This window comes from Diadema antillarum, unplaced genomic scaffold (assembly GCF_040938485.1).
Source record: "Diadema antillarum isolate AM-2024a unplaced genomic scaffold, OU_Dant_1.0 seq00001851_RagTag, whole genome shotgun sequence".
Taxonomy (NCBI): domain Eukaryota; kingdom Metazoa; phylum Echinodermata; class Echinoidea; order Diadematoida; family Diadematidae; genus Diadema; species Diadema antillarum.
Window position 1 is genome coordinate 73,371 of NW_027272523.1, and position 69,831 is coordinate 143,201.

Genomic DNA, 69,831 nt, shown 5'->3' on the forward strand with positions numbered 1-69,831 from the left:
GACGAACATTGTACAGGAAATGGGACAAATCCCCCCCCCCCAAAAAAAAAAATAGACTATTCCTTACACTTTCGAGAACTCATGTTGATTTATATTGTGTGTTTGTGTGTGTGTGTGTGTTTTTATATATACAATTATGTATTTTGGGTGGTACAATACCCCCCTCAAAAAAATGGAAAAAATGGCGAATAACATAATTTACCAATGCAGACTTGGTGTAATATAACTGTACTGTTAATGCCGAGTTTTTCATTTTGTAACTTTTCTTATCAAGACACAATAAAAAATGTGTATCAAAGGACGTCAAGGCATTATCTATTACTCAAATCTCCATCGTTTCATTCTCAGTGGCAGGCACTCTCGAGACCGTTCAGGGATGGAAAGGGAAAGACATCCGACTGCCATGTCACTTCCAAGGGGAGCCTGCAGCTGTGGTCTGGGTCAAGGAGACCATTTCATATCAACAGCTGCCTAAGGCTGAATTTATCGATGGGAAGTTTGAGAGCTTGAGGCAAGGATTCGACATCGACAAGCACTTTAGCCTCGTCATCACCGACCTGAAGGTGGCAAATGAGGGTCTCTACCTTTGTCAAGTGATTCTGAAGAATTTCGACAACTTTGAGAATTCTGTCTTTTTGACGGATAGCTGTAAGTTCTCCTGTTACATTGCCATGAGGAGACATGGAGAAGGGAATTTTGATATTAAAAGTCGTCATTACCGCATTGAAATAGTAATGCATTATCATATTTTTAGAGATAGTATCTTCTATTAAAAAAATGTATATACAAGAGATTGATGTAGACCATAAGATGCAATGTCAAATACACAAAATCAGAGTTATAAAGGATGTGTAAAACCTTGTTTGACCAGCATCACGAGGTACACAGGTCATCGTATAAACCTCATAGGCCCTTATACAGTGTAATATGGCTTTTAAAAAGATAGAATTGACAAATTGGAATGGTGCAAGTATCCCGGAGACACAGTGGGCAGCTGTGACAATCACGACAAGAGTTATGGAATAATATACGTGTATGATGAATGAAATTATGCTTCATATTCCTATATATACACTAAGCTTGGCAGGGTTTTTTACGTTAGCATTGTTTTACGTTCAATAGCAAACCATACCGCATATATACAACACTTTTTTTTTCACGAGAGAGATGAAGTCTGTTAAAGTTGTCTCAGTTAAAAACGAAAACAATAACAACAAACTTAAATATATTATAGTATTAAATGTGTATTGACATCCTATAAGTTTCCTGTTTCCCTAGCGATGGCATCAAAACATACAATCGAGGAATGCATCGATAAGAGCCAGTCCCATCAAAGCAGGTGTACGTATCGAACTCCCTCAAACGCTACGTTCCTTATACTTACGTGTGTCGTGAGTGGATTCAAGTCTGACGTTGCTATGATATGGAACGATGAGTCTGGAAAGAGACTAAAATCCATGGCTTCGCGACAGACAACACTATCTGACGACACATACGAGAGGTTCGAGAAAATCAATGTTTCAGCTGAACATGAGACAAAGCAAACCTTCGTATGCACAGCTACCGGTAACTCGCTGAATGGAACGTCGACCAAGGAAATCACTCTTCTGCCTGCATCAGGTTCTATGAATTCTCTCAATTTTATGTTTCTGAATGATAACGAATTTTGTCAAGTCTTCTACCGCCACTACTACTACTACTACTCAACACATCCGCCAAGCAGACATGATTGAAATATTGCTATTCCGTAGGCAGTATATCTTCAACATAAACATAGAGATATAGGGACATCTACATAATGCATTTGGTGAAAATCTGCTCTTTAATTGTTTAGTTATTGGGCATTTTGTTTTGCCTCTTTGTGTTCTTTGTGACCACTATGACCATTGTCTTTTGAACTTGTTTCCTTAAATTCAATTTTTCTTTCGTATTTCATTATGAACACATCCTTCAAGTTTAGTGAAAATCTGATTGTTGAGTTATCCTATGATTAAGCTTAGTTTTAATATGTCCCTTACGATCCCTATGACATTTGACCTTACCACCCCCAAATTACTAATGCTTGTTTCTTACTTCAACACAAACAGTCTTATTTTTTTTTATATCCAATCATCGGTTCTTGAGTTATTGGGTAATTAATCTTATGTCCTCATGGACCGGCCCTTGTGGAACAGTCATAGTGTTGCCACATAGTAAAACATACTGTGATCCACAGTGTGAAACACAATGAGTTATGTCACACTATGGTTACCTGTGAAATTCGGACATGTTGTAATGCTGTCGTATTATCACGCTGTGGAAAATCACAGGGTGGATACTGTGGTAACGGGTGTCATTACCACATATCTCAAATGTCACAGTGTGTCACATTCACATAATCCCCCACAGTACTGCCCACAAAAATCACACTGTTATAGACTGTGGTAATTAACACAGTATATCAAACTGAAGCATCGCATACTGTGTTATCTACTAGAGTCTCTTACAGTGTGTTATCAACCACAGCCGGACCCCCCCCCCCCAAAAAAAAAAAAATAAATAAATAAATAAAAAATAAATAAATAAATAAATAAATAAATAAATAAATAAATAAAAAAATCTGGGACAATCAATAGCCATATATCCAAGAATTTACCTGATAGACGAGTGATATATTTCACATAACCTGTTCTACTCCTAATATATAACCTCTAACAAAAGTCTCATGTCCTATATACCTACAGTACTAGTCTATTCCTATATAAATCCATCTGACATCCTTTTCCTAGATAGGCAACGGGTGTATCAATTAATATATATATATATATATGAAGAGTTTGTTCGCAAAAACCGATAAGTCCATTTTTGAAGATTTTGAAGTACGGTCTCAGTCATAAAGAACAAAATAATACCTTTTAAATGATATATTGGTCACTACATATAAAGGTACATTTTTGAAGTTATACATAGTATGGTCAAAAGAAGCAAAAATTTTCTTATTATTCTCTTTATTTTTCTTGACCTTTAATCGCAAATATCTCCATTTGGCAAATATGGACTTATCGGTTTTTGCAAACAAACTCTTCATAAGTCATTTATTTGAAATGCATGAAGGCACGGTTACAAACTAGATAAGACTGTTTAATTAAGATAATTATGAAATTACCTTTTCAAAACAAAATTCATGACATTGGATATAACATAACATTTCTCATAAAGTTCAAACTATGTCCTATCATAAATACTTTGAATTTAGAAGTCTTTTATGTATTTTCTAAAATTTAGATTGCTTTTTAGGAATATTCGTGAGCTATATAGAAATTTGTACCACATGAATACCACAGGAATATCACATGAAGTATCACATGCTGTATTCAAGCACTCCCACTTTAATAGGTATATACTGTAGGAGTATAGGGCAGGTTAAGTACTCAGTGCTTAAATCAATTGTTTATTCACAGCATAACTCATCTATCAATCAAATAGTGGAATATGTGCTACTGTTGTTGTTTTTCATTCCAGTTGGTACTACTTTGCGGTACTGCTGTGAGGTGTTGTCCTTTGATAGTCCTGTGTTATATCGTGTCAAGAAAAAAAAACCCCACAAGAATATCCCGTGGTATTTTTCTGCAGTACTTCCTATCATATATCGTGCGGTTTTGCCTTGCGGTATTGCTGTGAGGTACTCCTGTGCGGTACTGCTGTTTGGTATTGCCCTGTGGTAGTCCTGTCAGTGGTATATCCTGTGTCCCATGTAAATTGTGAAGGAATGTTTTCCCTTGCAATACAATTATTATTATTATTGTTTTTTTTTTAATGACGTACCCCCTTCCCATTCACGTGTGGGTCGGTCTACTGCGACAAAGCAGCACCACTACATTCCAACATGCTACAACATGTGACACGTTCTTTGGTTATTTCGTGGCAAGCTATGGTGACAAGTCACTGTGTGACTTTTGAGTGAGAAACCACATAATCTAGAATTTCACACTGTGACAATTCGGCGGACATGATAATTCCCACATACTGCAATATGTGACACAATGTGGTTTTTGTGTGGCAAGCTGCGAAAATGTGATTACCATGTGGCTTTCGGTGAAGAACCACATGGATTAGAATTCCACAATGTGGCAACTCTGTGGAAACACAAATATCACATATTGCAGTATGTGACACACTATGGTCATTATATGGTACGCTGTGGTAACTGTGATTTCTTTGAGTTTTGCATGTGGTAAGTCACATAGTTTTAAATACACACTGTGCACTTACGTGAACACATCTTCCCCACAGACTGAAATATGTAGCACACTGTGACTATTATGTGGTAGTTGTGATATTAAAACTGTATAACTTCTATGTGACTAGCAGGAGATAAGCCGCATAGCCCATTGTTTCACACTGTGGTATCTCAGTGGAGGCATTATTCCCATAGACTGCAATATGTGACACACTGTAGCTATTTTGTGGTAACTGCATGTAACCGTAAAGTATCTCGTTAACGACATAGTCTGAAAAGTCATACTCTGACAACGTTATGAACACACCATGTCCACATACTGCAGCATGTGACACACTGTAACCATTATGTGGTAAGCTGTGCTGACCGTCTATGATTATGTAAGTTGTATGTGGTGAACCACATAGTTTGTAATTTCACACGGTGACAACACTCACACATTATATTCACACATTTTACACTTAGTTAATTATGTGTACACAGTGTGGCAACACTGTGTTCCAGAAGGGGTCCGATGACTTTTGACCTCATAACCCCAAAATATCATAGTTTCTTTATTACCTCATTATGAACATACACCCTGCAGGTTTTGTGAAAATTCCATCATCCGTTCTTGAGTCATTGGGAGATTAAGTTTGGCTTATGTCTTTCATGACCCCTTTGACCTTAAACCTTTTTATCTCATGATCCTACAGTTGATAGTTTCTTCCTTTCTTCTTTATAAAACACCCTTCATGTTTGGTGAAAATCATATCACTCATTCTTCAGGTAGTGGGAGATTAAAGGGTGTGTACAGTTCTGGTCGAGGTGAGGATTTAGATTTTAATGTTTTGCGAGATATTCAGAAACCACTCTATGAGATGTCAAAGAGCATGCAGTTCTAAGGGGTATCAAAAGTTTATTCGATGAAAATCGGTTTTGAAATGGCTGAGATATCCAAGAGCAAGGTGAAAAAAAGAGATCCTAATAAAGTTGTGGCATGTCGCCTTTTAATTATTATTAGCACTTTTTTTGGATATCTCAGCCATTTGAAAACCAATTTTCATCAAATAAACGTTGAATCCTTCTTAGAATTACATGCTCTTTTATATTTCATAAGAGGCTTTTCATTATCTCACTTAGGAATTTTCAAAACATAAATCCCCACCTCAACCAGTACTGTACAGTCCCTTTAAGCCTTATTTATGTCCTTTACGACTCCAATTGATTTGACCTTTGACCTTATACGATTGACGATATATAGTATGAAGTAGTAACGCGTAGAGTATGGACGAAGAAATTGGTAACAATACTGCAGCCAAGCAATGTTTTGATTCTGATTTTTACGTGGAAATCTAATCTGAGCATCTGTATCAGGGCAATAACCCCCAGAGGACATTACCTCCGGCTAAATACTAGTAAGTGATAAGGTTAGAGTAAGGATTACGGTATGGTTTAGGTTTAGGGTAACGGTTAGGGTTACGGTTACAGTGAGATTTAGAATAAGGATTAGGGCCGGTTAGGGTCAGGGAAAGGGTCTGGGGTAATTGCCCAGGGGGTAAAGGCCCTAGACCCAATCTGAGTGGGTAGTTTTAAGTAAAAGCAACTGCTAGACAACACAAACAAATGACTTTACAAATAGAAGCACTTGCCTTGCAATGAAAAAAAAAAGTGTTTGGCAATTTGCTCTGGAAAGACAAAGGCCTGTGGGATAATTTTTGTGTACAACAATTATACCCGTAAAGTCAATGGTCATTGGTACATTGGCACTACGTTGTGCGTTGGAAATACGTTGTTATACGTTGTACAATTATCTAGGTACTTAGATATCTACTATTATTATTATCATCTTTGATGACCTCTATAAGACTAGTAACGAGTGAATAACGTGTTTCTGATTTGCTTCTATCAACTTGCAGGAAAACGAGGTAATTTCGGTCTCATCATTGGACTCATCATCGGTATACCTCTTGCCGTATCCATCATATTTCTCCTTGTTCGAAAATCTCAGCAAAAATGTCATCAGAACTGCTCACGGCAAAAAGGTGATTTGTATTTTTCAATATTTGCCCATTTGTTTGTTTGCTTCCTTCACATAAACGGATGAAATGGAATTAACTAGGATTTCTGTAACATCCTCCACAACGACTCCTGTAATAGTCTTATATTTTGACTATCAAAGTTGTGTTGATCAACTCTGCCCAGTGGCGTATCTAGGGGGGTGGCAAGGGGGGCACGTGCCCCGGGCCCCACTCCTAGGGGGCGCAAAAAAACGAAAAAACGAAAAAACAAACGAAGAAAAAGAAAAAATGAAGAAAAAGAAGGAAAAAAACCCTTACCCGGACGAGAGGGGGGGGGGGCACAAAACCAAATCAAACAAGATAAAAACGAAACATGATGATGACGTGACAAAATGACAATGTTCATTGTGTTCACACAAGAATTCCATGTTTTGTAAGCTGAAATACAAGAATTTTAGGCTCGCTCGCTGCGCTCGCTCGCCAAAAGTCATAAAAAGAAAAAAAGATAAGAAGAAAACGTGATGAAGCGCACATAATGACAATGTATAATGTGTTCAAACATGCCATCGTTAGAAGGAAAAATGTTACACGGAGCAGCGGCTGCAATTTCTTTCGTTCTTCCGCCGATTGGATCAAAAGAGTTCGCCAACGGTTTCGAATATGGGGGGGGGGCGCAAAAAAAATAAAAAAAGATGATAACAAAACGTAATGATGACGCGGAAATATACAAATTTCGGCTCACTCGCGCGTACTAATTTAGAGTATTTTTTCAAATCCTCAGTTTGTTGGTATAAATCGTTATCAATAAGGCCGTTACTATATCTTGATTAGAATTGTAAGATTTAATAAGCAAAAAAATGACAAGAATTCCATGTTTTGTAAGCTAAAATACAAAAATTTTCGGCTCGCTCCCTAAAATTTATCCAAAAAAAAGGGATAAGAACAAAACGTGATGATGACGCGGAAATATGCAAATTTCGGCTCACTTGTGCATACTAATTTACAGTATTTTTTTCAAGTCCTCAGTTTGTTGGTATAAATCGTTATCTATAAGGCCGTCACTATATCTTGATTAGAATTGTAAGATTATTTTAACAAGCAAAAAATGACAAGAATTCCATGTTTTGTCAGCTGAAATACAAACATTTTCGGCTCGCTCGCTACGCTCGCTCGCCAAAATTTATCAAAATATATTACATTTAAATCACCCTCAAAAGACCCCTTTAAGTGCTTGAAAAAGCATATCATGTGGACTTTTTTAAAAGTCCCTACCGGGATGGGGTTGGGGTTGAACACTTTTTCAGAAATTAGGGGCGCAATATTTTCGCGCTTGCCCCGGGCGCCGTTTTCCCTAGATATGCCACTAACTCTGCCACACACTCTCGTGCCAGAGACTCAGCAATAGAATTTAAGGGGGCAAACGGAGCAACCCCCCGCTTTGCAGGAATAAGATTTTAAAACCCCCCTATTCATGTTGTCCAGTTTCGGAGGACTCACCAGCAACCTCACAGACAACAACGAATAGTGGAGATGAGAGCAGAAAGTGGTACTCCGTGCAATGGGCGGACTTCAAACTTTGTTGCAGACGACTGAAAGACGTGTCCACATTACACGTGAGTGTGAGATGATATATATTATATAGTCACAAGATACTCTTCATGCAGACACGAAGTTTAATACTTGTTATTAAATTTCAGAATGAACGTTATGCATACCCTTCGATTATACTGAAGCAAAATCATGGGTACAATGGCCGAATATTCAAAGCCAATCAATTTGTTGCATGGTTCGTCGGTAGGTGGTGCATGAGCGCAAAATTCAAGGCAATTTATTATGTACATACCGCACTGCATGCATAATGTCTCTGTTGGCAAGACACTGTACCTCAAACTACAGAGAGTATCAAAACAAAGTAATCCATCTTTGGAGGGCTACGATTTCATAATCGACACCAATGGAGAGCACAGTGTTGGTTGTGAGGAACTGGGAACTCTTTCTCTTTCTATTGATACCTAATTATGTCTTGTATCCACCGTTAGAGGAGAAATTGAGCGTGGAAGAAAGGTTGAAAGGAAAATGCCTCCAATAAAATTGAAATGATTAAAGGAAACTTGAAAATATATGGAATCATATATTCCAATATAAAACAGTGTAAAAAGACGCTTAAAAACTCGGAGAAACTTATCTATGCTGATTTAATTCGAACCGTCAAAGTGCGAAATTGTGTCCCTATAACCGACATTGAAATAGGTACTTCCCACTAAGACGAAATTGAACGTCTATCCAGCTGGTGTGAAATTGAATGCCAACTTTGAATAGTTCAACTTTTTAAATAAGTTCCTCAATGAATTGTATAAAATAGGATTTAAAAAGAATGGCATGAAACGAACCAACCGTGAACCGTGAGAGGAGAGCAGTGACCAAATGGCTTGAATTTGAACCCCCTTTATTAAATTTGAATGCAAATCTGATGAAATGGGGTAAGAAAACCTATTTAAACTTAAACTACACTGGGTGACTATTACCATAAAAGATTAAATGAAAAAAAAAAGAGATGTCGAGTTGATCAGGGAAAATCGAGTTCAATGAAAGAATGTATAAAAAGTGCATTTGGTATTTTCTCACATCCTCCCTATCTCTATTCTTTCACTCCCCCCCCCCCAAAAAAAAAAAACAACACACACACACACAATGACACTCATACATACACACACAGAGACAAACACACACACACACACACATAAATATACACAAAACAAGAAATAATGAGCTAAATTTGCGCAGACGTATAGTGTTCGGAGATTTTAGCATGTTATGCAATATTATATACGTTGTATTTTATACAAACGCCTTTGGTGACTTGACTTTTGTTTTATTTCAGTCAAGAATCCCTTTGAACTTACCTAATCAACCGTGAAAAAGAACATTTTTTTCTTTCACGTTTTCTTAAAAAACGCAATTCGTTTTTTCCTCTTTCAGCCAAGAATACCTTTCTGGTTTTACGCCACATATCGGTTCGCACTCGCCGCTTATTTCTTCCCATTTCTGATATTTTACTTTGTGCTTGGAGCCGAGAAATTGGGCCATAAGTTCTTCATTTACATACCAGTATGGACGTATGCAGCCGCTACATGTAATGTCTGCTTTGCCTTCTGTAACATTGTGTTGGATTTTGTGGAGAGGAAAGGAAATGCCCCACCTGAAGGTACGATATGCTCTCAGTTGAAGTGGACTATAATGTTGGAGGAAATTAACACGAATATAATTTTCTCTTTAAAATTGCTTTGAGAAATGAAAAAAAAAAACCGACATTGAAACTTATTTGGTGAATTTGAATGCAACTATTTACAAACCTTGACGAAACCTAACAGCCCCATTCCTTATATTATATTATGTGATATGATTTTCTGTTAATTTGTATTTTATGTTGAAATGCCAAAATATGATGATAATACAGGTGTAATGATAATAATAATAATAATAATAGTCGTTAGGTTTGTCAACATTCGCCGCTCAATGAGATATCCTCTTTTGATAGCACATCGTGCCATTATAGCATAAGCTTACCCTCTTCTCCTATACGTAATAAATAGGATATTCCAACATGTATAATATGCATTTCTTCCAAATGTGTAACAGTAAAACTACACAATGAAATTATCATTGAATATTCTCGTTTTCTTTGAAGTCTTTCTTCATGCCATTTTGTACTGACAACCGTTTATCCCTCGATCTATCTCTTCAAAATTTTTCTTGAATATTGTTCGTTATACTTATAGATGAATTTCGGTACCAGATTCAATGGTATCTCTTCAACGTCGCCGCCGCTCCTTCCGTCATCTCAACCGGCTTCGACTGGGGAGCGCTTTACTATTTCGTATAATTATGACAAGATTCCGACTTTAATTTTCATCAGCCTTAACTTCCTCCCCACCGTCGAGTGCTTCGTCGATATCTTCATCACACTGATCGTTGTCCGATTCTTACACGTGATCTACCCTGGCACTTTCCTGATCATCTACTTGTTTTTCACTGTCATCTACTGGGCGGCTGGGGGAACGGACCCTTTTGGAAACCCCTTCAATTCTCTCATTCTCGACTTCGAAAACAGCCCCGGCATAGCGGCCGCAACAGTGATGGGTGTGTCCTTGCTAACGTGCCTGCTTCAAGCCAGTTTAAAAGGATTGTATACGCCCTCCGCGTCCGATGTATGGACAGCAAGAGAGCAGACGCTGTTCGTGATGGAACTACGGATGAGGGGCCAGTTGTCGAGCTCGAAGCACTGACGGGATAGTTTTTCATGGTAGCGCCATCATTACTCACAAACTGTTCCAGTCTTAGATAGAAACTTGCTCAAAGCGCAGCCAAACACAGTTATGCTTCTGACTGCCAACATAATGATGAGGCTGTTTTTTTTTTCTAATTTACCGAAATGTAAAGTTTACTTAATGATAAAGTATTTCCATCACAAAGTCAACTTAATAATTACAAAACAATGATATGATAAATGATAATAATGAGGAGTCACTATGTTGCTGGGTTTAGCAATGTTTAGTGTATGTAGGTCTTACAGTCATTGAGGATGATTATTGTAATTTCATGCATCTTGATAATATGACTATGAATTCAATTCATTTCATGCATTTTGCATGAAAAAGCTTCATTACAGAATAAACATTGAAGCATATTTGCATGGATTAGGAAATCGATTTTTCTGCAGGGCTACTTTGTAAAGCAGTTTTTGAACAATGAATAGGCCAACCCTCCAGGACATAAAGACAACAAATGAATAAATGAGTGAATAATTCTAAGCGACTTGGTTGTGTTACTTTTTTTCTGAAGGAAATGCATAAAAAGAAAAAAATACTACCTCCCTGTTACGACTGAAGGCGAACGTGGAAAAAAAAAAGTATGCCTCTTCCACAACACTTCTGTAACTGACAAGATTTCTGTGTATTTTACAATATCCTCTCTCCATTTTTTTAAAGAAATAAAACAAAGAATTTTTGTAGACGTGCAATAAACATACAATCAAAAGTTTGTTGAGAGCAAAAGTAACCGAAATCATAAGATGTTGTAATAAGCTAATATCATGTCATAATAGCAAGTAAAAGTATTAAAGGGAAACATGATGGGACCTATATTGTCATGAGGAGAACTTGTAAAGCTGTAGGGTTTACAAAATGCATATCTGACAATCACCCAAAATGATGGGTTGAAAATCATTACAACAAAGTGAAATAATACTGTGGTATGTATTGTATGTGCTTTGGATGAGAAGTAGAGTGTGGGAAGGAATTTATCCCAAAGGAATAAAAAAAAAATGACTCGACAATAATCATATAGTAACTATAATTTAGTGCATTGATAAGAATCCGAGAAGGTGGCGATGTAGAGCATTAATTTTCGAGTAACATCATGAGAAAGTATCTCCCAGCACGTAGCTGTTTTAACATGGAATGAAGGGTCAAAGGTCCATCTCGTGATATGTGCAACTTATTGGCAGATGGAAAACCGAAAGCATGTAAAAGTGTTTGCAAATCACAGCCTTTGGAAAAAAAAAATGTTTACACGTTATGTTTCCGTCACATGTTTAATAAGGAACGGGAAAAAATGATTTGCCTTGAGAAGACCATGCATCTCGTTCTTGGCGTGCTTTGATTAGATTTTGACCCCTCAACTCCTCTTCGTTCGCCTGTTGTCCGTGTCTCATTCAGTCTCTTCCTGTTATTCCTCCATGTTTATCCCCCGTTTCTTTTTTTCCCCCACAAGAGAGCTGCCTCGTGTTTGTCTGTGTGTATATCTTTCTGTCTTATCTTTATGGAAGGCAATTTGCCGAGTTTTATCAGTTAAGCAATAAGTTATTGTTTATGAGGAGACGGCAAACTGTGCATTTTACCAGTCCTCCACATTTCCAACGATCTTAATTTGGTATTCGTCATAAACTGTCACAGCATCTGTTGTCTTCATTTCACAATATTTCCTTGATTACAATGCTGTATGACTGTGTGTAGTTGAGTGTATCAAAATGTCTGTTCGCAATTGTATTTTTGTTGGAAATGAAATAAACGAGATGATTAAATGATTGAAAAACACACAGGATTAGTTCATTCCGACACTTAGCTCAAATTCATAATGGTTATTTTGCTTAGTTTTTGGTTCTTTTAAAGACAGTTGTAATACATGGAAGGTAATAAGCGTCATTCTGCCTGATAGGATATGAGTGAAGAACTTCATTTCAAAGTGAATATTATGAACAATGTTTGAAGTGCTTCAAGAAATTTATTTTACGATAATTGCGATGCATGTGAGAGGGATGCCATTAGTACGGGGAACAATTTTACTTTTATAACGGCTCTGATCAAACGCTTTTGAATAAAAAAAAATGTTTATTCAATAGAGCTCTTATGATTCAGTAAATAGCAGGGTCGTGTGTGTGTGTGTGTGTGTGTGTGTGTGTGTGTGTATGTGTTTGGGGGAGGGGTATCACAGGTGATGTTTGTGGTTTGATCAATAGTATCAATGCTTTGAATTCAAACCCCCCCCCCCCCTCGATGAGATTTGTTTTTCTTCCAATGAAATGTATAAAATACAAAATGAAAGTAATAAAATGTGCCCCAGTTTGGCATTTATGGATGTATCAAGTAGTCCTGTTTCCTGAGTCAACCGGTCTAAACAAGCATGCACATGATCACATAACTCTTCATGAATCTTTACTGCGATTTTCCTTGCGTTTTACACCAATGACCTATAAAGAGGCGGGTTCCATTGTGAATACTGATTACATCGTATAGAATCTATAGAATCGTTGTCTATAATGACACCGGAAGGTTGTCCAATATTCCAGGACTCGCCACCGACCGCGCCGACAACCATGGATAGTGCCGATGAGAGCAGAAAGTGGTACTCTGTGCAATTGGTGGACTTCAAACTTTGTTGCAGACGACTGAGGGACGTGTCCACGCAACATGTAAGTATGAGGTGGTATCTGTTATAGAACAGCAACATTCTACAATGAAGATGAAGTTTATCAGCTCACCACGAACATTGCTTCTCAATACGGTTTTGAAGCCTGTATACATAGTAAGAGTTCACGAATCGTGAGAACAATAGCTGAATGTCAGTACAATGATTTCTTAAGATTTTGTTGAAAGGATGTAACCAAGCAGGACGTGATACTTTGGAATGATTCAAAAATTGCAATGCATAAACCACACACTTCCCGTTCGGTTTCAAAATTTAAAGCTCAATGCTTCACACGATATAAACAGGACCTTTACCTGTGAGCATTTTTGGAAGTACTAGTCTTTTTTTTTCCCTTCCACAGGGTTCCTTTATTGAATAGTATCATACACACAAATATATACAAAAAGAGATATGTATGTACATGCAGATTTAACACATGATATTCTTGGCCATTCTAAATACAATAAGAACAGCAAACAGTTACAAAAATCAATTATAAATTGCAAATTCTTTTCAAAGTGTCAGAAAATTACCTGACAAATCATTTCATAAGAAAACACAATCAGAAACATTTAGTAAAATGTAACCACTTTTTCATAAATTTCTTTTCTTTCAGATTTGTTTTACATATATACTTTTCCATATCATAATAACTTTTTATCGCTGACATGATTTGTTCAAAAACTGGCAAACAATTTTTGCATTTGGCTGTAAAAATTTCTTTCCTTACTATAATCATAATGCAATTGAGGGCACTGTTATTACGTCCACAAAAACCAAATAATTTATTTTGATTTGTAAGCTTAATATGAATAGCATTACGGGACAGCCAAAGCTCAAGTTTTGACCATATCTCGTTTGAATATATACAAAAACAAAATATATGCATAATTGTTTCTTCGCTGTTATTACAAAAAGTACAGAAGTTATCTGTTACTAATTTAAATCTCAATAAAGCGTCTTTCATATAAAGAATTCTATTTAGCATCTTGAACTGAAACCATCTCATGTTTACATCGACAGTTGAATAAAAGGGAATTTGGTAATAAAAACTCCAAATGATATTGTCAAAATCAAACTCCTGTTTCCATTTTATAAGACTTTTACATTCCTTTGTCTTATGTTTCAAGAAAGCCTGGTAGATATGTGCACAACCTTTTTTCACTTTCAGTATTAAAAGCAATGTTTCAGGGATAATACATGTAGGTTCCATAATCTTAGGTATGACATTTTTATTATAACCAAATCGAATAGCATTACACAAACCATAATATTGAAGAAAGTTTACTTGTACATTGTATTTACGTTGAAAATCAAAATATGAAAGAAATTTTCCATCTGTTTCTAGAACATCGTTAACAAAACGTACCCCCTTAGCACACCATGACTTATAATAAATTACATTATTATTAACTTGTATTCTAGGATTGTTCCAAAGGGGTTGACATGCGATATTATCTACAATGGACTGAGTTAAATCTGAAAAGGCTAATAATACCTCTTTCCAAAATGGGTTGCGCATTGAAATGGCTAATTCTTTATAATGTTCAGCCCCCATGAATAAGTGGAGAGATGTGTATGATGGAGGCAAGAATGATTGGAACATATGTAAAGTGAAATTTTCGTTACTTGGATAACAAAAGAATCTTCTTATCCATGATATTCTGAGTGATTTAGAATGTATAAAAATATCTGTCATTTTAACCCCACCATCACTGTATAATTGGCACATTTGTTTCCTACTTATTTTATCAGGTTTATCGTGCCATATAAATTTATAAAAAGAACGGTTAACATCATTCATAATTTCTAATTTTGGTTCTGGAAGAGATAAAAGCAAATAATTCAGTTTGGGTATCAATAAAGATTTTACTATCGTTACTCTCCCTAAGGGAGTCAATGTTCTTTTCAGCCATATCGCTATCTGACGTTTTATCTCTTTAACCTTTTCTTGATAATTGTGATTAACCATTTCAGATAATTTAACTGAAAAATCAATGCCCAGGTACCTGAAATATCCTTCAGATATCCAGTTTAATTTGTACTCGTGTAAAATCTCTTTTTTGAAAGTTCTGTTCTTCCCAATCCATATTACTTGAGTTTTAGTTACGTTAATTTTGAGGTTGGACATATTTGCAAATTCATTAAGTATTGTAAGAGCACTTTGTAAATCCTGGGTTGAACCGTTGAGTGTCAAAAGGGCATCATCTGCATATTGCAAAAGTTTAAGCGATTTCCCATTCATATGCAATCCAACTAAAGAATCCGAGTGTCGTATTAGGATACCAAGTATTTCACTGACTAACAAAAAGAGGTAGGGGGACAAAGGATCTCCCTGGCGACACCCTCGTCCTATTTCAAATCTATCTGTACAGAATCCGTTAACTAATACACAAGAGGATGCATTTGCATAAAATAACTTGATCCATTTCTTTACAGATGGACCGAAGTGAAAAAAATCCAGGACCTTGAATAGAAAAGTATGCGATACGGAGTCGAAAGCTTTTTCGAAATCGACAACAAGAAGCATGCCTGCTATATCATTTAATTCAGTATAAAGTAGCGTGTCATATAATAGACGTATATTTTCTCCAATGAAGCGACCACTCAAAAATCCTGTTTGATTTTCTTGTATTAAAAAAGACAAAACGCCCTTGAGTCTATTTGCAATACAACCGGATGCCAATTTGTAAACTACATTCAGTAAAGTGATCGGGCGCCAATTTTTTAACAAATGTCTAGGTTTATTTCCTTTAGGAATCAAGGTTATTATTCCCATTTTTTGTGAGTTTGACAATTGTCCTGAGAAATACGCATAATTCAGTGATCTTACCAGAAAGTATTTAATATCTTCCCAAAAGTAACGATAAAATTCTACAATAAAACCATCCTGTCCGGGAGATTTATTATTTTTCATGAGTTTTAAAGTGGAATAAACCTCATCAACACTAAGTGGACCTTCCAATAAAGAGGACAATTGTGAAGACAACTTAGGAATGTCAGGATGATTTAATAACATTTCCAAATTAATTTCATCAGTTTCTTTTTCTGCATAAAGATTAGAGTAAAAATCAAACACTTCCTTAAGTATGTCATTTTGTTTATCTAAAATATCACCATTTTCAGTCGATAACTGACGTATTTCTTTATTGATATTATTTTGCTTTTCCAAATTTAAAAAGAATTTAGAAGGTTTTTCTCCAAACTCCATCCACTTTATCCGAGATCTAATCACACTTCCTTCATTTGATTTTAAACGGAAAGCTTCCAGTTCTAATTTCAATTTATCAATTTCCTCTAATATGGAATTCTTATCATTTAAAATTGTCAATTTTCTTTCTAACTCTTCAATTTTCTTTTCTAAATCCTTTTCACTATTCACACTTTGTTTTTTAGCGAAAGAAGCATATGATATTGCTTCTCCCCGTATTATCATCATTAAAGTTTCAAAAAATAACTGATCATTTACAATAAATTCACAGTCACCCACTATGCAATCATTTTGATCGAACTGTACTCCGTCTTTTGCATAAAACAGAATAGTATCTTTTATTTTTTTCTTAATGTGTGAAACAAAACCTTCGTTTTTTAACAAAGAATTATTAAATTTCCAAAAGCCAGGGCCTCGTTGTAACTGATTCAAACTGAGACTTAAAAGAATTAAAGAATGATCTGTTCGATAACCTGAAAGAATATCAACCTTATGCACTAATGAAAGAAGTTCTGAGGATATCAAAAAGAAATCTAATCTACTCTGTTTAAAAGGGGTAGGTTGTCGCCATGTATAATATTTTTTATCTGGAAATCTAATTCTCCAAGGATCACATAAATCTAATTCATCTTTCATGTTATTTACTTGTTGTTTTGCTCGCGGGTTATTAACATGCAAGTAGTTATATGTATCAAGGTTTGAATCTTGTACTAAATTCCAGTCTCCACAAACAATAGCATGTGGATTCTCAAAATCTAGTATAATTTGTTGAAGATCTGCAAAAAATGTTGGGTTGTCTGTATTTGGCCCATACAACGTCGCGATAGTAATATTATATTCGTACAGAGTTACATCTAAAACCACAAAGTTCCCTGCATTATCTACTTTAAATTTATTTATATTTACTGGGACAGCGTTCTTAAAAAGAATTGATACTCCTCTTGAGTTGGACGTATTGAAAGAGAAAAAACATTTACCTTCCCATTCCCTACGTATATCGGTCTCTATTTCCCGAGTAAAGTGTGTATCCTGAATACAACAAACATCATATTGTTTAGCTTTTAAATACAACAAAACATCTCGTCTTTTGCGACTATCTCCTAGGCCGCGACAATTCATTGAAATAAACGTAACGTTATCCTGCATCATGTACGAAAAGAATGAAGGAAAGAAAAGAGGAACAACCTGTGGAAGTTTTCATTTTATGTACACAAACAGTAACGACACAAACAAGACTGTACTGTGACGAAAACATTACAATACACACAACACAAAACAAAACACACAAACGTTTGGACGCAACGCAACGCATCAGAGCTGACTGACGACAGCTGCGAATAGCAAATCAACCCCCATAATTTCCGGATCAATGTATGGAAATCAGTCCGAAAAAAATCTATGCCCCAGACCATCACTGTCTAAAGGTAAATATTCATGAATGTAACCGTGAAAAAAAAAATTGTCTATAACAAACAAGCAAAATGTTTTTAAAGTCAAGAAGTATGACTATTAAACACGATGACCATTTCGCACCAAATGTTCGTTCAAAATGAATATCTATAGTCAGTCTCTCCTCTGGATCATACTTATTCTCTCATTTTCATTTGCGAAATGACAAGCTCCATAATTATGTCAAAAATTAACTAAAACATTTCACTTCGCGTGATTTAAGCTCTTTTTCTTTCTCTCTTTTTTTTTCTTTTTTTAAAATTTTTCACAAACGAGATATATAAAAAACAAAGATCGTGTAAAGATTTTAGCACATCAAACGGTGATAAAATATCACGGATGTAAAAATCGCCACTCAAAAAAGTCCAAAATAAGGCGTCTTATGATAATTCACTTCACGTGAGATCAAGGTTCAAAACTTTCCATTTTGTTTCATCCAAATGAAGAAGATTTACATCATTCAATCAATAACAATACACCATGCTGACGGAGATCCCTTCTCCCTCTGCACTCTAGATGCAGATTTACACCATTTAACTTGATTTTGTAGATTTGCTATTTTTTTTTTCTCACCATATTTCTAATCTTGGACCCAGCAGAAGCACTTCCAAGAAGTGTACATTAGAATTATCCATATACATGTATAGAATTCGTTATATGCACTTTTGAAAATTCAGAACAAGTGCTCAGGCATTAATGATAAGCATTGTGAAAAAAAGAAACAACCAACATGTCGCGTAGGTTATGACCTCGCTAAAAATAGATACTCTTTTCACTGCATATAGTGATAACCCTGACTTTACTAAACCAATTTAGGTCGCACATTTCTGTGGTCATGACATAGTTATTTCACACATTGAACCAATCTGAAAAATATTCTTTAATTTCAATTTTGTGATTACAAACTAGCTATAAGTTTTACGATAAAATGGTTAGGTGGTGTTTTCCCACTTTTGGCTGTTTCTTGTTACAAACCACACACCCACACACACAAAAAAAAAAAAATTACTCCGTCTTGAGTTACTACATTTGAAAAACTCAACTATACAAAACGCCATATAATTATGTCCTTATACAGGTAGTATTCATAGGAACTGATTTGTATCATTAAAACCAATAAACTTTTGTCCAATCCAACAAACTCATTTAACAAAACCCAAAACATTTTTCTTTGTCGAAAGTATTTTTCTTTCCTTTTTTTTTTCTCTCTCCTATTGGATGTATAATAATCAAATATCTATTATCTCTGCTGAACAGTCTCTTTTTTTTCCAAATCCGTAAATGAAAGTTTTATCAGTTTCTGAGAGATCTCAGTATCAATTTCTTTTCATCACATTTCAATTATGTCTTCTTCTTTTTTACCTCTATGATTTTCTAACAATATAATGGTTAACAAATATTAACACTCAATTATATTTTTTTTCATTAAAAAATTCACTGGAGAGAATCTTGTGGTGTATGTATGTATCAACAACAGATCATAAAGAGACACGATTCATACATTCGCTTGATCAATATGCACATTTGCATCTTTCTCGATCACGGGCAAAAAAGCGATGATCGCGTAAGGGTTTTAACACATCATCTGTGATAAGATAACATACTGTAGACTCGACCACCGGAATCAAAAAAAAAAAAAAAAAAAAAGAAGAAGAAGAAGAAAAAAAAAGGGGCGTTTTATAATAATCAACTTCGGGACTGATGACGTGTAGATTCAAAGCTTTACATTTTTTGATTCAACCAACTGTAGAAGCTTTAGATTACTCAATCAGTGACAATACGCCATGCTGACGAAGATCCCTTCTCCCTACACTCTAGATGCAGATTTACACCATTCAACTTGATTCTTGTGAATTTGTTCTCATTTTTTCTCATCTGATACGCTTTTTGCTCGAGTAAGAAACGCTTCCTCTTCAGTGGTGCAGGTAAGTCGGTCACAATGCGGAAAGCGTGACGGACACCAGTTTGACCTTCAGAGGTCATCGGACGTACTTGCGCTCGTAGGTATGCATTTAAGACGGCATCTCTATCCAACATGGCGCCAAACCGTACAATGATTGGATCGTGACCACGCCTACTCTGCTCATTTCCGGGTATAACACGTCGTGGAAGCCGGTGTGCGTTAGCAATGAACATACTCTGCGCCTCCTCCTTCGAGAAACCCAACTTCTGAATTATGTTTCTCACAACTTCTACAACTCTTTCATCTTTCTTTTTCTCCACTCCATATATCAACAGATTCATTTTTCGGTCATGTATTTCCATAGCCATTATCATTTGCTTCAATTCATTTTCGAGATTTTCGTTCTTTTTTTGCATCTTAGGCAAAACATCGTCTTCAATCGCAGTGAGTCTTGCACTAGAATCTGCAACTGCGGCTTGTAAATCCGACATTTCTGCCCGCATTTCAGAGACTTCAGTGCGAATCGCTGTCACATTAGCATTCAGCGCATCTAATTTTTCCAGAATTTTTTCGGTTGTTTTAACAAAGTCAGAATGGCTTACCGGACCAGTATCCGTAGTCGGGGGCGCCATCTTGTCCTTCACTGAAGTTAATGAGCAATGCGTGGGATGTGTTGTGCACCCGGGCGTGATGTGAAGTGGGCCCATTGTAGAAGACGTCCCTCCCGTTTGATTGCCTGACGTGGCACCAGCAGAGGCCTGTAGAGTAGGTAGTGTAGCGTCCACTTGTGAGGTATCAAAAGTAGTTGGGTGTTTCGTTTTCCTGTTTCTCAACAAATACGGCTCCCTTTCAGTTCCTGTAGATTTACTCACTTTGCTCATAATAATACTGGTAATGGAGCAATATCAAAATAGTAAGATCCGGAAAAAATGTGAAATTAATCGGCCCTCACATCAAACCGCCTTGCCTTCTCCATAGCGTGCGTGCGTCCACCCTAGTACTAGTCTTGCCAGTAGTACTGTTATGTGTTAGTTTGGAGCGGCTCGCAATATGTATGACACTCATGTGTGCAAGGCTTCGAAATGACAAAACAAAGCTCCGCACACAATACGTCATTATAACTGCAGGCATGCCCACTGTTTAAGTCTTGGGGGGGGGGGTCTAGTACGCAGTTCTTTCCTTTCTTATAACTTTAATATGCGTGCATTAAATTTTCCACAATATTCATTTTTTTTTACAATAGTACCCAAATACGATATTATAAAAAGTATATCGAGACGAAGGCAATCAAGTCAGCAGAAAACAAAACCGCCAAAATAAAGGGCAACTGTCATATACATAACATATTTTGATAGGTCTTGACAGGATCCCATAATATGAAATTTACCTGAAAACCCCTCGGGAATCTGCTCAAAATGACGTCAGCCAAACGGCTGCCTAACAGCGGGTATTTCATCTGAATTCTTTCAGCATATAGAGTACATTTCCAAAGTTGGAGATTGTATATTTCAGAAAATGATAAGTCTTCATTGTTTTTAACAAAGTAAAACTTTCGAGGTACTGCATGTCTTCAGTTAAATATGTTTTATCCTTGAGTAAAAGTGGTGTAACGGGTTACAAGCGCTGATACTGTGTCAACATAACATTGGACATATTGTTGGAGTAGCGAGAATAATGGAAATGCAATGTTTTTTCTTATTGAAAGAATTAGGAGCGTGATTTACATGCTTTGCCGGATTCATTGAGTGGTGTTCTGTTACATACAATTATTTTCAGTCCATATAGACCCATTATAGATATTGATATCATGAATATCACGATGAGTTATTGTTCATAGGATGCCTAGTAGCATGAAATAGTTTACAGCTGCGTATAATGAATGCAAGCTCCTTCCCTTCCTCACACAAAATAAAAGAAAATAGTAGCCTTATATGCCAATATGGAATTTGTTTTCTCTCCTGCATATTCCTTTGGATATCACATATTTCTTTTTCTTTTTTTAAAGTACGAGTCTTGACAACAGATTGATTTTTTTTTAATTAGTCCGAATGTTTGATGAAATTGATCATTTTCGAATGATTTCCAATGATTTGATAGGTTAGGATAGTCCATTTGAATTGAGTTATACATTATTTCAAAGCTTAGAGTCTGCTCTATTAGAATCTGCCCTTTCAATATCCAAAAATCTATGTCTGGCCACTTTTTGTTGGTGTTGTGATGCTGGGTAGCATAGAAATAAAAAGATCATTACACATGTTTTCTGGACAGCATTTAGATGATTATTATGCTCTATTAGTCCTTAGTGATCTGAAATTTCTTTCAAATATTTTGTCTGCGCATAAAATGTTAAATAATTTTCGTTGGTATGTCCATGTAGTGTGTGTACTCCAGCCAATCAGCGTTAGTAGCAATACCCATATCGCGATGTCGACACTCCCGTCCCCACCGCAGTTCGAAAGACCCTACCCCAAAGAGCTACGCATGCAGTGGGATAATATTGACTTTCGATTTCGCCAGACTGGAGAGAATCTGCTTTTCATCCACAATGGGCTTTGAAATTACATGAAACTGTCAGATATGTCCATCTTAACTTTTCTGATAGCCACAAGACATGTCATTGGTAAATTACGTATAGAGAAAAATGGCATAGATAGACCGAGGATTCCGAACGCCGACGCCGTGTCGTCTGTATCACCACGTAGATTCGTACACTGTATTGTGCATGCAAAGCATTCACACAGATTCACACTCCAGCTCCGCACATGTACTGTACAGCGAGTTTGTTTGTTTTTTTTTCTTGTATTTTTTTTTTCATGCTAGCTATACCTGACGTGACCTGTACCCGACCATGAGATCACCTCATTTTTTGACCCTGGACTCACTCTCTTTGGCCCGAATTCACGAAGATGGTACAAATGACACCATGGTTTAAACCATGGACAAAAACCATGGAGCGCCACTTGTCGCACATATTACTTCGTTATACGAAATTGGCTATTTCGTCGACAAAATGATCGTTTCGTTAACGAAACTATCATTCCGTGGACGGAATGTTCATTTAGTTACAAAATGTTGTCATTTCGTTACATAATAATCATTTCATCGACGAAAGACTGATTTCGTAACGAAATATTTAATGCCACACTTGGCGCTCCATGCTTTTTGTCCATGGTTTAAACCATAGTTTCATTGTACCACCTTTGTGAATTCGGGCCTTTAAGTTTAGGGGAACTACATTTGTTTCAGCTTAGATTCAGAACATAGGTAAAATCTTCGAGCCGTGCGACCGTTGTCTTTGTTTAAGAACCTCTGAGCAAAGTTTGAGACACCCCCCCCCCCCCTGCAAATTTCAGGATTGGAATATAGAAAGTTACGCCCTCTGTCGGTTCGCAATCACCGCCTACTTCCTCTCGACTTTCCTGTCCTACTTCGTATCAGCAGCGAAAATAGAGGCCCGTGGTTCCTCGTTTATCTCAACGTCTGGACATTTCTCATCGCCAAATGTTATGTTTGCTTTGCCTTCATGAATACAGCATTGGACTTTGTGAAGAGCAGGATGAAGGCAGCGCTTAAAGGTACACTTACTGCAAGGTTGGAGTCGAAAAGGGCTAGGGAAGGGGACGCTGACACGAAAGCCCAACACGAAAGCCAACGACAGGGCCTGAAAAGCTAAATTAAGGGATGCATTCAACTGTTAAATTGGTTGATGTTTATATTAGTTTCTACGGAAATGTTATCCATAGCACGTTAGGTTACCCCTCAACCAAGTTTTATCTCAAGACACAATTTAGAAATGGGATGACTTCATTTTAAAGAATTATGAAACTTTGCTGCGCTCTATCATGATGCTAAAGAGGATAAACACACACACACACACACACACACACACACACACAATAAACAAATATACAAAATTACGATTTCAACAAACAAATAGACTGTATCACCATGTTTTTAACTGTTATATAACGCTATACTGTCTATGAGAAGAGTTATGATTATCATGAATTCCGTCACATACAGATTAATTTGCAGTCAATATTCAAATACTTTACCCCCCCCCCCCCCCCCATAGCTTCATTTCATACAAAATCAGACACACTTAGAGAATTCAGGACCATGCAGGGAATTTCGCACTGGAAGATTGTTAAACAATGCCTTTTAAGCCCTCATTTTTAAAACTTTATTGTGCTCATGTAGTCTTCTAAATTCTAAGTCGAAATTTTACACGATGTATGGTCAAATCTCGTAACAAATGAACTGAAAATGGGATTAAGAATTACACACTTAGATAAAAGGTGACACTCAAAAGTTAGTACATCGTGTCATCATCCAGCTCACCTTCCCTCAAATACAGAGGGATACCACTGTAAGACGCTTCCAGTATTCAGAGCAAAATCAATTTAGAAATCTAAAAAATCAGCAAAAATTTCAACATTTTCCTAACTTCGGAGTAGAACAACTATGCCCAATTCTCTTAACCGCTTTTATCTAAATGATATGCGCACATTGAGGGGTCGTTTATCATTTTCGATTTCACTGGAATCTTGCTTCGTATCACATTGTGTTCATCACTGTTGATATCTCTTTCTCTGTTAAACACCTTTCGTTGTACTTTCAGACAAATTTCGGTACCAGATTCAGTGGTTTCTCTTCAACATCACCGCCACTCCTTGCCTGATAGCATCTGTTTTCAACTGGTAGTTGTGGTTGAACTACGCACTAAAGGAAGAAGTACCGAACCTGTGTACCGTCAGCACCCTTAAACTTCCCACCGCCATCTGCCTAATCGAAATCTTTGTCACCTTGATCGTTGTCCGCTTCGCGCATGTGGTCAACCCATTGTCTTGTCTAATCACGTACTTGTTCTTCGCAGTGGTGTATTGGGTGGCTGGGGGAAAGGACCCGTTCGGAAACCATTTTATTTATTGCTTTCTCGACTTTGAAAACTACCCCGGTGTCGCAGTCGCAACTGTGGTGAGCGTAATCTTTGCATCGCTGCTGTTTCAGGCCATTTTAAAGGGATTTTACGCCATCCGTGTACGATGTACCGATAAGAGAAGAACCGAAGCCGTTCCTCCTACAAAGGAGGTGGTAACAGTCGAACTAGAGGGACAACCGCATAGCTCAGTGCCTTAAGGTCCTATGCACTGGCCTTGCTGGCGGAGTTCATGAAGGGCTGTGGCGTAGTTTAGTCCCTTCATACAGAATGGACTCTAGTGGAGTTGGGGACGCTAGTGTAGTTGTCATAATTATTAGCGCAATCACCGTTCAAAACCTCTTCATGTCTGGTATAAAAACCTGCAGCAGCTCAAAAATGGACAAAAATAAAACCTCATTTTGCTTCTCTTGTCACTATTGTTTTCGACTTTATTGATTGAAATTAAAAAAAAACCTAAAGATGCACTATGTTGATCTCAAAGTCATTATAATATTTAATTGGCTTAAACGTTATCCTTATATTGGCCAGACAAGACCCTTTGTACACAGTTTTACTGGTTCATGAAAACAGAAATATTTCACATATTCATCATGAAAACATGAAAATCAATCAAAACAAAACTTAATGTGTAACATCTCTTTGATATACAATAACCTATGATATAATGTCATTCTTTTAGAGTTATAATCGAGAAGAAAAGAATGTCTACAGAGCCATGATACTGGAATGATCAGCCCTCTCCTCTTCCTCCCAAATTACACGTTGTTTAACAATCCTGTTCTTCATCGCAAATTAAAGGAATCTTATCAAAGGATAAAGGCGACGTCATGCTTTCTCTTGCAGTAACATCTTGGACATTCTTTTTTTTCCTCCTTCTTTTCTTTTTCCATTCTTCCCCATTCCACTCTTTATTACAGCATAGGCCTGTAGTTTCCATTTGCACATGCGCAACTGACGGCTTCTCCCGACAGTCATCAATGTCGGCGTTCGGAATCCTCGGTCTATGAAATCATAGTAAAGGCAAATGGCATATGGCCTGGTTTGCCCATGATATGCTCCATACTAAGCCTTAATACAACGATTGTCGTCTTATCTGAACATGTTCATTAAGTTTCCAACTTCTAGTTTCCAATACGTACATAGCAAATCTCACTTTCGCATAAATGTTTATATACTACAATATGTGTTGTGATTATTTCAACAACTGATTATGATGCCGCTACAATATCTTGTTTTAGTGCGAATTCTTTAGCTTTATTATTCATCTAGTCGTGAGTTATTCATTTGTGCGATTTCTTGGTTATTGTTTGCCTGTGTAGTACCCTTGACTTCAAAACACCAACGATTTAATCGCACCTGAAATAAACGTACGCCAATATTACTGTGTCTTTGACCATGTTTACGTTGTATATATATCTTCCCTGTGCTCAGTAAGAATATCCAGTTGAATTGTATCTGTAATTTGATGTACCGTCTTGATAAAGATAAAAGTACATGAAATCACAGTCAAATCAAAATTGTGTCTCTGACTTAACACACGGTGAAATTTGTGTACAGAGCCTACAGTGAAGTTAATGTGAATAAATTCTTATTAAATCTACTATTACCAAACGTTCTGCCCATTTAAACCCAACTAAACACACACACACACACACACACACACACACACACACACACACACGTAAGTTTCCCCCATAACAGATCCAGTATGATAAGCTGATGCCTACATACCGTGTGGGCATGGTGGGTACGTTGCAATTGCTCGATTCGTATTCGCACTTTCATTTACAACAGTCAAATCAAGTTTGCTGTCGTGTAAATGACGTTGGAGAACAATACACCGGTATCATTCAGAATTATAGTTGTATTTTGAAGCTGTAGGACTACATACCTTTCTAGCTTATGATACTTATGTTGTTATAGTTGTTTTTTTCACGTTGATTATTAGGATTTAGCAGAGAGGTGCATTTAAAGTTTATTACAAATTCTTGCCCTGACCACACTATCACAAATTTTGAACTCACGCGGATCATCCTTGCCCAGAGTGATCTGCACTGTTTGTTCATCATCATCCTGCAAGGCCAGTCAGAACTTCACACTTTGATGCTTAGTTTTGTATATCTCCTAGGCACACTTACACCATGAGCCATATCTTTGAACTGATGATGCAGGCTTTATATCTTCCAAAAGTGCAAAATGGACCCTTCCAATATTCTATTCTGCTGACGAAGAGATTAGTAATGTACGTCTCTAATCCCATTTCTAATTGGGTATGAAACGAGATCCGGCTGAGTTCTTGAGGATTATGCGATATACGAGTGCCAGTATACGAACCCTACAAGACGACGTACTTTGTTGATCTATTGCACAACTAATATGTTACACTGTGTGCTTTTTTTCTGCATGCGGTAGTGCTGAACACTGCCCATCAACGAACGAGACACGTCAATCTCAATCATAATGATAATGTTCTTAAGGAAAAGTTTGCCATCTGTTTTACTGAGATTACTGAGGAATAGAAAGGACTACTCCAGTAAGTTAATTAGCCAATTTGTCTTCTATACACATTCGAAAAAATACGGATGATTATGTTCACTCTTTAGTCTCTCAAATCACTTTCAAAGCATACTTTCACCATTAAAAGGGAATACATTACACAAACTTCAGATTTGGGCGGCCATCTTGAAAATCTCAAAACTCTCGTAGATGCAAGAGTTGCATCATCCAGATTCCTATTCAGTCCCCAATACCAACTCATGTTGGGCACTCGTGGTGTTGCCTCGTCAAAATTTCAAAATACGATGACTCCTTTTGCTTGAAAGGCCTTATGTTTATGCCGTGGGCACAAACGTTCCCTAAAGCTGCCGGTATCCACGTTCCATCCAAAGAAAGCCCTGACAGAAGATGAGAGAAAATGACGGAACCTCAAAGTGAGGGACCTGTCAGAACGCGACTGACCGGGAGGGAGCGTATGGATTACTGGCATTCGTGGTAGACCGCCGACCAAACCGTGGCTGACCTTTGAGCCTTCGGGACCTAACCGCCCCTCCCCAGTCACTGAAGCCATAACTGTAGGCCAAAACCAAACTTAGCTAGACGTACCAAACTTAAATGCGAAAAAAAAAATCCCCCAAGCAGCATGTTTCCGCCAAACGGTGCTGTCATTGCCTCCGGTAACGTAGTGTTGAAATAGCATTACTTACAACTGACATACAACCATAGAGAAGTATTCTAATAGCCTACACTGCATGTGGAACGCATCATCACCTCTTGCTTTACCAAAGCAGGATTAATAAAGAAGCTGTTTATTAATGACATCGGAAAAGTGTCCAATATCGGAGGAATCATAATCGACCGAACAGACGACCATGAATAGTCGACACGGTCAAGATGAGAGCAGAAAGTGGTACTCCGTACAATGGGCAGACTTCAAACTTTGTTGCAGACGACTACAGGACGTGTCCACACAACACGTGAGTATGGGGTGATATCTGTTATAGAACGGTAATACTCTACAATGAAGACATAAAGGATATCAGCTCAATCTCACCACGAACATTTTTTAAGCCAGTATACATGTTATTGTGAGAGAGTACTGTTCCTGAATCATAAGAACAATCGCTGAATGGCGACAATGATTTCTTTGATGGGTTATAACCGGGCAGAGCGTGGAACGATCCAAAAACTGCAAGGAACCACACTCTTCCAGTTAGGTTTTGAAATTGCAAAGCGTAGTGCCTGACACAATATAGGACCTTTACCTGTCCGAGTGGGCATTTTGACTATATATCAATAGGCTATTATTGTAGGGTGCATTTTGAAGGATGTAGTATGAGTCAGCTTGGACAGATTCGCAATTGTAATGTTTACGGAACTCATGTTGTACTAGTCTTCGAAATTGCCGAGCGTAGTGCAGCACATGATACATTATGACTGCAGGCATGCCCACTGTTTGAGTCTATTCTGTGGTCTAGTAAGAAGTTCTTTCATTATTTTTATGATAACTTCCGCCCCACAAACATAAAAAACATGACAGTCGTATACCAGTGCTGATTTTTTTCTCTCTCTCTATCTCTCTCTCACTTTCATTTCAAATTTAACTACTATAGTCTTGTGATCAAATATTTTATTCTATTTCATTTTATAGAGTACGGCATTGCATTGATGAGTTTCGATTTTATTTGCATTGTAAAACCATTCTGAATTTCGTGATTCTGATGGCATGCTCCGTACAGGTTTATCACACTGGAATATGCTAAGTAGCGCTGAAGTCGTGTTATCAAAAAAAAAATGCTTTTGTTTTACTTCCATAATGTTGATCAGAATTATGAGTGGTTCAAGGCTGAAATGGATTTTGCATCTATTCATCGATATTTAATGTTATTCTTCTGACTAGTCGGTTGTTAATTGACTTTTGCTTTATTTAGCTACATTGAATAACTGAGGTATTCGAAAACGTCTTTTGATATAACTAAGAGTAATGAATTGGTACAATTTTGCTCAGAGAAGTATTATATCCCCTGTTTTCAGGAAATTTTCAGGAAAACGTTGAGATGACTATGTTCTGTTGACATCCCGTGAGCGGATGCTGCGAGGAAGCGACAATTTCCATAAGACCTTTCTGTTGTTGTTTTTGCTCAACAAAAGTACTTTCTTAATTTCAAGTCACTTTTGTACCGACAGTACTAAAATAGGATAGAGTAAACTGGTTTCCTTATTTCAGTCTTGCTGCGTTAATTTGAATCATTTTGTTGAGAATACCACTATACCGTAGGTGTAAATATTGAATTATGCCATTTTTCTGTTGTTTTGTTAATACCACTATGTTGTATGCTGTGCCTGGAGTGCATGCTCATTTATGTCATATTACTGTCGTTGTTTCAGTCTAATTTTGTTCACATAAAATTGCAATTGGTTGCTTTTTGTATGTGGAATTCCAATTAAAGCTCTAAAGAAGACACGTCAGAAGGTCGAAAGCTTGTTCATTAAAGGGAATGGCTAGTACCTGATCAGTGGGAATCAGTGGGAATGCTGGGGATGATTGTTCCAATCCGTGTGGGATTCACTTAAGAGTACATTATATACTGTATCTATTGTTGTGTGAATTTTTTTTTTTTTTTTGCTTTTAGGAATGGTCTCATATTAAAATAATGTGCAGTTCAATGTTTCCAAGTTAGCATCATGATGTCTGTACAGCGCCGGGGCGATCGTTAACGGCCCCTTAAGTGAAGTCAGTGAAATGTGCCTGCTGTTATATCTTTGATTTGAAGTAAAAACCTCAACTATCGCCCCATCCCCGTCTCACACCTTTGAATAAAGTACAGCCCGAGCTCCTTCCTGTATCTGACCAAATGAAAACAAAAATGAGAACCATCAGAAATCTGTGAAAGAAGCCTACCCAGCCTGTAAAGAAACGTATTAGGTGTGGATGAATCGGGTGAATCCTTCTACAATCTGAACTTCATTTGGATTGTGGATACACTTTGTTTAAAGTTCGTGGGGGCTACATTTGGTTCAGCGTAGATTCAGAAAATAATGAAATCTTTGCGTTGTAAAACTATAATCTTTCTTCACAGACCGCTAGGCAAATTTTGCAAATTTCATGACCGTAATGAAGAAAGTTGGTGTACTTGGAAATGAAACCTGAAAGGAACTGAATCTTTTGTGTATTTTACAGTATCTTTATGCCTTTTCATTATTTTTTTTCGCTCTCAATTTATCTTTCAGCCTCGAATACCATTCTGGTTGTACGCTCTCTATCGGTTCGCACTCGCCGCCTATTTCTTCGCTCTTTTGATAACTTACGTCATACTAGCAGCGAAGACACTGGACCCGAGGCTTTCAATTTATTTCGAGGCCTGGACGTTTACTGCCGCCACATGCTATGTCTGCGTCGCCTTCTTCAATGTCGTGATGGACTTCGTGAAGAGGAGGAAAAACATAGCATTTGAAGGTAAAGTGTTTAGTTTTGGTGTGGGGAAAGGGTCGGGGAAAGGGGAATGTGCGTAGAAATCAAACAAACACAAAATAACTTCTAAGACTGCTACTGTATTTGATATTCCATCTAATTTTTCTTTGTGACATGGGTACAAGTAGTAGCAAATGACTACGACATAGTACAATGCACCACTTAAACTCACCCTTTACGCCGACACAGAACTAGTCTGCTTGTTTTGATAACTTATAACTTCACACTATTATACCAGAGATACTTGTAGAATTTAAAGTCTCACAGCTCATAGTTTTTTCCCAATGAGAAGACTGTCAAACAATGCTTTTAAACCTTCATTTTCATAAATATCATGTGTCATCTTTCAAGACTGTCACTAAAGATTCTGTCTGATTTCTACACTTCGTAACCGTGTAAGAAAGGTAATTATTGACGAGTTATGCAAAATAGGACTACTCATTTCACATGGAGATGAACACCTGTAAAAAAAAAGTAGAACAGCGTGAAATTATCATTCCCACCTTTTCTCCAATACATCTTACATGTCTTATACTTGTTATACGGCAAACTGAAAGGCGCATTCAGCATTTGATTTAAAGCAAATAATAATTCACATACATACAAAAGAAAAAATCCGTCAATGGTATAATATCTTTGGTGCATGCTGAGGGCATTCTTTTTTTTTTTACTTAATTTGAGGATTTGTAAGACGATTTTGTAAATAACAATATCCAAAATGCAAAAGCATTCCTTCAAGCAAAATGCGTAACACTAATCCCTCTTTCTCATCTCTCATCTTTCATTATACTTTCAGATAAATTTCGGTACCAGATTCAGTGGTTCCTCTTTAACATCACAGCCACACCTTCTTTCATTGTATCCATTTTCGACTGGTAGGTGTGGTACTATACACTTTACTACGAAATAAAGGTTCAAGTTTGCACTCCAAGGTTAAAAAGACGGCACCCATTTGGGTTCGAACCTGCACCTCAACAAATTGTACTATTCAACTTGTCATCTTATTGGTTCAACAAAGATCCATGTGGGAATGGCTACGTTAAGCTTTTAAGGTTCATTAAAGCACCCTAAGTGGTACATTAGTTCAAGTTTACGTAATTATTGTGCACTTCTAAGCGATTGTGTTAAAATTCAGTGAGACGAAGGATGAATAATAATAAGGCATTACTTGCAAGTATAGTGTGGAATTCTCCCTGTAAATTATGTTCACAGTCTCTTTCTGCCCATTCCTTTCTAATAAGCTGCATGAAACCTCGCATACAATGCATCATTCAAAACACAAATTACTCAATTTCCTCTTCATATCATATTTCAATACGAAAATGAAATAAGATTTGTTTAATCCAAAAATGAAAAAGAAAAAAAAAAGTTTGTACTAACGAACCTTCTTTCTTCTTTTTATTATCGTCGAAACTTCGGAATAAATAAATTAACGAAACTTATTTCGGAATTCGTTACCAACCTTCGAAATAACGAACCTTTGGAATGACAGAGTGTTATCCCTCGTTACACTATAGAAAAGAGGTACGTACGCAGTGCACACGTGAAGGCTATAAGTTGAGCTTTAAATTGGACGCCCTAAACCAAAGGCTACCTTGTGATCTCATTAAAAAAAAAAATCCGATGATCAAATGTTACGCGGTTTTACACTCAAATAAACTGGTTATAATATAATTTTTGTAATCATGGGATAGTTTCGTGTTAATGTCTTTGGTAAATGTTAAATTAATTACGTAAAGTAAATTACGTTTAAATGGGTTTTCATTAATTGTTGAAATTGTGTAAAGGAGCAACAGTAATAAACCCTCTTGAAATGAAAACTAAATTGCAGTAAGTACAGATTGCCCCAAATGGGACAAAATATTCAACTCTTATTCAACTACGGATATGTTGCGCCAATTTAAACCAAAGAATTCTCTTTTATTTCTTAGTATTTACAGCACATGGGAAAACGTAGTGACCTTGCATTCCGTGGGCACCCATCTCCTTCCCACCATCATCTGTCTCATCGAAAGCTTCTTCACCATGATCGTCGTTCGCTTCGTACACGTTGTCTACCCACTCTCGCTCCTAATCATGTACTTGTTCTTCGCTGTTATGTACTGGGTGGCTGGGGGAACGGACCCGTTCGGAAACCCCTTCATCTATTTCGTACTCGACTTCGAAAACTACCCCGGCATTGCGGTCGCAACCGCGCTGGTCGTTTCCTTTGCAATGCTGCTGTTTCAGGCTATTTTAAAGGGATTGTACGTCCTCCGTGTCCGATGTATGGGCGGCAGAAGAACAGAAGACGTTCTTGCTACGGAAGAAGTGGCAGCTGTCGAACTCGAGATGGAAAACGCATAGTTAGCCAGCTCTATCACCGGTCAAAAACTGTCCATGTCTTGAATAGAGACCTGCTCAATAAGCCAATTCATTATGAGGTCATGTGCACATAGCGGCATAATTATGGAGTTCCTGCTCAAACAAAGAATGGCCTTGCTTACAGAAAAGGTGACCAGAATGGTCCATTACCACATGTCGGCATCAGGCACTCATTTCACTGTTTTGTACTGAATGCGTTAACAAACATTTCTATATTGCACCTTTTTGTACCTTCTGCTCAGGCCCACGTAGAATTGTGTATGGCCTATACATGAACAACAAATCTTGGCCATGCTACTAACTGCTAACAAACAGTGTTCTTATTTTGGTCTAATTGATTGCATTCGAAAATTAACATAGTTCAAATATTTCACAAATGCGCATATATGCCACCGTAGTCCGTAAAACACTGGGCATTAACGTCTCACAGTCATTGACGATAATCCTGTATTGTTAGAAATGATCAATTTCAAGTCAACATGAAAGTGAACTATATTTCGCTCCATGATGTTCAATACCACATTGATAAACTGACACTTCATTGATCATCTGCATGAATATTGAAAAAAAAAAGAACAAGAACCTCTGCTGAATTAGTATCTGGGTGAAATATTCCATTGAACCCACATGTCTGCATATTTGGTAAAAGTGATCAGGTGATTATATGTACTACTGACAAACAATCTGACTGGTAAAGTACTAGTAATCCAATTCGGAGTCAGAATTTCCAGTTTCAATAGATTACAGAACATTTAACCTATATGATGATGTTCATTGGATAGGGAGGTACAGGTTTATCCTTGATCGCTTTACTCCTAAATCGAAATAAAGTTGTGGCCTAAGAGTATAATCAACAGTGATGTGTCATTACCTAAACAATTTGATATGAAAAGGAACGCCATTCTTCTTAATTTAAGATATTTGCTATTGTAGCTGCTAATAACAAAGAAAATGTAGGATACTTGCAATCATAACGTCAAGATTATTTTCTGTTTTGTAGTAAGTGACGTATTACTCAAAAGGTTATATCTATAAATGATGGACTTTTAGTTAATGTTTAAAACTATAGCGCTTAACCCATTCTGCGCTTAAACTCTACATGTTTTGAACGTGATGATGGCATTATGGTAAAGTTTTCGTTGAATGGAAAATTGCGAAGGAAAACATCGGCCAGAAATGATCCCCTTGTCTAAACAGTCTATGAAGCTTTGATTACCTTAGATAGTGATCATGAAAATAAGTTGGTTGTTCGATTCAAAACTTATATAGTTCTCTTTTTATGCTTCATCTTCTCCTTATCTTCTTCTCCTTCTTCTTTCATCTTTATTCAATTTTAGCCGCCATCTGCATGATATATGCGCATCTAAATATTTTTCCTATACATTTACCAATTATTGCATTTTTGTTGGCTTCTGTTATGTGATGTGAAAGTATAACAGTTTTGGTGAGAATTTATCATCCCAAAAATCTGACAAGAACTTACGTATGACCTTCGATCAACATCAATTACTAAAGCAAGTAACTTATTTGGCCCCTTTTTGCATGTTTTGACCTCGAATCTCTTTGTCTCACACTCATCGTTTGTCCAGATTATGTATTATTACATGTACCGACAGGGAAATTCGAACATTGAAACAACTCGATCCCCGTGCCAGATCGTCCAAAGTGAATTTACTTTTTACACTCCCAGAAAAAAAAAAATGAATATTGTAAACGCGCAAACTGTACTTAGCTTCACTAAGAGTTACTTTCAAATACTCCTCACCCACCAGGGATTTTACATTATTGTATGGGAGCGACATTCCACTATTGTATCATTTTGTATTGTAATTATGATCCCGGCGATGAAAAGCCATGCTCTGCTGAGTTCTTTTTCACTAGCTCAGTCAACCGGTCCATAATGTACATAAATGTGTCGCCATGAATCTGTGACTTTGCTTTGTATAATATAATCTCGAGAAGTAGGTTGTACTGTGGACCCTGTAGAAACGGTACCTTCCATTAACTCTCGCTTTATCGGAGTAGGACTGATAAAATCACCGTTCATGATGGCATCGGAAGGCAGGCTAGTACTTGAGGACTCACCACCGGCCGTGCAGACAATGATTAACAATGAAGATGAGAGCAGAAAGTGGTACTCGGTACAATTGTCGGACTTCAAACTTTGTTGCAGACGACTCAAAGACGTGTCCACACCACACGTGAGTAAGCGCCGTGTAGAGCAAAATTAATCTACACACAGTTTACGAAATTTATCATAAAAAATCTCCCCACGAACCTTTTTTTTTTTAATTCCATGTAGTAAGAATAATCGCCAAAATAGTGACGGAATATGATTCATGGAGATCCATGCCATGGGGATGTAAGCGAACAAAGCGTGTTTGTTATAGGGTTGAGGCCCTCATGTATTAGGGGCCTATACACTCCTGTATATTTGCTGCGACACTGCCTTCCACAGCTACTGTAAACGCCAACTACGAGGCATTTGCATTAAAATGTCATCTCCAATCAAAACCATCTCTAGCCGTCCTTTTGGTTTTGTTTGGGGGTCTTTGATCTATGAGTACCCATGCGTGTATTAACGTGGAACACTAATCACAGCAACAAAGCATAATTATAAAGGTTGTTATAACATGCATGTCTTTTGTTGTTGCTTTCTTTACATCCATAGTGATGCAATGGGCTCTCCTATTGTGCAAAAACGAGGTGTGTGTGTGTAAATGTCTTTCACATTGCTCTCGAGGGGATTCGACTGCATATAGATTACGGAAGTGATAATGTCATTTTTTTTTTCTTTTTTTGCTACAGCGTGAGCAGCTGGAACCAGGTGCGTTCATAAAGACTCGGGCCAGGTGCTGTTGCTTTGAATAGCGCATCATTTTTTATGTATATTTGAGTCCTTCCCAGCATCTCGACTCAGCATAACTTGCATGTTACTGTAATATCAGTGTGCCGAACATAAGACATGGCGAGGGAGCATGATTGTTCCGTCTCGGGGAGGGTGCATTCCAATGTATTTTGTTATACCCCCGCCACACATAGTGTGAATGGGGTATACAGGAATCTCCGTGATGTTGGTCGGGCGGGCGGGCGGTCGGTCGGTCGGTCGGTCTGTTGCAAAATCTTGCGTCGCGAACTCCTTCTACAGTTCTGAAGCAATTTAAATGAAACTTAGGGTAAATGATGATATTGAGGTATAGATGTGCAAGACATGTTTTTTTTTTTGTGTGTGTGTGTGTTTGTCGGACAATGCGTTGCCATGGTAACCATGATTTTACCAAAACATTGTGGATTGTATAACTTCCATAGTATTTAAGCAATCAGTTTCAAAATTGGTATCTATGATGATCTAGTGTAGTTATGCAAGACACTCTGTGTTTGTACTTGACAAAGCGTTGCCATGGTAACCGCATGTTATCTTCGAAATATTGTGGAGTGAACAACTTCCACAGTTTTGAAGCAATTGAAATCAAAGTTGGTAGGCATTATGGCCTTGAGGCATAGATGTGGAACACATAATTTTTGTGTTTGTCGGACAAAGCGTTGCCAGGGTAACCACAATTTTACCAAAACCTTGTGGATTCAATAACTTCCACACCATTCAAGCAATTAAGGTCAAATTTAGTATGTATGATGATTAGGAGGTGTAGTTATGCAAAACACCAATGTGTTAATATAAGAAAAATGTGTTGCCATGGTAACCACTCATTTTTGTATCAAATTGAACTATTTAATCTATGAAGGTGAAATTTGATGTGTATGATGCTTTTTAAGTGCAGTTTTGCAAAATGTCCTTTGTATTTGTATCGGACAATGCGTTGCCATGGTAACCTCATTTTTTTTTATCCTGTGGAGTGAAATTCTTCAACAGTTTTTAAGCAATTGAAACCAAATTTGGTAGGCATTACGGCCCTGAGACATAGATGTGGAACACATAATTTTTGTGTTTGTCGGACAAAGCGTTGCCATGGTAACCACAATTTTACCAAAACCTTGTGGATTCAATAACTTCCACACCATTCAAGCAATTAAGGTCAAATTTAGTATGTATGATGATTAGGAGGTGTAGTTATGCAAGACACCAATGTGTTAATATAAGAAAAATGTGTTGCCATGGTAACCACTCATTTTTGTATCAAATTGAACTATTTATTCTATGAAGGTGACATTTGGTGTGTATGATGCTTTTTAAGTGCAGTTTTGCAAAATGTCCTTTGTATTTGTATCGGACAATGCGTTGCCATGGTAACCTCATTTTTTTATCCTGTGGAGTGAAATTCTTCAACAGTTTTTAAGCAATTGAAACCAAATTTGGTAGGCATTACTGCCCTGAGGTATAGATGTGGGACACATAATTTTTGTGTTTGTCACACAAACCGTTGCCATGGTAACCACAATTTTACCAAAACCTTGCAGATCGAATAACTTTTCCATCATTCAAGCAATTAAAGTCAAATTTAGTATGTATCATAATCTAGGAGTGTAGTTTTGCAAGATACCAATGTGTTAGTTTAAGGAAAATGTGTTGCCGGGGTCATCCCACGAGACCGACACCCACGAGTCATACGGTCCACGAGACCGACATCAAAAATAGGTCCATGAGTCATACAGCCCATGAGTAATACGGCTCACAAGTCATACAGCCAATGACTTCGACACAAGGCACAAAAGGCTCACGAGACCGACACTAAGCAAAGAAAGCCTAGGAGACCGACACTCCACAATTGAGGCTCACGAGACCGACAGTACGCAAAAGAGGCTCATGAGACCGACACTAGGCAAAGAAAGCACTCGAGACCGACACTAGGCAAAGAAGGCTCACGAGACCGACACTAGGCAAAGAAGGCTCACGAGACCGACAGGATGAACGGCGCCATCTACATGTCTATTACCTGTATAGGGTGTTCCATTACGAGGAAAATTACATACTGGCGGGTGCAATTTCGTACGCGGCTGTCGAGCGAGAGATTGTAACTAACTAATAACAGCACTATCTACGTACTAAAATATTAAAATGAACAGTCCTCTTCATGGAACCCCCCCCCCAAAAAAAAAAAAAATGTATGAAAAAATGATAGAGGACAAGAACGATGAATTGTTTAGTTCTAGATGCCATCGTGCTATATTTAACAGGCTTTCCTAATTTCTAATTAGACGGTGAACAGGATCTAAGTTCTTTTTTCTCCCTTTTCTTTCTCGCGTCACAAGTTAAGTAGGCCTTATTATATATCCTATCTGCCTGCTTATACCCGCCTTATTAGAGTTCAATTTGTGATTTTCTCTTTAACTTTAATGCATAAAATTCAACGGATGAAAAAAAAAATTAATCGCAGCGATTCACTTCAATTTCAGTGGCTTGTGTTTGTAAAGTTATTATTCTCAAAACGGTACATTTTTATGAAATAGAAAAGTATTTTCATGGATGCATCTTCTTTTTCCGAATTCTTAACGCTGACTCAATTGACGATTACATTATTTTCTGTGAATTTACGCTTTTTCAACCCCTTTGCAGATGACTAACCCCCCAATATCATGTAAAGCATGTGTGCACTGCAACATTGACCATTTTGTGAATAATTTTCTTGTAGTGAACTTCATTTCATACCTGGGTATTTTTGTAGTTGGTTGATTTGAATGTCCACATCATTTTATTTATTTTTTTCTAAGTAGGTGTATACCGGTGTGGGATTTGTAGATAGGGGAACGAGGGTGTTTTGGCATTTTCGAAAGTATAATGTTGAATCATCTCATGCAATTTTACTGAATTTTGTTTATATTTTCACAAACACTCACATACGCAAACACAATTAAAGATCTTTAACCGTTCAGGGGGTGAGGGAGGGCAATTAACAGAGTAGTACCCTATATCAACTCTCCTTTTCTATCTCTAGTTGTACCTTATTCATGCCATTATTTGGACACCCTATACAATGTAGGTGGCGCTGTTCATTCTGTCGGTCTCGTGGGCCTTCTTTGCCTAGTGTCGGTCTCGTGAGCCTATTCTGCCTATTGTCGGTCTCGTGAGCCTTTTTGCCTAGTGTCGGTCTCGTTAGCCTTTTAAGCGTAGTGTCGGTCTCGTGGGCTGTAGTAAGCCCCTGTTCCACTATGCCGTTCTCGCTACGATTTGACAATTTTCTCAGATCGGGAAGGATCGGGTAAAACCTGAGTCGATCTGGACACAGTACGATGTTAGAACGCTCTAAGTACGCTGCAGTTACGACTACCACGTGCTTGCTACGCTCTTACTACGATGATCGGGAATGAGGCATTACGATCTCTGCCGCTGCAGCTACGCTTTAGAACGATGTAGCTACGCTGTCAGTACGATGTTGCCGATGTTATCCGATCGATGCACGCTGTATATACGCTCTGAACGATCTATACGATCTTATTACGCTGTCACCCCGTTCAGAGAGCTGAAAAGTGCCCGATGTGCCCCGATGTACCCCAATTCGACTGTCGATTTGCAGTCAGTCAACTTATTAGCATGCAGAACCGAAGAAAAATACTGTGGACCTCGAAGAGGCTCTGCAACTCACGGTTCTTTTGCAGCAATGCATTGTTATAAACAAAAACCTGCTGATTTTTCCAAGGCTTTTTCTGGATGTCCTTGCTTTTATAGTCCGTCTTCCTCCAGTTGTAGATGATTTCATATTCTTCAAATTTCTACTATATCCTCTTCCTCCTCTTTAAGCATCACGTGCAGTCTCTCTTTCTTCGCCTTTAAAGTAGCTGCTTTGCTGCTTTCTTCTCTTCTTTTTCTTCATCTCTTCTCCTTCTTCGAAAATTTGAGCTCCTTCTTCTTCATGTTCTGCCCTGACAGGTGCAGCGAAAATGCCCTCCTCCTCCTCAACAGTTCTGCCTCTCGATCTCCTTGATCTTCTGGCAGACATTTTTGTATAAGTTTTCTTCCCGTTCTTGTGCCGATGTTACTACGCTCAGAAAGACATTGTTACGCTCATCCCGCTGCTTTTACGATGTCACTACGCTCTCCCCGCTGTGTTTAGGCTGTCACTGCGCTCTCCCCGCTTGCCGTACGATTGAAAATAGGTCAATTTTGATCGGGGAGATCGGGAAGAAATTTTGAACAGGTTCAAAATTTCTTCCCGATCTGAAAAAATACCCGCTCCAACCCCGACCTCCACACGCTGCTGCTACGATGCTTCCGATCCCCGTACGCTGTTGCCGCTCTCTCCCGATCTGCTAGATCGGGACAGATCGGGGTCCAGATCGTGATAGTGGAACGGGGGCTTTAGTGTCGGTCTCGTGAGCCTTTTGTGCGTAGTGTCGAACTCATGGGCTGTATACCTCGTGGGCTTATTCTACTTGATGTCGAACTCATGGGCCTTATTTACTCAGTGTCGAACTGGTGAGCTGTATAACTAGTGGGCTGTATGACTTGTGAGCTGTACGACTCGTGGGCTGTATAACTTGTGAGCTGTATGACTTGTGGGCTGTATGACTCGTGGGTGTTGGTCTCCTGACGTGCACCCGTGTTGCCATGGTAACCACTCATCTTTTTATCAAAATAAACCATGCAAGCTATGAAGGTTAAATTTGGTGTGTATGATGGTCTTTAAGTCTAGTGATGATGGGGGAAAGCATGTTTCCATTTGCTGTAAGTTTTATACTCAGTGTCAACTCTGTAATTGTACAGTAAACTAAAATTATTCTGTTTCCAATCGGACAAATGCACAAACTTGGTATTAACGTCCATGCCCTCATGACATCACATACTATAAAGCGACACTAGGGGCGGGGGTATTAATTACCTTTAGTGATAATTCTAGTTATTTATATCAGTACTTTAGCAATGATTACCAGACGAGATCACAACCAGAATTTAGGACCCCGTTTATAGTGAGGGAAAAGGCCGGGCTCGGCCGCGGCCGAGCCGGCCTTCATTTCTTTGTAAACGCGCAAAAGGCCAAATGCGGGACAAAATCGGCCGCGCATTTGTCCAGGCTCTGGAGGTAGTCTCGGCCGCGGCTCGAAAACTGGGCCAAATGTCGGCACCAAATTTGCTCTGGCTTCGAGACCCTCTGCCCGTGCTATTTAGCTATTCAGGATATCAACCCCCCTCAACGTCAAAAACTAGTATAGTTAAAGGTGGTTTTGTCCTGCAAAGGATTTTTCTTTCGACAAAGGCCTTTGCCGAACGGCGACCTCGCCGCCATGGAATCCAGTTGGCAAAGGGACTGGAAACCAGACTATACCAAATTGCGTTTGTTTACAAGCAGAGCGCCCCCACGATAATATATTGAAAGGTTTGAATTAAATGCCCGGGCCGAGCCCGGCACTCTAAACGGACAGAATTGCGGGGCTCGGCCCGCAATTCAGGCCCGCAATTCAGGCCGGGCTCGGACGGGGCTCGGCCGCGGCTCGGCTCGGCTCAGCCCCGCACTGTAAACGGGGTCCTGGATCACTGATCCGCAAGGCATGACAAAATGCGGCAGAGACTGCCTCTAGAGCTTGGCACTAATGCGCGGCCGATTTTGGCCCCGCATTTGGCCTTTTGCGCGTTCACAGTCAACTGTGAAATGAAGGCCGGACTCGGCCGCGGTCAAGCCCGGCCTTTTCACTCACTGTAAACGGGGTCCAGGTGATCTAACTTTGTGTAAACCTTTAGTGAAAGCAGACAGGCCTCTCTTTTTCCTTTTCCCTTCTACTATCCTATCCTTCTATCTCTACGCAAGTCATCCCTCCCTCATATTTTTCAAATATGTATTATGTACGAGTGCTGCCTGTAAATAAAGCTATATGTGTGGCACCAAAAACTATAGATGGAATTTATACTTGAGAGGGGCAATTCCTCGAAAAATGTTACTTTTCCTAAAAATCCTAAATCTACAATAATTTAAAATATAATAAGCTACAGGGACAAATTTAGTATCAAATGCTAGAACTTGTCAAGTTCTTTCATTTGAGTGGTATATTGATACAATTGAAGTGCATCTAGGCATTCTTTTCTTCAAAAAACCCATTTTGGGGTAAAAGTTTTGATAATTTTTGTTAAAACATACAATCTTTGACTCTCATTATTCCATATTCAGCAACACTTCAGCATTTGTTTCAAAGAGGTTTATGGTTAAGAATGAACCCAAAACACTAATATTAGCCTTGTCTGAGATTCGAACTCTTTAAGAATATGAATATTGGGACTTTAAAAAGTGGATAAAATTGTAATGTCCGTAACGCTACATTTGTGAACCTGTAGAGTAAATGCTGAATGTGTTGTACACAGTTATCGATCTAAAAGTTAAACAGGACCTGAGCATTCATTTCAGAAGAAAATTCCTTTTACTTGATGCTCTGATTCATAAATTTCTCAACATATCCACATTGAGGTAAATAATCGTGTCCAAAAAATGTAATGTCCGTAACGGCAAGCATTTTGTGTAATATCTACCAAATGATTTGTAATAACTGATCAAAACTCTGACTGTTAACATTTCAGGATGACTGGGTTAGAATAAACCACGAATGGATTAAGAATGATTATGCTTAGTTGTTGAAATAATCCCACAAAGTCACAAAACAAAATTCTCTAAATGTAATGTCCGTACACTGGAATTGCCCATTGGTTTTACAACTACGTGAGGTGGACCAGCCGGAGCCCCTTCACACTGTATAATACCAAAGAAACCAGAATGATCATCTGATGAATTATTTAAAAAAAAATGTCTAGCCAGCTTGCTGAGAATTCTGATACCCTCTCCTATATTCTCCTTTCATATTTCAGCTTAAGGTGGGTACATGTAACTGATATTATTATTATTATTTTGTTTAAAACACTTCCATAGCCCAAATTTTTCCGGGTTTCGCATTCGAATTGTAATCAACCCACAGTGCATTACGTTTTCTCTGAAAGGGCTCTTACAATAATTACGATTATAATACACAACGTATATTCATACGATCACTATTTATTTTTTTTTCAGCCACGATTACCAATCTGCCTGTACGTCCTTTATGGATTTGTCGTGGCTGCCTACTTCCTCTCGATTTTGATTACTTTCTACGTACTCATGGGAATGTTTGTGGGCCCGAAGTTCCTCATTTATTTCGTCATTTGGAAGTTTCTCACCGCCACAAGCTATGTTTGTTTTGCGTTCTTGAATGCTGCATTGGACTTTAGGAGGGGCAGGATAAATGCAACGCTTGAAGGTACAATTATGTAAGGTTGGAGTCGAAAGGGGGTAGGGAAGGGGGACGCTAATACAAATACCAACGACATGGTATCAAAAGAATAGACAGATGTATTCATCTGTTGATGATTTGATTCTCCTCAAAGGCTATCCATGTCAGGTTGTAGAAACTTACGTGAGACTTTTCCATGCTTTACCCCCCGACAAAGCTTTATTTCGAGACACACTTTCGCAATGTGATGATTTCATTAATTTCATAGAATTTATGAAACTTATGCTGCACTCATGGTCTTTTTAATGATATTCTCTATCGGGATTTTATTCGATATCGACTCAGTTTCAAAATGAAACTAGTACATGTATGAGCAAAAATGAGCAGCTGTATTTTTTTAACTAATTTGCTGCTGAATCACATTCATTTTTAACATGAAATATGTATATCAGTGTATATCAAAGTGATAGAAAATTTTGCTCAATTCTCATGACAGCAAAAAAAACCCAAATAAGTTATCTTGATCAACTTGATTGAAATAATGAATATCTGTTTCCCTTACACTTGGGAACATGGCATTTCACCGAAACTAAAGTAAACTACAGTGCACTCCCGTTACAACGAACACGGTTATAACGAAATTTCGTTACAACGAAGTAAAACTTCTGGTCCCAAAATTATCGCTATTAAAGTCTATGGTACACAATTCGCTTATAACGAACAAGTCTTTTCCGAGTGCCACTGACAAAGAAAAGCAAGAGAAATGTGCTCGGTTATAACGAAAAGCGGATCGCTTTCTAGAATAAGTAGCGGAACAAGCATCTATAGCGTCTCTGCATGGGCGAACGCTTGACACCACTGTTTGTTCGCTCCGTGTGTCACGCACAGTTTCCGAGGGGAACTTGCGTTATTGTAATACAATAATCTGAAATTAGATAAGGTTCGTTTTATTGTTCCAAAGATTCTTTATTACGAAACACACAGATTCCGATACACCTAAATGTCCGTTAGTTCGGAAATGAAATAGGGTTTGTTATTACGAACATTTTAGCGTTATTCCAAAGGTTCGTTATTGATAAGGTTCGTTAATACAACAATGAAATTTATGGTTCTTATTACGACGGTTCGTTTGTAATAAAATAATAGGAATTCCAAACGTTCATTACTCGGAATATTGAAAAAAAAAAAACTTCGTCAATCCAGAAGTGAAAGAGGTGAGTCCACAAACAAAACTTCAGAATGACAAACCTTACAATCGTCTTAAGATAACCGAACTTTCAAAATAAGTTTTCTTTTTTCTTTTTTTATTAATAAACTTTCTTTGGAATAACAAACCTTATTTCATTTTCGGATTAAAAAACCTTCGGAACAACGAACCTTCGGAATAGTGAACCTTTCTCATTTTCTGATTGACAAACCTTCGGAATGAAGAACCTCATTTCATTTTCCGATCAACTGAACAATATATTTCAATCTAAATTATGAACTTTCGGAATAACGAATCTTCGGAAGAGCGAATCTTCAGATGAAGGAACCTTCGAAATCCCGGGAATGGCGCAACTTCGGAATAAGGAGCCTTCGGAGTAACTTTAGCAAGAAACGACCTTTGGAATAGCGAATCCTAAACCATCATTTTCTATGCATGTGTACCAACAAAAACAACTTGATGTTCTCTTTTAAATGTAATATTTAATCGAAATTAAAAAGGTACCATCCCATTTCACATAGATAGCTTTCCAGTGTATGATGGGTATTTAACAAACAGAATACATGTATGATATGCGTGGTTTCCTTGTTTTCGTTATATACTGTATTTGTTCGTTATAACGAAAGAAAACTGCCGGTCCCGAGCATTTCGTTATAAAGGGAGTGCACTCTATGATATTTCATGAATAATGAAAACAAATACAATGCATTACCATGCTTTTCAACCAATCTGTATTGCAATGGTCTATTATAAATCTGTTGTGTACACGTGTATGGGAAGAAAACAAAATATGATTGCAGCAAATTCTGTCACAGATTTTACCCTTCCTCACGTACTCAAGGATTCAAATTTTTACCGCGTTTCTCACAAAATCAGACACGTTCAAGAATGTTGGACCATGCAGCGAATATTATTCAAATTGAAAACATTGTCTCTCATACAGAATACCTCCTTTCTCTATCAACATTACGATCGAATTTGAAAATTAAAATGAAGCAATGCTATACCTTTTGGGGGGGGCGGGGGGTAGCAATTATTTGGAGGAAAATTTTTAATCAAGTGGTTTTTTTTTTTGGTTTTTTTTTCATATGCATGTCCACAAAAGTTGTACGAATACAGAAAAGGGTAATTGATCATCTATGTTTTTGTTGCTTCCCACTACATAATTGATTCTTGCTTCGTAAGACATTATGAAAACATATCTTTCTCTCTTAAACACCTTTCTTTCAGACAAATTTCGGTACCAGACTCAATGGTTTCTCTTGAACGTCACCGCCGTTAATTGCATCATCGATTCCATATTTCACTGGTGGTACAGGTTCCATACAGGAATGGTGGAGAATGACGCGGTAACCAACCTGTTTATAGTCAGCTGCCTTGACTTACCCATTGCAGTCTGTCTGATTGAAATCTTCCTCACCCTTATCGTCGTCCGCTTCGTACACGTTGTCTACCCACTGTCGTGCCTGATCGTGTACTTGCTCTTCACTGTCATCTACTTGGCGGCTGGGGGAAAGAATTCTTTGAGAAACTTTTACATTTTTCCCTTTCTCGACTTCAAAAACCAACCCGGCATAGCGGTCGCAACCACGGTGGGTGCGACCTTTGCAGCTCTGCTCGCTCAGGCCACTTTGAAAGGATTGTATGCCCTCCGTGTCCGATGTATGGATAGTAGAAGAACAGAAGCCGCTCACCTTACAGAGGAGATGTCAGCCGTCGAGCTCGAATCAGTGGCCGCGGAGTTTAGAGCCGTATGAAAGAGTGTGGCCAACTCGGTTTTCGGTTTAAGAAGAAATCCACCCCCCCCCCCCAATAAAATAATAATAATAATAATAATTAATAAATAGGTTAATAAAATAAAATAAAATAAAATAAAATAAAATAGCATTCAAAAGAAAGAGAAAATATTCCCTACAGAATGATACAAAATGAAGAAAAAATCGGATGAGAAATAAGTAAGATATGACATTTCTAAATTGTCACATTTTTTTTTCAAAAAACATTCCTTGAACAGAGCTTAGAAACTCTCCAGGCACTATTATTTTTGTAACGAGTGCGAATGTGAAGCAATATTCTTATTGCAAAACTTTGAAAGCCTATGCACAAAAATATTTGAGAGAAGGTAATTTTTGTGTACATACAGATGATACAGTGAAAATAATCAATAAAAGAAAGCCCGGCAGAAGTCGACCAACAGACGTTATATCTACATGGCGCCAAATAATTTTTTTCATCAGATAATCGCTCATTGTCAGTAAGCCAGACTGTTATTTTACCCCTGATCTCTATGGAAGGTATGCGTCCCTTCGTGGTATTATCCATCCGTTCATTTGCATGCTTTATCCGCTTTTTTTTTTCTTTCCTGAACGTGCTTTCGGCCGTAAATTTCTTTTTATTGAAGGGGTGGTGGAGTTCCGGTTGAGACGGGATTTAAGGTTTCTGATGTTTTTTTCGATGATGATTTTTTAGATAATGAGAAAATGTTATGCAAAGAATTTAAGCTTTATTTCTTGAAAAACAAAAACTATGTTGCACTGTTTTTACAGTTGCGAAATTATCTATCCCGTCTCTATATTGTTTGCATTTTTTATTCAATCATAGCATAATTAATTTCAAGGAAATATCAAATGTTTGGACGCTGCAGCATTTTTAGAAAATGAATAATAATTGTATCCCCCGAACACAGTTCGGAGGATACTATGGATTTGGCCTCGTCGCGCCGCGTCCGCCGCCGCCGGCGCAGAGATTTCCTTGTGAGCGCTCTACCAGCTGCGTTTCTTTTCCGATCATCTTCAAATTTGGCATGAAGGTGTATTATGGTTAGACAAAGACGCCTATTGTTTTTGGTGATGGCGCCCTCGCTTGTTCCGTCTTTAAACATGAAAAGGTAAATTCGATAGGGTCTGCTTGTGAACGCTCTACTGGCTGCAGTTCTTCTTCGATCATCTTCAAATTTGGTATGAAGGTGTATTATCGTAAGATGAAGAGGTCTATTGTTTTTGGTGATGGCGCCCTCGCTTGTTCCGTCTTTATACATGAAAAGGTAAATCCAATAGGGTCTGCTTGTGAGCGCTCTACTTGCTGCAGTTCTTCTTCGATCATCTTCAAATTTGGAATGAAGTTGTATTATGGTAAGATCTTCTTCTTCTCGAGTCACTATGCAGAATGGAACGCCTAGGTTCGTCCAATCCAATGTTGGATGCACTGCCTGGCACAGGGCGTTAGAGCTGCCAGATCCTCCTTTGTGCAAGGCTCTGGTAGAAGTGGACAGACCAGGAGATGTTGCATAGTCTGCTCCTCTCCACACAGGCAGGTGGTGTCATCATTCTCACTATACCCCCACTTTGCTAGGTTAGATTTGCAGCGGCCGACAGCACTTCTTAGGCGATTACAGCAAGACCAGAAAGGCCATGCCTCACTGGCGCCTGATGGTGCAGTCTCCTTGGGGCCGGTAGTAGACACTGTATGCGGTGTATGGGTAAGACGTTCAATCCACATGGATACACGCTGCTTGTCAGGGCTTTTGTTCAGAGCCTTTACAGAATGCATGAAGCTGCGCCTGGATTTTAGCCTCTTTCTTGAATGATCATGATTGAAGAGAGGGTGGCGAGGGTCATTTTCTTGCTTCAGCTTTTCCTTCTGGGATGCAACGGTCCTACGGATGCTTGGAGGAGCAATCCCACTCAGTAGGTAGAGGTCTTCAACCTTTGTGGGCTTTAGGCAACCAGTAATAGCACGACATGAAGAATTTAAAACAGTGTCAATCTTAGTGGCATGAGCTGATCTACTCCAGACAGGTGACGCATACTCAGCTGTAGAGTAGCATAAAGCCAGTGCTGTTGTACGTACTGTCTTCGCATCAGCACCCGACTTCGTATTAGTGAGCTTTCGGAGGATACTATTCCTTGATGCCACCTTTGCCTTGGTCTTATGATGTGATCCTCGAAAGTGAGGGACCTGTCAAGTGTCACCCCTAGGTAGACTGGCTTGGATACATGTTGCAGGCGTTTTCCATACCAACTAATCCGTAGTTGCGGCTGGTTTCCCTATTCTTAAGATGAAACACACTGATTTGTGTTTTGTCTGGGTTAGCTCTTAGATGGTTGTTGGCATAGTAGGGGATGAGTAAGTCCAGTGCACTGGCACTGAAGAGGGAGTCCTCTACTTCTTCGAAGGTGTCCTTTTGAGATGCAATGCAAAGGTCATCAGCATAGAGGAACCGTCTAGTGTCTGGTTGAGTAGGTTGATCATTTGTGTAGATGTTAAACAACAAAGGGGCAAGCACACTCCCTTGAGGAAGTCCGTTCTTCTGTGTCCTCCATCTACTCTTTCTACCACCGAGGTCTACGAAGAATCTGCGGTTAAGATACAGCCAGATGAAGACGCCTACAGTTTTTGGTGATGGCGCCCTCGCTTGTTCCATCTTTAAACATGAAAAGGTAAATTCAATAGGGTCTGCTTGTGAGCGCTCTACTGGCTGCAGTTCTTCGATCATCTTCAAACGTGGCATGAAGGTGTATTATGGTAAGATGAAGAGGCCTATTGTTTTTGGTGATGGCGCCCTCACTTGTTCCGTCTTTATACATGAAAAGGCAAATGCAATAGGGTCTGCTTGTGAGCGCTCTACTGGCTGCAGTTTTTCTTCGATCATCTTCAAATTTGGCATGAAGGTGTATTATGGTAAGACGAAGATGCCTATTGTTTTTGGTGATGGCGCCCGTGCTTGTTCCGTCTTTATACATGAAAAGGTAACTTTTAAAGGGTCTGCTTGTGTGTGTGACGGTGGCCTTGTTTCTTGAGCATTTTTTTCCCAAATAATATGGTACATGTATGTAAATATATCATAGTCAAATCTATACATCTATACCTATTGATAATACTGCCCTCACTGTTCCACCTTTTACGGGGTCAAAGGTTATCTTGATCATGTCAAAATTTGCAAAAGTGCTTATTTATGCAATACCTTGATTGTTACCCAACAAATTTTATTCAGACTTGCTAGGGAGGAGTATGGGTGATCATTCTACATGAAGGACACAACAGTTTGTGGTGACGGCGCCCTCAGTGTTCCGACTTTGAATGCCAATACTCATTTCATGTATGTGCTCTATCAGCCACATTTCTTATAAGATTTTCTTCAAATTTGGCAAAAAGGTGCATTATAGTGAAATGAAGATGCCCATATTGTTTTTGGTGGTGGCGCCCTCGTTTGTTCCGTCTTTATACATGAAAAGGTAAAATTTACAGGGTCTGCTTGTATGTGCGACCCTGCCTTGTTTCTTGGCCGATTTTTTTTTTCCAATTTGGTATGTAAATGTATCATAGTCAAATCTATACCCCTACACCTATTTGGATTTTATTTTATCCTGCAACAGTTGCCATATAATACAAAATTCTGGCCTAAAAAGTAATCCAGATGGAGTATGGGAGACGGGTTCGAGGGATACATGTGCTCGATTGCGAGTGCTTCTAGTTTTATATTGATAGAAGAATTTATGTGAACCCAAAATGTAGAACTCCCTTCCTGCTGAATGAAAAAAAAAAATATTTAGTTATGACACGTTCAAATTCTGGCTTTGTTTTTGTTTTCAATATTCCGTCGTTACTGTTAAAAAATATACTAAACACAATGGATAACCATCCTTTCAAGTCCAGTGATTGTCATTATCTTGTATTTCACCAACTTGTACACGGATCTTTTTCTACTAAGCTGTATCAGACATGCTGGATACAAATTGTCTTCCTAGGCTCATGACCCTTTTGTCCCGTGTTGTTTATTTGCTTGGGTTTACATATTGTTGTTTGAACGTTGTCTTCGTTACTGAGTGTGTGTGTGTATGTGTGTATGTGTGTGCATGTCTGTGTATATGTCTGTGTCATCTTGTAGCTTTGCTTTACTTCTACCTCGTTCTCTTTTCTCTTCGTTTATATGGATACAAACGCATATGATGTGCGAAATACGACCTTTTTTTTTTTTTTAGTCAGGGAACCTGCTACATGTAAAAGCTCAACCTTTATTTGCAAGATCCATACATATTCCTTTATACTACTCATTGCTATGACAACTCACAGTGATTTCATGAAACTCAAAATATTTGTATATTACTTGTATCGAAAGTTACGTGCATGTATGTACAGGTAGGCCTATTATACGTTTTATGCTTCTATGCTATTGTATGTATTTGAGTTTACTTTATGAACCAGTTCATTCTCTTGTACAAACTGTCAGTGTTATTTTGCCCAAGTTTGTATTATTAGGATATGAAAATAAAATCAAACAAAATATTTACAGTATAAATTCATGACAATCACAAAATTGTCATTGCTTAGTCTCAGTTTGCATGTATCTGTACGAATGTGAGTATGAGGGTGGGGGGGGGGGAGAATGGATGTATAGGCCTAAGGATTATTTTCATATAAGTGATATGCCTGAAGACTATGACAGCTTATTTGAGATATCTGCAACTTGACGAAGGTGCTGAAAAGCAAAGGCGAGTTTATAATAAAATTGGATATTTCCAATCGCTGCAGCTCAAAGAATATTCCTTGTTTATACGTAAAAACTGAGGTATTACTGGAAGACCCTTATTTTGCTCTGATGATGGACTCACTGTAGAATTTTTAGAAAGGTCACACAAGTGGTTTTGCTTTCCACCATGACCGATCGATGCCCATCACAGGATGATAGTGAAGGCAAAATACGTACAAATTATCTCTTAACGATAACTTAATAGTACCTTTGGCACACAGTGGATGTGTCCTAAACAGAAAACTGTGCCTACTGATTACTTTACTGATTAGTTTACTGACTTCCAACGTTCTCTGTGTAGGAAAATAAAGCTGTGCCTCATACCAAGGAACAGCAACAGCATATTTTATATCGTGATTACAGAAATAGCAGCCGTTGAATTGAACTTAAAATTGAAGTGAATTAATTTCTCATATTTCACAATAAAACTAAATGCGATGCATATCACTAGAGAAAAAGTTATCAAAATCATGAGATTACAATTCGAAACATGGCTACAAAAAAAAATGCGATGATATACGAGCAAAGAAATAACACGAAATAATAGACGAAATCACGGTTTTGGTCCACTACGAATAGGAGTGTGAATGAAATATTGCGAGACCAATTAAAAACATTACTTGTAGGTACATGTACTTGTGGGCTTATAAGATTGAACATTTTTTAATGTGTTTCATAGAATAGATAACAAAAAGCAAAAGATACGTCATGAGAATAAGGATATGAAATGTATTCAGATATTGATAGTGAACGACAAATTTACAGACGGAAAATAAAGAAAGGTACCATGCTCACTTCAGCTAATAGAAGATGGCTCTTTGGACTCAGGATTGTCAAAAAAAAGACATTTACATCAAATTAAATTTCAATGTGCCAGTTAGCTAAAGGATAATGAACGCCTTATTACCAAAATATGTAGCGGATGATACAAATTCATACGTTTCGTACGTTTTTAACACCAAAGACTTTACTTTGCTCTTAAAGATAGGGAGGGGGTGACTTACGATAAGAAAAATTCCAGATAAAGAACCATGATACTGGACTTCCTTGTGCGTTCATTTGTGTGAGATTTTAGATGAGAACATAAAAAACGTTGTTGTTTATTGACAATTGAGTTTCCTTTAAAATCATGACACTATTTTCCAGGTATTTGAAAATCATTGGAAAGGCATTAAAACATATTGGCATTGGCCATTCGTAACGTATTGGTGAGAATGTGACAGCAACGATTATATTTGTTCTTATTCAAAGGTAGGATTATATTGTCTATGTATGTATATCCATGAATATGATATATCTTTACAAATCTAAGTCTTCGATTAATACATCTTAAAAGCGGTTTTAATATTCATGGAGATTTCAGCATTCTTCTGAACTTTGATCGAGACACAGTTAGTGAGGGAAAAATGGTATCATAGTGAAACAAAATGGGACCCTGCTCCACACAACAAACAAAAAGTCGCCAGACATGAAATTTTACTTAAGAGTGCATTCTGAAAGAACAGACTTTAAGTTTTAAAATGATGTATAACTCAAATAAAATGGACTCTTCTAACCTATCTAAATATTGGAAAGAAAGCACACACTCAGAAAAAGTGTGAACTGAGAAAAGAGGCTCTGAAGTAGAGTGTCTATTCAAGCGCTTAATCTTTACCAAGTCGTGCTGGCTGTGCGATGAATAGGACCAAAAAAAGGATGTAAACCACCGGAGTAACAACAATGAAGGGATTATCAGATTAAACTGAATCTGATCATGCTTTATTAACACATTCTCTCCTTAATTAATGCCAACTTTCAAGCAGTAGCGTCATCCATTCAAAAGTTATAGGACTTGAAAGTCAAGAGTGTGTACAAGGTTGAAAACGGGACTCTAAAGACACACTATTCTGCCAAATAATGTTCCAGATAAACTGCTAAAGAGCACACTTTCCTTCCCGTTTTATGATCCCAAATTTCAGCATAATATAGAAGAAGACTTGCTCTTTCAAAAAATATTAAAAAAGTCAAGATCGGCTCGGTTAGCCCATTTCACCCATTTTTAGTCCTCACACAAAATCAGTGTGTGCGACTTTTTGTTCGTTTTGTGATGCACGGTCACAAATATGATGTAACAATAAAGATCGCAATGGATATATCTAGATTTTAAGTATCTTTCAAAATGGACAATCATGTAAACTGTTGATTTCTCTTCAAATATTTTAAGATTACTTTGGAGCAATCTTATGAAGCAAATCTATAAATTTAACAAAATTTTATTTTACTGAGAACATAGTGAGAACATAGCATGCTTTTAATTCAATGTCAATTTCAATTCATTTATATGTACTCTTCCTTAACCAATTATATTTATATTCATTCATTATATTCATTTTATATCATAAACATAAACATTCAACATTGCAAAGGATAAATGGTACAAATAAACATAGAAATGCATACTGGCAAAAATACAAAATTATGCTCCAGTTGAGAACAAAAAATAGAAGTCCACTGAAAAGCAAGCTTGTATATTGTGAACCACTCACAAAAAAAAAATCTCATGAAATACTTATTTGTAAAAGATTTAGCACAAATATACTTGAAAACAGGATGGAACAAAACAGGAGAAACACAACAACATGACACCACTTGAGAGAATAGGTGGAAAGAATAGATGAAAAAAAAATGCCTGCATGCTGAACAAGGGAAATGAATAGGGAATGGTAAAAAATGTCCTTCACAATACCTCAATCAAAATTAGATATCTTTATTCTTTATCAAGAAAAATAAAAATGAAAGATAAAATCGTTTCAGATCCTTGACATTTGGCTTCCCGCACCAAACCATCTCACCCCAAATCACTGAAAGTCTATAGTTGGCTCAGAACGTCATTAATTGGTAATTTCTCGTTTTTTTACTTTACAAATTTACGTGAAAAAATTCAGACAAAAGTTGACGGACTAGCAAAATCGTTCACGCCGTCTCCTTTCTTCATCTCACAGATTTCAGCTCATGATAAGGAATCATTATATGAAATCATTAGGTTAAAATAAATCTTCCATGGTTAAAGTTATTTGTGGATTTCGCATTTCAAAATGCGTTCGAGTATTTGTAATCGAATATTCATATCAGCAGTATTTGAATAGTTTCTTGTATTAAAAAGCAATGATGCAATATCATACCAAAACTGTAATTGTCTTTTTTTAAATATATTTTTATACATATTTTCATGTTTGTTTGTTGTTGTTTTTTTCATTTCATTTCACAAATTTTAACTTCAATTTCGTCGCGGGATGTCGGGAATAGGCCATCTTACTTTCAAATTCATCTTTCGTCGTTCATTTTCAAATAAAGACCACTCAATTTAGTCATTTTGCACACACTTTCGTCATTAACAGTTCAAATTCGTCAGTCTCACTCGCAGCAACTCAAAACAGCAGGATCGATTTCGTCTTTTGTCAGTCATTTTCGTTAAATTTTCATTCATATTCGTCTCATGTCTCTATCCGATGTGATTTCCCCGTCATTCGTGGTTTTTTTTTCTGTAACCGTTCACATTTTACATTCAGGAATTTGACATACACATAAGTTCCCCCCCCCCCCCACACACACACAAGCAATCTGAGTACACACTGATGCAAATAGACGCACCGTCTCGCATACGAAAACACTGACAAATGGTTTCTAGGCAAACATGATTAAAGACAAATATTGTAAGTGTAGAGTTTTAGCCTGTTTAATGTTTTTAAAAATGGATAACGTAATTATGTTTGCTGCTTTCCAGGGTACAAAATTTAAAGTTTGCTTCATGCATTATGATGCGAAAACCTTAAAATTACGATTAAAGTTCAAAAGAAGACACTGACATACTGTCCTGGGTTATGACTTTTGACTGTGGTTTATCCTTCAATCTCCTGTCGTGTAATAATGTGTAACGATACAATTTACCAGAGAAAGTAAAAATATGTCGGCTTAAAGTTGGTTCACCCTCAAAAATAAAGAATCGACAACATCTGGCCAATTTGAATGAAAAATTCATGAAATTGTGTGAACAAAAACGAATTGATCTTCACATTTTGCGATCCGTCAGCGGGAGGGAGGAATTTGAATGACAATTGACGATTTTGAATGCTATGTCTTCGAAAATGTTTGACGAAATACAAGTTACAATGACAATTGACGAAATTGAAGTTAGGATTTGCGTTCCACGTGCTTCTTGGGAAGAAATTGAATAATAAATCCTTGAAATTGAATGACAAATGTGCGAAAATGGATGGGAAAACCTATGTTATTTATCTCTCTCTCACATTTTCTTTCAGCCGAGAATTACTGTTTTGTTGTACGCCCTCTATCGGTTTGCACTCGCCGCTTATTTCTTCGCTCTTTTGGTAACTTATCTCATTCTTGGAGCGAAGACATTTGAAATTATGCTATAGCCACATGTTACATCTGCTTTGCCTTCTATAATGTTGTGATAGACTTCACGAAAAGCAGGAAAGGTGCAGCTCTTGAAGGTAATGGTATCATTTGTTTGACGTTCAAAAACTGTAGATGTATTTGCAAACAAAATGATCTAAATGCTCTGGAGAAAACAACAGTTGCTATGCTCAACTTTTTTAATTTGTCACCAAAGGGGGTTTGTTTGTTTGTATGTGTTTGTGTGTGTGTGCTTGTGTGTACGTTTGTGTGTACATGGTATTAATTGCCGTTTGACATTTGTTGTTTAGCATTGTTATTCTCTCTTTGTCTCTAAGTCATCTCCCGTATTTTCAGACAGATTTCGGTACCAGATTCAGTGGCTTCTCTTTAACCTCACCGCCGGCCCTTCCATCATTGTTACTGCTACTCACCAGGGGTCACTTATCATTGCTTTGTCAGAAAAGGTAACGACCTTGCTTTACCTCAGCATTTACTACTTCCCCACCGTCATCAGCCTTGTTGAAATCTTCCTCACCCTGATCGTAGTCCGCCTCGTCCACGTCGTGTACCCATTCTCGTTCCTAATCATGTACTTGCTCTCCGTTGTCATCTACTGGGTGGTGGGAGGAACGGGCCCGTTCGGAAATCCCTTCATCTATTATTTCCTCGACTTCGGAAACTACCCCGGCATTGCGGCCGGAGTCGTAGTAGGCGTGACCATGGCTTCCCCGGTTGATCAGGCCATTTTTAAGGGGTTGTACGTCCTCCGTGTCCTATGTATGGACAGCAGAATAACGGAAGCCGTTCCTGCTACGGAAGGAGTGGGACCCGTCGAGCTCGAGACACAAACCGCCTAGCTCAGAGTCCTTCATTACAACAGTCAGTTTTCAATGATTACCCTCCATAGAGCTTGAAATTTTAGATAATTAGGTGACATAGATTGCAAATGACCGTACTGAATCTACAAATCCGGACATGTCACGTCGTAAATATGGCCAAAAAAATGGCCATTACGTCTTTTCCAAGATATATCATTAACCCAAATGTCTTTGATTCTTTGACAAAAGTGTGATTTGTAGAAATGAAATAGTATATTGTTTACCGATAATGTACTGTACCTGTGTGGTGGCATTCAAGCTCGCAACAAGATGAATTTTAATAGACTGCGCGACATTTGACCTCGTTTAAGTCGTAGGCTTATGATGAATATTATCGGCGATGTTTAATGGACTACGTAGCCCCTGTATGCTAGCCAATTTACTCTCAAAAATGGAATTTGTTGTGGTTTAAGATTACGCTCAGAAGTGATGCGTCATTATCTATTACTTTAACTGTATGACGGCCAAGTGGTATAAGTTTTGGTTGAATGGAAAAATGAAGAGCTTGCTGAATGAATGAAGAGAATGAAGAGTTATACAAGACATTGTTCTCCGTAACTTTCACACCCAAGAATTTCAGGACCTGCAATGTTACCAGCTAGCTTTTATGTAGGCCTCATTATTTTTGGTGCGTCTTTGAGACACGGTCCTTTTTGATAACATGACCATTAACATTTGCGTTCAGAACGTTCTATGTTTTGTACTGTGCAGTCCAAAGTCATGGGTGTATAATTTGCATTCTTATCAATTTTTTTTTTGTATTAAAAGAATGTGTTTAAATTCGTTTTGTCAATGTAGAAATGTGAACATGAATTGAATAGAAAAATTCAAAATACGACATCTGGCCAGATAGGGTCGCATTGTAAGTCTTATACACAGTTGATGGAAAACTTCATCTAAGAAACTTCTTTCATGAAATATTTTGGTTGATTAAGATAAACTTTGAGAGAATTATTCCGCTGTGCATACGTGTACCAACATATTTATTTACGGGGCAATGATTCAAGAGTTCTTTCTCCACCCCCGCCCAAAAAAGTAAAGGTACTCGTTGCTTATTCTCACCTGTTCCTAGTGGCAAATTAAGGAATTCGTACTGAGAAAGTACTACTTACATACTATTGTTATTACCCGTATCTTGGACTTTTTTGTTTTCTTCTTTTTCTTCTTCTCCTTTTCTTTCTTTCCTCTTTTGTACTTCCTTTGCTTCTTCTTTTTTTTTCTCTCTCTCTTCTCCTATTTATTCCGACATAGTCGCATCCTTCACGTGGGCGCCAGGATAGATGATTTCACCAATTGTATGTAGCCCTACATCGTAAATAATTCTGTTAACTTCGATGAGGTGTTTTAATTGTTATTATATGCCTTGGGCCTGGTTTGCACCCTTGCACTGGTATCGCCTTTGTCTATAGTATTACGATTCTCCTCTTACACCTTCATATAATGTAGTCTCCAAATCGTAGCAATTGATATGTATATTGGCATATATAATACTTTATCTGTGACCTATCAGCTATCAGAATGTCTACTGTGATTACTTCAACTATGATGCAACTGCAATTATTGTATTTTCGTGCCTCAGCATCGTATAGTTTTTTAGTGTCTGTTATCCCTTTGATTTGATACTTCATCACTGCTTGCCGATCTAATAGCATTCGTTTCAAAAGACCAATGATTTAATGCAGCCTGCTAACTTGCTTTTATATAGACCTCATCATGTATATTTTCTCTATATTCCTTCTGTACTCCAACATTTCTGTGTCATTTACCTTTTTTTTTTTTTACTGTAAAAATTTTCATGCGGTATGAGTATTCGGCTGTATTTCTTTTTTTTATGTCCTTTTAATTCACTGATAATTAAATGAAATAAAATCATAAGAAATTCAAACCTTTTTCTGACTTATTGGAACGTGAATTTTGTGCATAAAGTCAATCAGTAACTAAATAAGTATATTTTTTAAAGATAAAATTTATCACTACTGAATGTTTCTGCCTATCAAGTAGTACTGGGTGTTACAAAAAACATTTCCCACTTTGATTCGTAATACATGTATTTCGACAACTATCAAGTATTACTGTCATTGATATGAGTAATAGCTGAATAGTGTAGCTGGAGGTGATTTGAATATAAAAGTGTGAATCAGTTTCATTAAATCCATGACTAATTTAAAAGTTAAGTTTTAGATTTTGGTCAAATTTGAACCCTCTGTACAAGCTTGAACTCTGCTGACTAGGCGTCTGGTCGCTTGCTCCAAGGCACATGAATGCTTTATTAATAATTCATGATGAATTGCCCTGGGCACTGCCAGAAATCATGGTAAACACATGGTAAAGGGTAAAGTGCATGCACATGAAAAAGTAACTTGTTTCCATGTGCTTGCATACTTTACATTTCAGGATGAGTAAAGACTTGCTAGGACAGTGGAATTTCTCATGAATATGTAATAGAGCATTCAAACCCTGGCCATTGTTCAGGACCATTGTCTGGGTGTTAACCACACACAAATACTCCCATACTCACTAATTGACGCCTGTTCAATGATAAAGTTTTGTACAGAGGGTTGAAAATAGAGCAATTTTGAAACCTAACTTAAAAATAAATCTTGAATTTGATGAAACTGATTTATGCTTTCATTTTTAGATTACCTCCAACACTAATACACTATTCAGCTACTGCTCGTATCAATGTCAGTGTTATTTGGTTATAGTTTTTGAACTATTGTTAATCAAAAGTGCGATTTCTTTTTTTTTAACACCTAGTGCATGACCCCAGGAGATTGTGCAACACAAATACCTTTTGCCTTCCATGCTAAAGCCTATCACATCTTTCCGGGCAAGCTACCCGGGCTTGTTGAGTGAAGGGATTTTCCAGCACGCAGGATGATTTTCTGCGAGCGAACAAAGATTTTGCCGTTTTACCTGCTGGACGCGTGCTACTTACGTTCTGCTAGCGGTCGACATACTGGCACTGCGAAGTACCTGCGTTACAAGGACGTGTTACTTGCGTGGGAGTTGCTTGCTGGTGCGGTCGCAACGAGTCTCCTACTGGTGCTCGGCGTGGACCTCTACGACCAATAATCGCGACTAACCCGAACAGGTTTGGACCATGCTCAAGGGCCTGTCACACCTTTCCGGCCGTGTCGTCTGGCACAGGCGGGCATTCTTCGAGCATAATAAGGGTGTTTCAATGGCAAGATACTGCCAACATCCGTGTTGCTGGTCAGTTCTGCGGGCGTGAAGTGAGCGATACGAGCAAATAGCGTGCATGCTGAGGGTCAGTTATTGCCTTTCTGCTGGTTAGATGAGAGTCGGTTTCAGCCAAGATAATTACGTTCTGTGGGGCCCCTGTCATACAAATAGTCCTTCAGAGAGGTTTCTTTACTGAGTCATCCCCGTCACCCCTCACACTCCACTCAAGCGCCTAACACGCAATTGGCACGAAATACACACATGTAGAACGTAAGTAGCACGCGTCCAGCAGTTAAGACGCGTGCGAAACTCGACCGAATCGTCCGCCCGCAGAAATTATCCTACAAAAAGCTGGAAAAGCCCTAAATTAACGTAACAAGCTTGCCCGGATATGTGTGACAAGGCCTAAACTTGCCTGCGGATAAATAGACTTGCGTGGGCACCTCCAGGCAACTACGGGCGAGATACGTGATAGGTACTGTTATGTGCGGGACATCTGCGTGGACTTGTGGGTAGTGAAAATATTCCCGCAAGTCATGCGCAGAAGGCTTGCCCGGAAAAAAAGTGTGACAGAGCCTTTACTTTGTAAGCTCATCAGAATATAAAAATCCTTTCTTTCAATAACATTTGGATAACCAGAACTGCAAGACAGCCGTCTTCGATGTCCAAATGAGGGTCAAAGGTCAGACGACATTATTATTGTTTCCTCTCTCCATAATGTTTCATGATTTCAAGGTCTATTTAAAAGAACTGATAAGTCAATGTGTGACAAGTGTATTTTATGTATTTAATGACCCCACGAATCAATGTGTGATTCGTTAGTGATAGGGTTAGAATGACCCTCAAAAATTAATCAATTTCTATACCACCCCTGCGAGAGGGTGAAGGTACACAAATCTTGTCTTAAAATATAGGGAATGTCTCTGACATGACCCCAAAAACTTAGAACAGAAGATGGTATTTATTTCTATTGAAAATAATAAAGCACAATCTGTCAACTTTCTGATATTGATCATCACCGAGCGAATGGGAAAGATACCTGCCGTTTTTTGTTAGCATTTTATGGGAGTGACTTTGTTACTTGTTTACATTGCACCATGGTAATTAGGATTCCTTCGATAAATAAATCCATGTTCTGCGGGGTTCTATTTCCTTTGCTCAGTCAGCCGATCCTATAAAAACATGTACGTGAACATGACAGGGCATGTGAATCTGTGCATCTCCATTAAGATATTGCTTCCGTGCAACCTATATGCTGCGAGCGCGGTCGAAACACACCAGCAACTCGCGCTTTATCCAATCCATTACCGCAGTAAAAAATTGCTGTTTCAGATGTCATCTGAAGGTCCGGTACTGCAGAACTCAACACCGAACGTGCAGGCAACACTGAATAGTGAAGATGAAACCAGAAAGTGGTATTCCGTACAATGGGCGGACTTCAAACTTTGTTGCAGACGACTTAAGGACGTGTCGACACCACACGTGAGTATGAGTGAGTTGTTAGGCCTACACCTGTACTTAGCGACCTACAACACTTTATGCAATGTAGTGAAGACGATATGTATGGGTTTATCAGAAAAATCTCCCCACGAACATGGTTTCTCAAGATGAAGTTGAAGACAGTATACATAACAGAATGATTCAGAACAATCGCAAAAATGACGACAATAACATTGTTTGCAGATGGATATTGTTTGAGAAATATAACCAAGCATGGACATGTAGTTCGGAATTATTCACGATCACTGGACAAGGACTCTCCCGTGTAGCACAGTGCCGCACACTTATTACACAAACCTTTGCACTTAGATGTCTGCATGCATTATAACCCTTTTCAGTCGGGATTTTTACCTCACCTGAGCAGAAGGCTCAAGTGAGCTATTGCAATCGCCCAACGGGCGCGTCTGTCCCTCGTCTTCCGTCTTGCGTGGTCCGTCGAGCGTCGAGCGTCGAGCGTCGAGCGGCGTGCGTCTTCTTCCTGAAAGTGCCATGACGAATTTCAACCAAACTTGGTTCTCAAGAGCCAGAAGTAATAGAAAAAAAAGCCAATGATTACTATGAGTTAATGCGTTGATGAGTGTTGTTTCATTCAAGTTTAGTTTGTTCATGGTGTCCCCCTCGAAGACCTGAGGAGGGATCCAAATTGGGGCGTAACTGTACATTTTCATCTTCTTCTTGAAAACACAGTGACAGATTTTCACCAAATTGACAGGTAGCATCGCAGGGGGATAGAATCTCAATTTGTTCAAAAGGACACCGTGCCTTAAGGAGTATACTAAAAGATCTTCTTCTCTAAAACCAGAAGTGATATAACAATTAAGTTAATACGATGATTACACTCACTGATGCCTTTACTTTCAAGTTTGTTGAGTATTGTTGGTGACTGCAGTTTTACGTCTGTTCATAGCAATTCCAGGGGTGCATGTTTCATTTTTCAAGCGTATGGCACAGTGTGCCTGGTTGATTTAACATATGCTGACTATTGCTGGTCACCTCTGGCGAACCACAAGGGGTCGAAGGGGTGCATGTGTATGTGTGTGTGTGGGGGGGAGGGGTGGGGGACTAACATATTCTCTTCGTCTTCTTGAAAACACATGCTCAACTTTGTCACCAAACCTTGTGCATCATCAGCAGTGTTACAATTACAAAATTACAAGGACCCCAGTACCTACAATTTCGAAATGAAAAATTGAAGAAAAATAAGAAATAACAAAATGAATTGTTTAAAATGAGAACTACTCTGAGTTATATTTATACATAAGTGGAAGAAAACGGGCTTTCAAGATTACTTATGGTAAACCATGGACACCAAGCATTCATGGAAGCCCTCAAAGCTGCCCCTGCCCCCACGTTTGAAATGATAATGTTCTCAGGCAGTAGTCTGCAAGAATGCATGGAAGGTAAATTTGTGATGCTCAGGTGAGCGTGAGACCCCCTGGGTCTCTTTTCTTTCTGGTTCGTATGGAGTCCTTTGATTTGTGATTAATCGTAAGTGTGGTAACATGAAACATTTGCCACAGCGATCATCATTATGGAACGTGGGTATTATTATGTTCATGCCTTTTGTTGTTCCTGTTCCTGCTCTCACGTGTGTGTATGTGTATGGTTTTTTTTTTTGGGGGGGGGGGGGGGGGGCGTGGAGTGGGTTTATGAATTCACTAGTCTTGTCTAGTCTTAAATATAGTTTCAAATACTCGCTTTACATAATATCATGGTCTGTTACTGAAGACTTTGTTGTGGTTTTAATGTACATTTTCGCATTTCCCACATGGCAATGCACGCAGTAATGGGGTAATATTAAGATTAAACTACAGATTTGAAGGTAAATGTAAGACGGAAGAATGCAAGGTAACTATGGACTATTGCACTATCAATACACGTGCTATAGTTTGGAATATAAGTGTACAAGGAGAAGACGCCATTGTTGTTGTGGTCTTATTATTATCATTTCAGTCTGTCAGTGCTATTTTCATTTTACTGTCTGTATCATCAGTATAGTCATAATGAAAACACAAATGTGGTAGCATTATTAGCATTACAATCTTCACCCTCTTAATATTCATCTTTTTTTATCTTTTACATAAAAAACTCTCTGACAAATGTCGATGGTTAAAAAAAGATACATGCATCTGGAATCCCTCACGCCCCCTCCCCTTATTTCTCCCCCTTCCCTGGGGGAAAAAACAGAATACTGACTTAATTTTCATACATGTGTTAATGTTAGTTTATTTCAGCTTGTGGTAGACACAGCAGATACCGCTGTAAAACGTTTGTGGGTTTTTTTTTTTTTCAAAATCTCCAGTTCATATTGATTCATCGTGACCTACCACTTAGAATATCATTTGAATAGTTTCTTTCAAGGTATTGTTATAATTTCAAAACAGTACAAAGTAAAACAAACAATAACAACAGCTAACTGTGATAATCTTTTTTTTTTCAGCCACGAATACCATTCTGCGTGTACGCCCTCTATCGGTTCGCTCTCGCCTCCTATTTTTTCGCTTTTTGGATAACTTATATCGTACTCGGAATGGAAGCACTGGGACCGAAGTTCACCATTTACCCATCTTTATGGACGTATACTGCCGCCACATGTTACGTCTGCTTCGCCTTTTTTAACGTTGTGATGGACTTCTTGGAAAGCAGGACAAATTCAGTATTTGAAGGTACAGTATCATATGGTTAATGTCGAAAAGGATAGAGAGGTGGAAACTAGCACGAAAGGTGCGAGAAGGTGTTCTTTTAAGTAAGGCAGTCCTCATGAATTTGGAAAACATAATATTGTACATAATAACGTTGTACATGATTATATTGTAATGTATAAGAATACACAGTCGTGGACCTTGTTTTCCTGGTGTCGGACTAGTGAGCCTTAATGTTTGCCTACCGTGCGTTGGACACAGGGGCCTTTTTTGCCTAGTATCGAGCTTATAAGCCGTTGTATAAGTCATAGGTTTCAAACTCGAGACGTGCAGCCGTGGCATGCATTTTTGTCAGTCAAGAGCTACCCTTGCATGGTAGCTGCACAACGCATTTAGCATTAACGAAAGAGGAAAAAGGCCTTCTTCCGTGATTAAGGTTTCGTCTATATACTACTCTCTAAAGTTTATAACATTAAATAAGTTGTTGATTAAAAAATGTTACTACAGTCATTTTATTTTCAAATGTCAGAGAAAAGAACTGTTCCCAACTCTCTTAACATTCTTACTGGCATTAGGCCAAAGTGGTATAACCTACATAGGTCATAGGTCATTTTTGCATTTTTGTTTGAGTCTTGCTTCGTGCCACTTTGTGTTTATCACCGTTACGGCACCGCTTTTCTCTTTACTATTTCCTGCAACATCTCCTGCTGTTTTTTTTTTTCTTTCAGACAAAATTCGGTACCAGATACATTGGTTTCTGTTTAATATCACCACCGCTTCCTGCATCGTCCTTACCGCGGGTGTCTGGATAGGGGTTTACTATATCATCTCGCTAAAAGTACCGATTTTACTCTACATCAGCATTGAGCTCCTCCCCAGCGTCGTCTGCCTTGCGGATGTCTTTCTCACCCTGATCGTCGTCCGCTTCGTGCATGTAATTTATCCAGAATTATGCTTGATCTCCTACTACCTCTTCACTGTTATCTACTGGGCGGCTGGGGGAACGGACCCCTTTGGATACCCCTCCGTTGCTTCCTTTCTCGACTTCGAAAACAGACCCGTTGTCGCAGTCATATTCGTGGCGATTGGGATCTCGTCAATGCTGCTGTTTCAGGCTATTTTGAAGTTATTGTACGTCCTCCGTGTCCGATGTATGGATAGGAGAAGAACAGGAGCCGTTTCTCCTACAGTGGAAGAAGCACCTCTCGAGCTCGAATCACTGACCGCGTAGTTGTCATGCCTGCCATTTGTCATTTCCTGCTGGAAAGAACGCAATGCCCCACTGCGTGAGAAACACAGTGTGAACACAATACAGTATGAAATCTCTTCGTAATGTTAAATTCGAGCGTTTTAACAGTGTGAGCACATTGTGAAAACATCAATTCTCATTGTGACACAGAACATTGCCATGTGAAGACTGTGTGGAAACCAAACCACAGTGTAAAATTATCTCCACACTGTTAAATTCGAGCGTTTTCACATACTAGTACTCATACCTAGTAGTCGACTATGTGACCACACTGTGAACGCATTGTGGGGCACTGTGTTCTTTCCAATAGGGAATAGTGCCCAAACCGTTCTTGAAAGTGCTCATTTGTGGAATAGAAACCTGCTCAAAGCATATACACCGCCGCAGATCCTGACCGTTTCACTATTAACATAGTATTATTGATTTTGTGTTTGTCTAATCAAGTATTACGTAGACCTACACATGAACTACGATGATTTCAAAGTCACTGAAACAATGGTTCAATTATTCCCTGTTTTGTTTTGTTTTTTTGTTACGAGTTATTGCGAGCTATTGAGGAATAAACGTATGGTATGTAGACTTCTTTGACCAAATTTAAATTCAAAGTACAGTATATTGCTTTGAGAAATGCTCACCAGTATAATCATGCATGACAAAATGAGTTGTATTCATTGACTACTACTACTACTATACTACAACAACAACAAAAACAACAAAAACAAAAACAACAAAAGGCTTTGAAATTTATCTTATTTCCGTCCACATGGTTTCAGTATTACCGGTGTTGTTTCTTTTTAAAACAAAATTCTTAGAAGACCATCAATTATCAAAAAGAACAATAATGTTTGATTTTGGAAAGAATCAGTTGTAAAAAAAAATATTTTATGGTGTTTTTGTAGAAATATCAGTGTCCATGAATGCCCTACGATCTAGAAAAGAGTCAAATAACTTTTCTCCGCATAATTTCCACACAAAATACATTTGTTTAACTGTATGAATGTGTTTGTTTATGTGTGTGTGTGTGTGCGTGCTTGTGTGTGCTTATATTATTCATTTTTTGTGTGTTTGCTTTGTAAAATCAATTTATTGATTGGCGTGCATCTCTACAAGCTTGTTTTTCAAAACATTTCCAAATTTCACAAAAAGCAATGAATAGATTCATGTGTGCATTCCGCTCAAATGTATTTTATATGTTTTGCATTACATCTACATTAATTTATTGTAACCATTGTATTTCAAAGTATTCGTGATCTTGGAATGAAACGTTTAATTTGAATTGAGTTGAACTGAACTGAATGATTTGTGTTCATAACTTCATACAGTAAAAAAATATGGTCATTGTAATATACAGTCAGTGGTGAAAATTGTTAGATACGAACATAGATATTTTATATTCGTTACATACACTGCAAGAGAGAGCATTTCAATTTATCAAACATTGAAATCTACAGATCTGCACGATGTAGGGTATCTGATGTGTGGAGGATTTTTCTATTTGCTTTTTTTTTTATATGCAAAAGATTCTAAATTTATTTACTTATTCATAAATTTGTCTATATATCCTTTATATTTCTGTATAAATTTATCAATTTTTAATGTTATTCAATAAATTGATAAATATTATAAGAATCATACAGCAGATCCTAATCAAATTATTGGTTTAGAGCGTAGACAATTGATTGTATCATGATCGGGCATTCATTGTGCCTGACACTTGTTTGCTTATTATGACTAGTCATTGGCACTTCCCTGGTAGGCCTATAAGTATACAACGTGCATCGTTTCATTTACACGCGAACATGGCTGGCGTGCTGCGGAAATTTATCGAACGACGAGGTTCTATTATACAAAGCAAACAGTACGCACCATTTCGTTCGGGCATTAGTAACACCACCCAAACTCGGTACCTTCGAAACAGTGCAAATGCACCCTCGGTCATCGCCTCGTGCGTACTGGAATGTTCCAAAGGTATACCCTGTGTTGATTAATACCCCCACTTTTATGTACCATATTCCTTCATTGTTTTCAGATTCACCATCAGACATTCAATTTGGTTCTCAATAAACTGTACCACTGCTACACAAATTGAAGCTCCCGTAATACTGGCCTCTTTAGTATTATTGCGAACAGAGATACAGTAAATTTGCACACGGAAATAAAATATGCCGCCAACATTATTGCCACTAATAGCTTCTTACGTTTGGCGGGAAACGTAAAAGCCCGCAGTTCATCTGAACAGTACTTGTTCTTGTTGTTTTGCCCCGTTTTCCCAACACACTCTCTTGACTTCCGGCTTCCTCTTTCCATGTCGGCAATGCCCATCGATCAATGTTTAGAAAGATTAGGACATCCCATCGATGTGTGCATATAGGCATGACCGATATCTGTCGATTTTCCCATCTGGCAGTGGATGTTACATCTCGCGTCTCTCCTCTTTTTTGAGTCCCTTCCCCTCCCCCCCCCCCCCCTCCCTCTCTCTCTCTCTCTCTCTCTCTCCCTCTCTCTCTCCCTCTCTCTCTCTCCCTCCCTCTCTCTCCCTCTCTCTCTCTCCCTCTCTCTCTTTCTATCTATCTATTCATTTATCAATCTATCTCTATTTGCCTGTCTTTTCCGTGCATTCATTTATTGAAACACACTCACACACACACACACACACACACACACACACAGTTACAGACACATAATGAACTCTCCCCTATCTCCTTTATGCGTCTAGCTTTCTCCCTCTGTTTATATCACTCGGCAAACTAAAGGAAGTAAACACTTTTTCGAGTTAATATACTTCATAGAAGATTTTGATGAAAGTCAATGTATCTAACACTATATTCAAGGTAATTTGATTAGCTATCAAACTAGCAGGTCAATATAAAGTGAAACTTTTTCATGAGTGAACACATTTTTTTTTTTGCCTTCCTAGGCACAAAAGTGAAAATTGCAAAAACTTGACATGTTGTCTTTCATTTGGAAATGCCCTTCAAGATAACAATGATCGTGATAGTTCAAGACAACAATGATTTAAAAAAAAAACAGTTTAACACAATGACAGACATGAATGGAATAGCAAAAAGGTATTAATAAGTTTTCGTTCACATTATTATCTCTTTACAACCTCAAACAAAACCAAAGTTGGAAACTAAAGGAGAAAATAAGAATTTTCTGTCAACTCAAACTTCAAATGACAAATAAAGGGCGTATAAGGTCACAAGGATAATTAAATGAACGGAATATCTTTATATCATTTTTTTTCCAATTTAATAATTCATGGCACAAATTCAAAGGTCAAATGTTATTTACAATTTTCCTAATTTCATTAATCAATTCAAATTCCTACCATTTTAGTTTATATTTCTATATATCATGGTTTTCATATAGACGAATATCTAAATTGCTCTAATTGGGAGGGGGGGAGATATAGCCAAAGATATTCATTTGTTTTCGAAAATAAGACATTACGTCACACAACAATCTGACTTTACAATTTTTGCAAATTTATAATACAAAACAGATTTGATCATTGAAGCACTATTTTGGGACGTGCTGGAAGTGGGAGACTATAGGCAACCTACAGAAATTGCAAATTGGCGATTCTGAGAGTGTGTTGAAGAAGGATTGGTATAAGTCTTAATTTGTTTAATATTTTGAAAATTGATAATCGTAATGTTAGGAGAACAAACTTTGCATGTGATGTATAAGATTGCATATGATATGATACATTGTGAATTCTTCAAACGTTTTGTATTTCAATAATCTTATTACGGTTTACGAAATGTGTATAGATCCTGTACATGTTTTGAGTTAACTGAGCCGCATACTTTATAATAACAAGAAACCCCGGAGTTTTTCACATCGGGGAATCAAAGAATGGAACATATATCTATTGCCTATGTGCACAGAAATCTTTAAGACGTGTCTTTCACCAGATTCACAGTCAGTTAAAATGTAGCTGTTATTCAATTAAACTGACTTCAGTCATAGATTCACTAAACTTTTATTCGCCGTACAGAGAGATTTTAGATTTTTTTTTATTTATTTTTTTTTTTGGGGGGGGAGTTCAAACACTAATGATTTTGTGGGTTGGTCGTGCGTACAGTATGTGTGTCCTTTATTCATTATTCCTTCTTAAACTCTAGGCTGATTCTAGCTCGAAGACGACTGGATAATAATAGCTCCATTGCAAGCTCTTCGTACGTAAAAGAAAAAGAAACCAGTGACCAATCAGGGATAAGCACACATTATTCACATACCTCTCAGCTGTATTCAGGTAGGTCCTACCAATACTTATCCTTGACGTACACACCTACGTACAATGGCGAATTACATATCATAGTCCCATTTTGTATATTACCAGACGTTTCCGTTTTGCTCTGAGGGAACCCACCTCCAAATAAAATAATGGTGCGCTAATGGATTGATGGGCTTTTCTTATATCACTGAGCAACAGCGAGAGACTGACTAAGAGATAGAACGAGAGAAGAAGAGAAATAAGGATATATATATAAGAGTATATGCCTGCGAGAGAGAGAGAGAAAGAAGGAAAGTTGTGAATAGATAGATAGATAGAAACCCAGGTAAGCAGATAGATATTAAATAATATATGATTTGACAGATATATAGGAACAAGAACACGGACAGAACCTATGTGTGTTGCGGGGGAGGGGAGGATGCTCCGTGCTTAGATGAGAGGGGGAAAAAGCACGAGACAACATAATGCCATAGTTCCGTGTCGTTGTTTTTGTTTAATGTTTGTTTTAATATCTGTCCGCCATCACGCACTGTCATATATATGCCTCCTTGATTAAATGCCACTTCCAATTCACCTGAGCGACCTTTGCGGTCTTTATACCTCTTGGTCCCGGTTTTCCTCTTGGCGAGTGATTATAACATGGAGGATGGTATTCCCTAGCCCCATGATTGTAATAACCTGCATGCTCCCATCTGCATGATTTGGGCTTATGCCCTCCCGGCTTTTTCTGAGCATGTCCGATGACGTGGTCTAAAAGCACACGTCTCCGTATGATGAGTAATCGAGGAAGTGCATTGGACGGATTGATGTTGTTATTTTGTTGCTGTTGTTGTTGTT

The 69,831-nt window shown here is 38.0% G+C and overlaps 1 protein-coding gene across 1 annotated transcript; it reads left to right on the top strand.

Moving 5' to 3' along the window:
- The first annotated feature begins 35,070 nt into the window (after positions 1–35,070).
- On the top strand, positions 35,071–56,153 carry LOC139712767 (protein rolling stone-like). The gene is made up of 3 exons (XM_071624559.1): positions 35,071–35,223; positions 35,831–35,849; positions 55,651–56,153. The coding sequence occupies exons 1-3, from the start codon at positions 35,071–35,073 to the stop codon at positions 56,151–56,153; spliced, it is 675 nt and encodes a 224-aa protein (XP_071480660.1).
- The last annotated feature ends 13,678 nt before the right edge of the window (positions 56,154–69,831 follow it).

What these genes read in the sequence shown, in the direction of transcription:
- LOC139712767 (XM_071624559.1), top strand. Translation starts at nt 35,071, where the DNA reads ATGGCATCGGAAGGCAGGCTAGTACTTGAGGACTCACCACCGGCCGTG.